Genomic DNA, 55269 nt, shown 5'->3' on the forward strand with positions numbered 1-55269 from the left:
GTATTTGCGATAATAGGTTATTTTCATAATGTATAGTAACCAAATTACACTCAAGTGCCTCGATCTGAAATATTTCATTCGCCTGAATTTATATTATCTGTTGCTAAGTAGGTACGACAAGATATAGTGTTTGTCCTACCTAGCAACAACTAATCTATGCAATTTGCTTTCTGACTATTGAGATACATTTATTTGTAACAGATGAATAAAATCATTTGTTATGAGGCGCTTCACAAAGCCATTTATGCATAAATTTGGTTACAATGTGAAAATGACCTAACGTATTGTTACCCTGTGAGTCCTTGAAATGTGCTCATGACTGCCCGCATGCTTGCCTGATCTAGTTTCAAGTCTTAAGATTCAAGCTTTACTTTGAATTCTGCCCTTGGACCCCCACAGCAATCCCATGTAGGTTTTGCAATTATCCGGGCTTTATTCTCTTATTTGCATTGATTAAAAATGTCTGTCTGTGGTCTGGGAATAATTGCCCCAAATGAAAGCCAGCTGTACGGTGGTCTTAAGATATCTTTTTTCCTTGAACTTGAAATGGAAAAAATAAGAATAATCCTGTTATTCCCAGGGAACAGAGAAAGAGGTGAAAACATGTGCTTCATATTCAATGTTTATCAGAGACTTTTGAAATAATGTTTAAAATCATAACCGGTATATGAAGTAATTTGAAGAAAAAAAAGAAAGGACCTTGAGTCACCAGTTTGTCTCCTAGATGCAATCTTTTTTTAATCGTTAAAAAAGTACAGTATGAGTCAAAATAAACTATACGATTTAACGCGTTTAACGCTAACGTTATAAATAACGCGTTACTAACGGGTCGGTTCTGTAGTTGCCGTTAAATGTCCCCTTGCCGTTAAATGTCTCCTTGCCGTTAAATGTCCCCTTGCCGTTAAATGTCCCCTTGCCGTTAAATGTCCCATACCCGTTAGGAAGTTCATTAACGGGTATGGAATTTTTCGAGTGCGCCAGGAATGTCCCAAACATTACAGTTGAAAGCAAACAGGGTCTGGTAAATTTCGCAGAGACGTACGTCTCTTTACAAGAAGCTACAACAAGTCGGCAATATCAAAGAATATTTAGAGAGCAGTGTATAGCAGCGTGGGAAACTTGCTCACAACGTGGTCGAATACAATCACGAAGAACGATCTTTTTAACTTAGCGATTTTCCTGTGAATTCACTATTTTTAAACACAAAAATTCAGAAATGTCCATCCAAATGATATATGTCAATTTTCATGACTTACAATTGCTTCATTCCCGAGATATATCCCTCAAAACCTGGTTAATTTTTCAGCGGAAATGCCTCCAATATCTGTCTTTTTATGTCACACTTTTTTTTACCAGCACGTCGCACAGTAGCTAGCGGAACGCTACTTCCGCATAGCGACTGCTTTAGAGAAGGGGAGGAGCTAGCCGAGCGTAATAGGCAAATTGACGTGGGCGGAACGGGAGATCTATGGCGGTGTAGACCGTCAGCGCTACGGCCTCGCTGTTGTTGGTGTTGTTATAATTGTTGTTGCAGTTATAGTTTGACATGTTTTTATTTTGTTGCCCTGCATGCTTTTCAGACGCATTTCGAGCATTGCTCGTGTTTTCAGTTTAGCTTGCTGGTGTTCATTTTATCTTGTTTCTTTGTCACTTGATTATTATGATGATATTCAGTCTCAAAAATAATTAATGCTATTTCGAGTTCTTTCCTTGTTTTTCACAACGGATTTTCTGAAAAATGACTGGTGTTTGTAGGCTCTACTACTTTTTTATGCATGCTTTGTTCTGATTTAAAATCCCGTTTTGTTTTTAACTAATAAAACTATGCATAAATTAGGTATGAAGTGAGGAATACTAGTACCGGTAGTCTACTTCCACAATGATCTATGGCCCTTTATAACCCACATGTTTGTTTTTCGTTTTTAATTTCTCTTATCTGTAAAATATGTATATATATATATATATATACGAGGGTGTTTATGGCTTTATTGTCTTGCAATCAATAAAGTAAGTAAGTTTTTTTCACAAGCTACCGGTAGCATATAATTGATCATTATCCTGAGACACTACTGCTACCCAAATCCCCCCGCCCGCCCAATCATACGTAAGTGTTTCCACAAGTTACCTCTTGCAGACAATTAATCATTATCCTCCCCCTGCACCAAGACACTACCTGCCACTCCAACCAAGAAACGTCAAGCCACGAACCGCCCGTGATTCCTAGGGGTGTGATAACCAAGGCTAAGATCCCTCACTGCCTCAATCAAGCCAATATTTACGACTACGATTAGTAGTGAATGTATTTTTATGATGAATACTTCGAGAACAATATCAATTACCTACCTGTTTCCACCAAGTTCTGTATAAATTTTACAGTCTATGCCCTCTTCTCCTTTGGTTCCTCACCAGAATCGCACACCATCCTCGTCATCCTTTAGTCTTCATTTGGATGTACAGTTTGTACATTATATCCCATATACAATACCAATATAATGATATGCATGCAATTATGAATAGTTTGCTATCAATGTAGCAATATCCAATACAAACTATTAGTCCTGAAAAGCAGTTGTATGTTACGGAGATAAATATTTTTTCTAGCTCATGAATATGTGACAGTTGGCATATTCGCCGCGATGATGATAAAGAAAAGCGATGGTGATGATAATAGAGCTGGGCCAAGTAGCACAAATAGTTGCAATCGATTGTAAGTAAAGACGCTTTATTTTAATATCTTTTTTGTAAGCGTTTCATTCAACAAATCAGATTTGCGCATTTAAAAATAATGATGATGTTGATACTAACATGATGATGGTGATGATGATGTGATGGGCTGATGGGCTGATGATGAAGTGACGCAGTATACATTTATTCAGGTAGGTGAATCATTTCTTCAAAGACAATGTGGATTCAAGCGACATCATTAGAAGGAACATAACAATTCAACCACTTCCTTGCCCTGGTCAGGGCATGGGTCAGGTAGGTGGGCAGTAATTTGGGTACTACACCTTTAATCTCTCTCTCTCTTGATAATCTATCTCGAATCACCAATGTCTCCTTTCTTATCTTCCTCTCTCTCTCTATGGATGTTTGTCCCCCCCCCCAATTTTTGTTTTGTTATCTCTTTCTCTCTAATCGTGGACCTACACTGATCTACAAATATGTTTCATTTATTAATGTTAATTGTGATTAAGTTATGATAAAACATTGGCAATTCTCGGTTTCGTGTTTTCTGGGACGCACTGTATAGGCTGATTGTCTATCTAAAATGAGGCGTCATGTCAATCAACACCAAAGTTCCAAAACATCGCGTATATTCATGTATTTAACTTTGTTACGCGCCTTTGTTCTGAGAGCGCCACTCGGGACATACTTGGGGGGGGGGGGGGGAAATGTCATAATAAATCTGTGATTATTTAATGTCGTTGTTAAAGAGCTATGCCATGTGTATTGGAACATACGGACCATTTAAAAAGGATTTAAGAAATATTTTAACTTCTCATATATATTTACAAAAAGATAAAATTATAATTTCAACACCTCATCTTTCAACATCCATCATTTCTTGCATCCTTTTTCTCTCCAATTCCTCTCTCACTCAGTTTTTCTCCCTCCCACTCTCTAATGATCTATGACCTTCTCTCTTTTGTTTTAGATGCACACCCACCCCAATTTCAATGAAATTCCGAAAAATAGATATTATAAAAGTTAGGTTTTATTATTTATAAATTATTGAGAATTTTTTAATAAAACATTTTTTTTTTTAAATCATCATTTATAAGAGATGGAATAACAAAATTAGTGGGTGCAGATGAAGTAGGTGATGGAAAAGAGAGGGGGAAAAAAAATCGATTTCAAGAAAAAAAGAAATCGGGAGACGTAAAGATAGAAGGTAATTTATAGGAAATGGGAAAAAATAATTACAATGATGTATTGAATAAAAATAAATCAACAAAAGGGAAAAGTAAAAATAAAAAAACACTAGGTATACAAACTTACATCGCTATCTTCACTTTAAGGTACATGCAATGTAAATTCCAATTTTAATTTCTATATTAATTTTGTCACAACACCGATTTTTCTGCTGTAAATTTACAGACTACGATCGTCATCCCAGCTGACCGTAAACCAAGGACCTTTCGTAAACCTAGCTAGACGTATATATATATGTATCTAATTGGCCCCGAGCCCTGCCAAAAAAAAAAAAAATTAAAAATAAAGAGGTAACCACAAATGTTGCCTATTTTCTTTTTTTGCTTCCCCCCCCCCCTATCCCGGCGGCGTTATTTTTTTTATGCGGCACAGATTGGGGCATGGCGCGTGTTAAACCTATGGGAAGTACGTTCTTTCCCTTCTGAATAGTGTCTGCACTTAGGTGAGACTAGTCGTTTGTATATCCATCGCGAACTATGTGTTTAGATAACACTCCTCTTCGTTTTAAGTTAGTTTTATTGACTCATTATTGTGATGTTCTCCTTATTGACGTGCTGCCTCCTCTTCAGTTTTCCAATTTGATTTTAATTGTTGATGTAATGATTTTCCATGCGGTAGTGGATTAAATGTAACAGTATTAAAAACAGACCTCTACTACCTTTACTGTTTAGTACGCACACGACCAGTATTAGTCTGTAAATCAAGACCCCTTTTTAAAAAAAAGCCCCAATCTGTGCCGCATAAAAAAATAACGCATCCCGGCGACACTGCTTTCCTCTATTTTCATCATCTCTCGTACTGTATATCCTCTCTCCCTTTCTATCTAAATGTATCATTTCATCAGTCCCCTCTATTTTCCCTATGAAATGAAAATGTAAAGACAAGCAGTTGTACGCATATACAATTTCAAATTATGTTCCTGTATGTATATTCGTATCAATAGCCGTCGGAATATATTCCAACATAGTAATGCTTGTATGGAGAGCTACGGTCAAGGCTTAATAGCAAACTTCCTGTCACATACAAAAAAAGCTTACTCTGAATGTGGCCTGCTATTGACACTCGGCGGGGGCAAAGGGCGTTGTCCTAGCTACAAGGCCTAATGTCTATTGTTCAGGGGGATCCTATGTTCAAGGGGATCCCCCTTGAACAATAGGTATTACGTAAGGATCTAAGCCACTGGCTATAGGGAGCAGTAGCAGGCCGGAAATGAATAGAATAAGTGAATGGCCAACTGTATTTGTGTTACTTTTAGCTAGCGGTACAGTGCCCCCCCCCCCCCCCACATTTGCAAGTACCTCAAAAGGGCCCCTTTTCCATAGAAAAGTGCCCCTTCCCCTTTAATAACTACCCCTTTTTAACTCGGATAAGCGCTCCTGGTATTTTCACAAATGCTCCTTTTTCTATTGATAACTATACCTCCATTAAAAAAAGAGAAAGAGTAGCAAGCTGAGAATGAATAGAATGAATGGCAAACTGTTTTTGTGTTACGTTTAGCTAGCGGTACAGTGCCCCCCCCCCCCCCCGTTTTTCAAGTACCCACAAAGTGCCCCTTTTATTTTGACAAGTGCCCTCTTTCCTTTGTTGTAGAAGTGACCCTTCCCCTTTTAATAACTACCCCCTTTTAACTCGGACAAGCGCACCTTATAATTTCATAAATGCCCCTTATAATAATAGCTACCTCAATTTATAAAAAAAGCACTTCCCTTCTCGTAAATGCCCCTTTTCAGGTACGAGAAGTTAATCATTTTTACTTCAGATAAGGGCCCCCTTCACCTCCGGAAAATGCCCCTATCAAAATATGATTGGTGCCCCTTTTCTTTCAACTAATGCCCATTTCCCATTATCGTAAGTGCTTTTTCATTCCTGATGAGTGCCGCCTTTTGTAGTTTTAAGAAGAGCCCAATTTTCACCTCTTCAATTATAACCTTTATCGCATAACTTCATAAAAAGATGATTTCAAAGTTGTTTGGGTTATGAACTTGTATTAATATGGACAAATATGGCTGTTGTGTCAGAGAAAATGACGCGCATGCTGTGAGATTTTAAGGAAAGGAATGAATATGAGAAAAGTTGAAAGGACGGGAGAGAGAGGGAGAGGAAGAGATGAGGGGAGACGGGGTATATAGAGAGAAAGAAGAGAGAGAGAGAGATGGGGAGGGAGAGTGAAAGAAGGAGGGAAGATAGTTGAGAGATAAAGGGGGCGGAGTAGAGAGAGACTGGAAGAAAAACAAAAGATCGCTACTATATTCACCCCTAAACTTGATTTACTAGTATGTGCTCGCGCTCGCGTGGCCCTATAGCTGTCACATTCCACCAGCCTTCAACCACCAAGTCCCCAGAGAAACAAATTTATCTCTTATCTTGCTGACATAAGTATATCAGTCAACGACTGGATTCTAATCTCAATTTCTTGCTGAGAGACTTGATGCATGGACGTACTACAAACCATGCTTGATGACAGAGAAAGTGCATTTTACGCAATGTAAGAGTACACAGGCAGGGAGGAAGTTTCCATTGATTTAGGTTTCCACCCTAGGACCAGGGACTTGGAACTTGAAGACTGCTAGGACCTACTTCTTGGTAACTTTTATGTACTTTAATATACCATGTAGGGACTTCCATGCTAAAAATAGCTATGCTAAGCTGAAAGCATGTTTTTTTTAATCACCGTATTTAAATAAATAAACAAACAAAACTGGCTCACTGCTATGCAATATCAAGAGCACGTTCGAAGCTCCCGGTAATTCAGATTGTATTGCACAGAGATGGTTCTCCAGCCACGTAATGATCTAATTAGAAGATAAAAAGGCATTCTCCTCGTGGCCATCTTTTTCCCTTTATTATTTCATATATCATGTCTTCCTCTTTCCAACATTTACTACCTAGTCTCACGGATCAATCTACGATACAGGTTGGTAGAAAGTGATGAGGCACTTTATACACAAAATGATGTGCCTGATGTTGGCAAGTGCATAAAGTAAGTACTTGGTCATCCTACTAAACAATTTTATCAATCAAGTAATTCAAGTATGTCAATTGTCAGATCGCGTTATTACCAAATGACAAATTGAAGAATCGGAAGGAATTAAATTGAATTCCAAGAACCAAAAATACGTCTCTTCTGAGGACTCGATGAGGTCAGGTGCATTTACTGTAAGGGGTGGGGGGGGGGGGGTTGTAATACAAAGTAGTCATTTTTTTAGGAAATCAATAGTGAAAAACAAAATATCTTAAATATTAAAATAATGTTGGAAAGACTAAATTAGTAACGAGTTGCAAAGAAAAACTAGACACCAAGTCCTGAGAATAGTCCAAATCCTTCCCCATACACCCCAAAACTGAACTACTGCTTTAAGATATGTTAATGGGGAACGAAACATGATTTTATAAGAATGAAAATGTAGAAAGCGAGTAATACAAATTAGTTATTTCTTAAGAAAGTCAATAATGAAAAACAACAAAAGATTTTAAAATAAAGTCGGAAAGACTAGATAGTAAAGAGTTTCAAAGAAAACAAGTCATAGTGAAACATAAGTGATGTTCAACATATTACTCTAATGCAGGGCAAGAAGAAAAAAAACGATGTCAAAATAAAACGTTGAATGTTTGAAAACTGTTAAATTAGTATTATAAACGACGTTGTTAGTACCAAAAATAGCAACCAATAACAAAATAATGAACATAAATCAACAACATGCATATTTCTGTAAAAATAAATTCATGCAACCGTTCCTGAAGGCATGTTTTCTGTGCCATGTCCTGGATGCAAAAGATAAAAAAAGACACACTACAAATTAAATATTTAAAGGCATGGAGAAAATAGAGGTGTTTCTCGTCATTGGCAGCAGGGGGCTACTAATTATTATGTACTGCAAAATGGAACAAAAGAGCTAGGCCACTGTTCATGATTGACATGCGATGGTAGCAGTAGAGACGCTGCTCAGATACATGCATTGCATTGTTCTCCTATATGGGATTATAAATGTGTGGCAGGTTAATCAAAAGCAGGGGGAACAAATTTATAAAGCAGTAGCTATCCGGATAAATTGGATCCCTATCTTTTATACTATTCATCGCGTTTTTCTTCCTCTTTGTCCTGCTATGAAATTGGCAGAAAATGAGATTTTGCTTCTGATGTTCACCTTGCGAGACCGTAGCCCTGTAAAAACTCAACAATTTTGAGCTAACAATGGGCATAATTGGCATCGAATAAAATGGCTTTGATTTAGGGCGAGCAACCGTTCAATGATAAATCGGGATGACTACAATGCTTTTTCACGTGTCTTACGTTTGCAAAATCTCGCGCTCATGATGACATAATTGCTTCATTATTTTGACCTTATTGATGGAATAGTACCTGGATTTGAAGTCAGTTATCGTCCGTCTGCATAAGTTATCATATCAGCTTAATTTAAGATAAGTTTGACATTATTTTGTCGATTTTTTTTTTTAAATTCCATGCTCGTATTTTGAGTTGATAAGTATTTCAGATACTATAGGCATCATTTTCTTGAAGCGCATATCCAGACTTCGGTAAATTTTAGAAGATAATTACAATGTTTCAGAAATTCAGATTGATATGGCATTGTTCTATCGTAAATCACTTTGAATATAATTTTATGCGTGCTTGTTTTTTTAGATGATAATTACGATGCATGACTCAAACATCCCCTTAAAAAGTAGGGACATCACATTTACAGGGTTGTTCGTAATCCCTTATAAGGGATTACCTGCTAATCGCCTTAATCCTATCATAGCCCCTATTCAGGATCTGACAGTTATATTCATGAGCCAAGGGCCAGGGAGTGATCTTCACAGTGTAGTGCACGTGTAGTTCTGTGATATTGGTATTCATTTTTTTCAATCATTTTTGTCACTGCGTAGGCTTACTCTTTGCCATAAAAGCCTGTATACATCGGCGATATATAATTGATTCGCTTCTCTCCCCTTCGATCTATCTCTCTTTTATTTTCTCAAGCGCCTGGTGATAACCGTGATATTGGTATTCATTTTCTTCAATCAATTTTTTTATTTTCCGTCGACTTACTTTTTGTCGTAAAAGCCTGTAACATCAGTGATATATAATTGATTTCGCTTCTCTCTTCTCTGCGATCTATTTTGTCAAGCGCCTGGTGATATTGGCATTCATTTTCTTCAATCATTGTTTTCGTTCCGTCGACTTACTTTTTGTCGTAAAAGCCTGTAACATCAGCGATGTATAATTGATTTAGCTTCTCCCTCCCCTTCGAGCTATCTCTCTTGTATTTTGTCAATGTCCTGGTGATATTGGAATTATTTTTTTCATTCATTTCTTTCGTTCCGTCGACTTACTTTTTGTCATAAAAGCCAGTAACATCAGCGATATTTAGTATAATTGAATTCACTTCTCTCTTCCCTGCGATCTATCTCTCTTTTATTTTGCCAAGCGCCTGGTGATATTGGAATTCATTTTCTTCATTCATTTCTTTCATTCCGTAGGCTTACTCTTTGTCATGCAAGCCTGTAAGATCAGCGATATTTATTTGTTTTCGCTTATTTCTCTCCCGCGATCTATATCTTCTTTTTTTTTCCTTCTCAAGCGCCGATGATATTGGCATTCATTTTCTTCATACATTTCTTTCGTTCCGTCGACTTACTCTTTGCCATGAAAGCCTGTAACATCGGCGATATATAATTGATTCGCTTCTCTCCCCTTCGATCTACATGTATCTCTCTTTTATTTTCTCAAGCGCCTGGTGATAACCGTGATATTGGTATTCATTTTCTTCAATCATTTTTTTTTCGTTCCGTCGACTTACTTTTTGTCGTAAAAGCCTGTAACATCAGTGATATATAATTGATTTCGCTTCTCTCTTCTCTGCGATCTATTTTGTCAAGCGCCTGGTGATATTGGCATTCATTTTCTTCAATCATTTTGGTCGTTCCGTCGAAAGCCTGTAACATCAGCGATGTATAATTGATTTAGCTTCTCCCTCCCCTGCGATCTATCTCTCTTTTACTTTGTCAAGCGCCGGGGTGATATTGGCATTCATTTGCTTCAATAATTTGTTTCGTTCCGTTTACTAACTTGTCATAAAAGCCTATAACATCAGCGATATTTAATTGAATTCGCTTCTGTCTCTCTCCCGCAACTCATTAATTGTTTTATTTTCTCAAGCGCCGATGATATTGGCATTCATTTTCTTCAATCATTTCTGTCGTTGCGTAGGCTTACTTTTTGCCATGAAAGCCTGTAACATCATCAATATTTGATTGTTTTCGCTTCTTTCTCTCCCGCGATTTAATGTCTCTTTCATTTTTTCAAGTGCCAGTGATATTGGTTTTCATTTTCTTCATTCATTTCTTTCGGTCTGTCGGCTTACTTTTTGTTATAAAAGCCTGTAACATCAGCGATATTCTATTGTTTCCGCTTCTCTCTCTCCCGCGATCTATATCCTTTTCAATTTATAGTACAAGTTCTAGTACACACACACACTGAGACAAACGCAGTTAATCTGGCACACTCGTGATTAAAGGTATTGTAGTCAAGGTGATTACGTAATAGATAATTGTCCCTCGCTAGTTAAGAGGATTAGAGATAATTAGATTTACTTGGAGGAGAGGTAAAGGAATGACCTGTGAAAGTGATGTCCTGAAGCCCGAGTAAGCAGGGACTTAATAGGATAAAGGGTAGACTCGACGTTTGGGGCATGGTTTCAGACATTTTAGGCATCAATTTCTCGAAGCGCATATCGTTAATTCGTTCGCTACTAAATTTTGAGAAGATTATTAGGATGTTCAGATTAGTTTGGCTTTGTTTTATCGTAAATACTTTTGAATATACTCGTATCTTCAGATGATAATTACGATGTTTCAGATATTTTAGGCATCATTTTCTTGAAGTGCATATTGTTCCTTCGTTCAGTCAATTTTAGAAGATAATTACGATGTTACAGATATTTTAGGCATCATTTTCTCGAAGCACATATCGTAACTTCGTTCGCTAATTTTGAGAAGATAATTAGGATGTTTCAGATTAGTTTGGCATTGTTTTATCGTAAATAATTTTGAATATACTCGTGCTCGTATTTTGAGATGATAAGTACGATGTTTCAGATATTTTAGGCATCGTTTTATTGAAGCGCATATATCGTTCCTCCTTTCGGTCAATTTTAGAAGATAATTACGATGTTTCAGATATTGTAGGCATCATTATCTCGAAGCACATATCGTAACTTCATTCCCTAATTTTGAGACGATAATAAGGATGTTTCAAATTAGTTTGGCATTGTTTCATCGTATTTAATTTTGAACATACTCGTGCTCGTATTTTGAGATGATAATTACGATGTTTCAGATATTTTAGGCATCATTTTCTTGAAGCGCATATATCGTTCCTTCGTTCGGTCAATTTTAGAACATCATCTAACAAAACTAACAAAACTAACAAAACTAACAAAACTAACGGGTAACGCTAACGTCTAACGGGTAACGCCTACAAACGTTAAATATATAATTAACGTATTGCAAACGTTACACGCGTTAGGGGGGTTAGTTTATTTTGACTCATACTGTAGTTCCTTTCTTATTACCTACCGGTATCAAAATTCCATGGAGATTTTCCCTCTACATTCATCCCTCCAATTCATCTATTTTTACCAAAAGTGACTTTATTTTAGGGTGGGGGTCACCCTAAAATGGCTGTGAAATGCATTTTCGAACACGAGTCCAAATCCAATGCACAATGTGGATGCTACATGTAATACTGTAATACAACACTTGCAATGGGACATCAATGTATATCATATGTAAATGATAGGTGCAGACAATCGCTGAAAGAAACACTCAAATATACCAATATTATATTGGTTGCAGTGTAAATGCAGCTAAAATGACCACTATAAATGTAGGTTCGAGTACAAAATGTGTTTTGCAGTGCATCCTTATCATTTGGAGAGGAAGACCTGCTGTTATCTTATCTCTGTACTTAAGAAATAGTCATGGGAGAACAGGAAGACAAGTTTGGGCCCAGATTGTCCTGTTTGAATAATTACCGGGTAACAGGATTATATTCCACCACAAAAACCTTTAAACCTACGCCCTTCCCTGTATTTGATTACCCTCTTAACCTATATTATGTATTTTTTTATGAGTAATCTTGAGTCTTGGAGATGCTGGTGCTGATACTGTCCATGTAACTATTCTTTTCTGGAGTGGAAGAAGAAAAAAGGTAGGGCCTATACAGTACATGTACATCTCTTTTTTATGACTATAAGGACATGTACAGTTAATGGTCTTGGTGAGTTATTTTGAGACTTTGCTAATGTGCATAGTGTACATGTGTACAAGTGATAGCTTACACCAAAATGTTTTTCTCCATGATCATGTGATTGAAAAAATGTGTTCTCTTTCTCTGTCTCTCTTTCTCTGTCTCTCTTTCTCTGTCTCTCTTTCTCTGTCTCTCTTTCTCTGTCTCTCTTTCTCTGTCTCTCTTTCTCTGTCTCTCTTTCTCTGTCTCTCTTTATCTGTCTCTCTTTCTCTCCTTCCTTTCTTTAAACCTGGTCTCTTGGACCATGGACCTACTACATGTAAGAACTTACCGGTAGTAGATCCATGCTTGGACACTTTCATCCTTATTTCTCTTTACCCCTTCTATCTCTGTCTCCACCCCCCTTTCTCTCTCTTTCTCTCTCTCTCTCTCTCTCTCTCTCTCTCTCTCTCTATCTCTCTCTCTCTCTATCTCTCTCTCTATCTCTCTTTCTCTCTCTATCTCTCTCTCTGTCACTCTCTCTCTCTCTCTCTCTCTCTCTCTCTCTCCCGCAGTCTCTCTGTGTGTCTCTCTGTCTCTGTCTCTCTATGTGTGTTTATCTGTCTCTCTCTCTGTCTCTTTATCTCTCTCTCTCTCTCTCTCTCTCTGTATACCAACGTGTAATTCTCTCTTGCTTTCTCTCTACCATATATTTCGTTGTCTCTCCGCCTCTCTGTCCCCCCCCCCCCCCCCCCCTTTCTCTGTATGAACTTCCTCTGTTCTTTATGTCACCTAGAATCAAACCAGTTCCTTCCTGTACTTTCTTTATCTGGAGAAAAATTCATTGTCTTTCCTGTAATTCAAAATACCTCTAATCAATCTCCACTGATCTAACCTTTGGGTCATTCACACACAATAATACATGGCATAGGCCTGGACAAATTGTGTGAATGATTATAACTGTTTAGTGAATAGTTTACCTACATGTATTTGCAAAAAGGATAGATAATTTTATAGGGGACCTGCAGAAATTTGTTTTGGAGGGAATTCAGTGCACATTTGGAATTTCTTGCATGGCAGATGTTCATACAGTGTGTTGACTTTGCAGAGTTCTTGTACATTGTAGGCCTACATGTATGTGAACATACAGTTGTACATGCCCACACAATGTTTAGATATGGAATTTCACATGAGCATTGTTCATAGTTTAGATAACATTGCTCATGTACATGTATAAGTACGGTGAAGTTAGCATACAAACTTTATAGCCTTAAACATGAAATTCCGCAAGATCTGAAAGAGGGTGGGGGGGGGGGGGGCATTGTTCCAAATTTCCTTATTGGAGTTACGACAGGTACTCTTCAGGTCACCATGCTTATCAAAACTCATCAGTTGGGACTTCCACTTCCTTTCATTTTTAATATGAATATTATCTTCCTTCCTGTTTGCATCTGAGCCAATGAACTTTATATGATTTATCTTAATTATCATACCATCTAGAGCAGTTTCCCCTTTCAGTTTACATGTATACACCAAGTTGTAAATACATACATGGTGCACCTCATTTGCCATCAAGCCTTCGAGATCGAGGGAGTGGCTCTGGTCAATTATTTTCAAGTAATCGCACCTTGGCATGATGGTTTATCAAATTTAACGCACACCCTGCCGGCCCTGAAGGCTGTTTATGTTCCTACCATGAGGATTCCCCTCGTATCTCCCAGCGTTTGTTTTCTTCAGTCTTCAGTGAGATCATGTTGCATAATGCTGTCGTCTTGTTTCATGTCAGGAGATTTGAGAAGAAAATGTTCTTGATGAGCAGAACGACGATAAAGACACCAAGCTCGTTCGATGTGTTTGAAGTTTTTAGTCATTGGTTCTCTCCAGAGACGCTAGGCATTGTCCTTGGATCATTTTGGTGGCGATGTTGGTAATTCCTCGACGTTTTGTGTTTGCAGGCATTAGAAAATGAACATTTATCCATTTTTTAATCAGAGCAAAGATAGGTTTTGGAGTCCCTTGATGTTGTCTCTTTGTCATTTTTTACAAATCTTTGCTTTGGATTGGTGGAGGATCTCTTGTATACAGTTGTTCTATTCCTACATGTATGTACATGTACATGTACAAATAGATTGACGATTATTGACCATCATTATTTGGAGGCAGAAATTTGGTGATTTTTTCCTCTAATTTGTACATGGATGTCTACATGTACCCAGTATGTAGCATTTTATTCCATTGGTGTTTACTCTTAGTTAATCTTCATATAGGCTACACATAGAAGGATGAATCTCCTGAAGGCAAGGGACAAAGTACTCTTTGTGAACCACGCTGATGAAAAGACCATCTTTTAAAGAGATAAAGAGCCACCGACCATCTTGAAGTCGTTGGTCATCCAAGATCGTGTTTGGTTAGACCTTTCAAAGAGGGTTAGTTGATGAATTGTGGTGACTGAGGACAGGTCTTTGATATCAGAAAGGTGCCTTTGTGGTATTTATCCTAGATTTGGTGGAAAAGCAATCACCATGGATACTGTATATTATAAGTTGAGAATCTTGGACATGCATTAGTTGTAGTCACTATTCCAGCTGTGTTCTTGTTGTGAAGTCCTTTTTTTTTGTTGCGAGGCATCCTGCAAAGTGGATAATCTTGAAGCTCCTTCGTGCGATAAAATGTGACATGCTGAAAAAGGAATTTAAAATCGTTGATTTAAAACATTTGTAGCACTTTCTTTGTGATATTTCATCTTTAAATCACTCTGAGCATTATAGAGGCATACTGCAGTATTAAAGTGGACTCCCTTTACTCAAAGTTTCTCATATCTTCTTATAGTGTCATCTTTCATTATGGCAAGACAGATCATGTTGCATTTGGAAATGATAGTTTATTTCGATTGAGGGTATCATCTCGAAAGGCTTCTGGATGAAGACGTGTTCGAAGGTTTGGATTAACTTGCGCATCCGATACTGGGTGTATTGATGTTCAGGATTACTCTTTGGAAACAAGGGATTCTTTGAATGAGATACAACACCAAACAGGACTCTCTTCTATGTTCATCCTCTACTTGCTTTGTCAAGGTATCAAAGAATTCAGAAAATCTTGTTGGATGAGATCTCCTAGATGTTGTAACACTAGCAGTGTTGTGTCTGTCAGCGTTCATTTTCACCATACTCTTATTCAGCGAGCAAGGACATTCAAATGTGATGTTCTGAAACCTAAAGCAGCTCATTCGTTAAATGAGAACTAAACATTCGAGAAACATGCAGTGACGGCCGCATGCTCTAGTGAACCGTGTACAGAAGCCGAAAGCGTAACCTCCGGCGAGACGAAGAGGAACATCTGGATTCTTTATTTTTGGTTTTGATTATTTAAGTGAGCCATGTCTGCTAGAGCAATCAAGGTGTTTCATTGGCAGAAATTGACACTACCCTCTCGTTGCCGAGCGTATTCACACTGCCCCACCGTTCTCTCGCACCTCGCCTTCCCGAAGTGCACCACCTCTCTTACTAATGGATGTCTAATTCAGTTATGGTAACGATCCTTGCGCATTTCAGGGAAGAGTACACATAGCAATGTCAGTGAGGACAAGAAGGCATTTAATTTCAATTTTTGCCTGTATGTGTCCATCTAATCGAATGAGGCATCAGAACATGCGTGTATAGCATTACCCTCTTATGCCCTGTATTTTAAATCCTTCCCTTTGTTGTCAAAAGCGCACATTTACAGGGTTACAGTTTCAACAGTCTTTCAAAAAATCGGTAAAGGAGAATACTGAGCAGTTGTGCCTGGTAGAGTGCAGGTCTGATATCGTTTTTCTTTGATCACAGACACCTTCTAACGGTTCCTATAATCCTTTGATTTTTAGTCTAAGGACATTTTGAAACAGCATTTCGTCTCAAGATGCAACGATTCATGCTACAGGATTTCAAGATCAATCTCTCGGTTTTCATTTCTTGATACTTTCATCTGCTGGTGAAGGTTTCGTAGAGATCACTGATCATGAGACCGGCTCCTGGGATAATGATTTTAATTTTGATTTTTAGTCCTGTGTGATGGGATTAGTAATTTGAGTACCGGTAGAACTTTCCTGAATCCAAGATGTGGAATAATATAAAACCATGATGCCTTCCATGTAGAAACTGCTACAGAGTATCCAAGACAATTAGGATTATCTCATTGAAGATCTTCGACACTTACAGTAAGTGTCTTCCAAGAAGAAAGATGAAGCGGTAAGATTCACTGTCTGTCTGTCTCTGTCTCTGTCTGTCTCTCTCTGTCTCTCTGTGACTGTCTGTCAGTCTGTGTCTCTCTGTCTCGCTGTCTGTCTGTCTCTGTCTCTGTCTCTCTCTCTCTCACTCTCTCACTCTGTCTCTCTTTTTTTGAGTGTGTGTCTCTCTGTCTGTCTCTCTATGTATTTGTCTTTTTTCCTCTCTCTCTCTCTCTCTCTCTCACCCTCACTCTGTCTGTCTGTCTGTCTGCCTCTCGTTCTTTGTGTTAAATTTGAGGAACGTTATGTCATGATTGCTGAATGCACATTGAGACTGCTGACTGATTGAAGTCATTAATTAGAACAAGTCAAAAAAATGAAAACTTAACACCCTACATATACATGTAAGTATACATCTCACATGCAACAGAATTGTACTGGAATAATGAAGAGGATGTAAAAAAGTCAAATTATAAATAGATAGTCAAGTAAGTTTTAGGTGTTGGCATAGCCATGAGTCACTTTTTGTATTGAATTACTTTCAAGTTAGAGTCTGGGGGCGTAGACTAATTTCATCCAGGGATGCATGGCTGGATGGCAGACTCTTACAATCAAACCTCATTAATAAAGATAATATTTTGTTTCGTCTTGCATGGAAAATGAGGAGGAAGTTTCTCTAGCCCCCGTTCACATTTATTTCTGAAAGTTTATTTTTAAGTTGTAGCTAATGGAATATGTGAAATTATGTGTGAATAAATACATGCAGTAACATTGTACAATGCCATGCTTTCCAGAAACTGAACATTATGTGCTCCACAAATTTCTTATGTTACATGACTCTGTAAGAAATGTCATCTGAGCTGCAGTGAACCAATTTGATTGGCTTATTTTGGACTCTCCTTACAGGGACTGCTGGCGTGTCCAGCTGTCAACATTTTTCTGTTGATACCCAAAGTGGATGTTATTTGCAAATTATGCACAATCCCACCAACCCCCCCCCCCCTCCAAAAAAAATAAAAATAATAATAACTAAAAAGAATATATATTAATAAAAACCTGGCAATTTCATTACATTGCAGTCAATTCTCCACAGAAAACCAGGGTGAACCACGTGCCACTGGTCTAGTGTGAACACAGCATGTACCGTATGATGATGATATTGGAATTCATCAACTGTGTTTCCACTAGCACTTTTAGTCTGTTGGCTTGTACATGTACATACATTAGGCCTCAATGTAGCAGGGCCGGGCCAGTGCATAGCACCACACTGCAAAGGGACTCCTGGCTTTTTTCTTCTTCTTGGGCCTATATACACTGTATGTTAGGCCGGGTCAGGCCCTAGCTAAAATGAACCGTTCTGATTACTGTAGTGTAAACTGTAGAGCTCAGAATTAGTGTCCAAGTTCATCTTAGAAGTATGAATGGGGCTGTATTACTTTCACATTATATCCCGTGACACAAACAAGATGTTTGTGGACAATTGTAAACTCGATCCGTCTTCCAGGGTTATTTTGATGCAAGCTGTAAATAAGGAAGTCTCATACAGGTCGGTATATATCTGGCCAAGTTAAATTACAGGCGTATTAAGTACATCTCCATCAGCGCAGTCAAACAGGTCTAATACTACATGTTTTTGCCTCAAATTTAATTGAATTTCATCATGCCCCGAGTCAAAAGGTGAGCATATTGGACTTTATTTCCTTACCAGTCTATGAAAACTTATGCATTTTCTGATGAATAATTCTGCAAATGTTGGTATGGTGATAGTTGATATTTGATTCAATCTTTGGTAAAGTCAATATTTTGAACATATAAAGCTTGAGCAAATGTCACAATTGTGTGCAGATTAATAATTTTTTTGAGACTTTCACCCATTTCTAAATCTTTTCAAACTGCTATGGGTGGTGACAGCAATGTAGGTGTAATGACATATCTAGCGTACAAACTCTTTAGGAATAAATTTTTTTATGAATAGGAAGCAGCGTTAACACCAGAAATCTTATTAGCAGAACACTAGCTCTCATGCTCAAATGCAAGTGTGATATTAAAGTTGGATCAATTTTCTGTTGTGATGTGTGAAAGTCTACTGTACATGTAGCTCTACATTATTCATCTGTATAATACAGTCAAACCTGCTTTAGTGACCACCTGTCTACAAAGACCACCTGTCTACAAAGGCCACATTTGTTGTTTCCCTTGAAAATAGTTTTTTCATTGAATCATGTACTAAAGGAACCTGTCTACAAAGACCACCTGTCTACAAAGGCCCCTTTTTGTGTCACCCTTGGACGGTCGCTATAGACAGTCAAACCTGCTTTAGTGACCACCTGTCTACAAGGACCACATTTTTTGTTTCCCTTGAAAGTGGTTTCTCATTGAAACATGTAGTAAAGGAACCTGTCTACAAAGACCACCTGTCTACAAAGACCACTTTTTGTGTTTCCCTTGGGCGGTCGCTATAGACAGGTTTGACTAGTTAAATACTGTAAAACTGAAACATTTGCAGTTTGGAAATAACAATACAAGAATTTAACAAATTGCCAAAATTCAATGTTGTACATGGGATTGGTTATTATTTCTAATCCTGAAACTATAGCGAATCTGAACCACTCAAAAATTCACAAATATCTCATGTGGACAAAAGTTTATGCTTTTACAGAATATAATATGCAAATCAGAGAGGTGTTAGTTTCTCTGGTCATGCTTCAATGGAGTTACAATATTGCTGCATTAATATATGTCATGGATACACCCACCCAGCAAAGATTTGATTGACAGGCTCCGCTGGCCAGTAAAGCCCATTAGACGGATGTTATGGTGCAGCGATTATGCCAATTAACACCTTCTGATATTACACCTCTGGATGGAGGTTCATGACTTTTAGTAGTCTGTAACAGTGTAAGCCCAGACCCTACCCTGTTGAGTAGTATTCAAGAGAACAAAATATGTGCTATACATGTAGATTGAATCAAATATTTAGATGTACCGTACGTAAATTTGACACTTAAAGATAAGGTTGAGTTCTGGTCATGCGATTGGAATCGATCAGAAAAGGTTGATCATCTAGCATTTAGGTATTGGTGTGAATACTGCAAGGTTCTGGAATCATCAAAACGATTAGAAATTTGGCCCAGTCTTGGTAAAGTTACAAGCACTGTACACAGAAAGATTATGGGACTACACAAACATGTGGCATAAAAATCTGTCCCGATTTGTGTGATGTTGCCATATTTAGAATATTAAGTCATATGAATAGTCATGCTTTTTTTGCATATTACAATGATAACGCTCACAAATTATTTTCCACCTATTCCCAGAACTCAACCTTCTCCTTAAATGTGCTGGTACATAATTAATTGTGTTTTTAACAAAATAGGAGGACATACATACAATGTACTTGATGCAAAGCCTGACCTTCTTGTCTTTTTCTCAATTTCAACTCTGTTTTAAAAAGACCTTGAACACTGTAGCTCTTAATGCCTGTATCTGGTCTCTAACTGTAAAGTACAGCTACCTTGCCTTCAACTGTCTCTGAACTACCAAAAGTACTGTTATCAACTAAATTATTCATGCCCCTTGTAAATTTAATTTTTATTTCATTGTTAAAGTTTATTTATTTATTTTTTATTTATTTTTTATTTTTTAGGGGGGGGGGGGGGGGTGTTCGCAACTCAAGAATGAAAGGTGGACTGGTTGAATTAGGGCCTTTGATGAAAACTTTTCGCTGTAAACTTTAATATGTCACATTCTCAAGAAACATGAATTGGGAAAACATAGTTTTCACATATTTGAAAGATTACAAAACTTGGTAAGCCAAGGGTTTGAATAGTTTAGTTGTTAACTGTAGGCTTTTATTGGCATGTTACACTTTTATTAGATCTGCAGATGAACTATGAAGGAGGTCATCTTTTCTCATGATCGGAAGTCGGAAGAACAATGTTATCCCATGATAGTAGATGCCCTTCATAAAAATAAGAACAACAAAATAAGTCCCTGGATATTCAACATTCAAATAGATCGCAGCTTCTGATGCAATTCTTCTTGAAGCAAACTACTTAAAAAGTCCCCTTAGCTTCCGTTGGAGTCCTTCAATTTTCTTCTCTTTCCCCTACATTCCATATAACAAATGCTTTGGCTGATAATGGTATCAACCTGAAATGATTTTACCATGAACTGTAGCAAAGACCAAATACCCACCTATTGCCCTCGTTTAACCTATGAAATTACAGGATGCATCTACCATATATATGTCGATCTTTTTTTAGAGTACCCTCTTTTTCAAGAAAAAAATTAAATCGGGTCATATTTTTTTCTAATGGTCATATCAGTGACTGACTAATGCGTGAAACTCAAGCCCAAAAGGCTTGGCAATTGGTTTAGCATTTACACCCGGCTGCAAGCCTCACGGACCTTCCTATGAACTCCTAATGAGAGCCGTGGCTGATATCAATACCATGCTTGAAGATTGCTGATGGTATCATGAGAAATCATTTGAGGTCGTCAAGTTGGAAACAGGATTTCAAGTCAACGCCTAGCTAGCTGCTCATTTGGAAATTAGCTGTGGCGTAGGATGCACGTATACGTAGTGACCATTGAAATGAGCGCTAAGGTCAAATGTCCTGGCGGGACGAGAGATGCGAGTCGGAGCCGCAGAGATGCAGGCGCAACCAGCAGAAGCGTAGGCACACAGAAAACAACAAGGAAATGGCGGTCAGTGATCATCCTAGATCTTATTTACCAGGACCAGTTATTTTTTGCCCAATGAATTTTCTGTACATGTATTTTATATTATATTAATTTTAATTGATTTTTTTTAACAGAGTTTCGTGTAAATTTTCCAGAGCTCTTGTTTTGGACTTTTTCCAGAGCATAATTGCTCTGTGCTCCAGTGTCTATTTGTGTCACTGTTCACTGCTTGAGATAGATAACCAAGTAGAGATTTTTTAAGAATATACATGTACATGTATGTTATTTTAGATGTGAATGCCAACTACATGTATATAAGGCACGTTACCAAACCACATTATAGTCAAATAAAATGCAGATTATTTCTCTTCCTTGTTGGAAACCACACCACCTCGCAAAGATATAATGTGAGAATAGAGAAATGGAGATGAAGAGGAAATAAGCTTCATTTTCTCTTCATACATACAGTTTACCAGGTGTTCCCTGGCAGTCAGTTCTTGTTATTTAATGCACTCTACACCGGAGTGAGGAAGATGAAGATTTTGTCTTTTATGTTACGCCTATGTCCATTTCGCATATCATCAAACACCTGCGCTTCTTGCACAATGCACTGAATGTGAAACAAATTAGTCCTGTATTCTTCCTGTTGTTTGCCAAAGTGGTTGAGTAATCTCTGATGTAGTGACTAATGTCTTGTATCTTGTTATCTACATGTATTAGTATAATTTGTGTCTGTCCTTCAGTTTCAAGTTACTCAACTGAGCCAATTTGTTGTCGGGTAGTAACCTAATTCGTTCCAATTTCCTTTCCTTCTCTTCCTATGACACAGAACCAATTCGGTGATCATTATAGAGTTTTCCGGCAAGACGAGCAGTCCGACCAACAAGAGTGTCCTGGTAGAGGATGAAATCGTCAAGATGGCGTCCCAACCTCAGATGTACGACTCCTTTGTCACATCCTTCACCTTCGACTGCAAGACCCAGTGGCGGGAATCGCTCGTCGTCATACAGCAGCTCTACAAGACGAAGGCGCTCTGCGACTTTACGCTCCGTTGCGGCGCTTCGTCGTTCCTCTGCCATCGCCTCGTGCTGGCAGCCTGCAGTCCGTATTTCCGTGCCATGTTCATGTCGGAGATGATCGAGAGCAGGCACGACAGCCTGGAGGTCCAGGACATTGATGAGAAGTCTCTGGAGGCCATAGTCGAGTTCATGTACACCTCGAAGATAGTTCTGACAGTGGACAACGTACAGAAGATCCTCTTTGCTGGATCGCTTCTCCAGATGGATGAAGTCAGTAAAGCTTGCAGTGACTTCATGAAGTGCCATCTCCACCCCTCCAACTGCCTCGGGGTTAGGACATTCGCGGACCAGCACGGTTGCACCACGCTGTCTGGCGCAGCGGACTCCTATGCCCATGAACATTTCTTGGAGGTGGTGAGCCAGGAGGAGTACTTTAGCATTGATGCGCAGCATCTCATGGTGTTGATCGCATCACATGACATTATGATAGAACATGAAAGTCAAGTCTATCAGGCCATCATGAAGTGGGTGAAGTTTGACCTGCCCAACAGAGAAAGACACCTTGCTGCACTCATGTCAAAGGTAAGTAGTGTTTCCTGCATCATTGATTGTTTAAAGCCCGTCTGTACTAGTATGGCCAGGGTGGATTAGACCACCCTGCAAGGTCACTGACAGGTGGTTATCTCATGAAATCAGCTCTCAATTAACATAAGAAAAAGGGGATCATGGGGGACCAAGAGGCACCGATTAGGAATTGTTTGCTATATAGAGGGTGCAAGTAGGTATAAGTAGTGCGGTGGGGCTTTAAGAGAACATTGAAGTTTACAAAGTAAGGTATATATGGTGTTTGGTTCTATCACATGGGTTGCCAACTTTCTATCCATACTGCTTTAGTGCAACAGTGTTGTACTAAAGAATGATGATTGATGGCAAGTGGATATTTTGTGGACGAGAAGGGCTCTATATCCTTGTTTTTATTTTACCATTGAATATATTTCAAGCTAAGTGGAGACAAACATTTCCTAGTATTTAGCAGAAATTGTTGTTCGACATTAACCTTAAATATCATCACGTTCCTAATAGAACTCGTGATTAGTTTTAACTTTCAAATAACAACTACGGATATTATGAAGTCCCCAAGGACTGGCATTTGTATTGTAAATCCAAGAAAAAACATACAAAGATACAAATTTTTGAGAATAAAAAGTCTCGGAATGATCATTTCATGTTGATTCCTGCTTGGCAGCTTTCCAATGTACATTATTCAGGTCTTGCTCTATTTTGAACAAAACAACAATCATATGAGAATAATTGTTTCCGATCTTTCTTAACTACAGTATAAACATGAAACTATCCAGTGGTTTAAAGTTACACAAGTGATGAATCTCATGGCTTATTGAGCAAACATGGTATTTGTCATGGATTCCTAACACAACATGACAAAAGACGACTATGAATTTTTGCAGTCATACTATGTACTATAGGTTCTGTATTAAACTTTAAGATGGTAAAACATTTACCTAGATTCTCTCACTAATGCTGATTATGAGGCGCAAAGATCTCACTTACCGGACTGTGTGATGAAATCAATCCCAAAATTTATTTTACAGAGGGGTTATCTGCTATTTCTGACTTTTTTTCTTTCTGTCACGCAATGATTATTGTTGCAATTTTTTCCTCATGATATTAGCACTTTATTTTCCTGATTTTTATTTAATTCTAAAATCCTATTCCATGATTAAGGCAATTTTTTTAAATATAGCTGTAAAAGAAAATAGAATGTTGCCTGTTATGAGAAGTAAAGGTGTCTATGATATGTACATGTACATGTTCATGTACAGTATGTAGCGCTTACAGAAAGGCCTTGTCCTTGATATGTCATAGATCGTTAAACTCATTACTTGTAATTAAGTTCCATATTCCATCATAGAAAGGGAAATTTTGTTTTAATATAGCTGTTAAAGAAAAAATAAATGTTGCATGTTTGAAGTCCTTGTCCTTGATATGTCATACATCGTTAAACTCATTTATACTTGTAATTAAATTCCACTGAGAAGCGAGTGATGAGATGTGATGCCTTTGAGACCTGTGCACTCTCTTGGTGAGGTCATTCGTCTGAGACATGGTCTTCCTTGAACCAGGGGTAGAACCAGCGCTAAGCTTAGAATCCTGGGAAGATCCTTGGAAGACGTTTGGCACGCAATGTCACCCAAACAGGCTAATCCCCCAGACGACCGCACTTGAGCATTGATCAATGAATGACATTCCATCATGATGTGTACAGCAAAGGTCGCTCGATCGGCTTGTTCCCCCTCGGCTCACTAGGCGCGTCTTCATCATCTCGAGATTGCCAAATAGCCCGCTATTTCTGATTTGTTTGGGAAATAATCCTGAAGTTACAAATCGCGTCCTCATCAGCTCGAGATTTGACCTCCAGATTTGACCTCGAAACTTGAAACTCGACCTTGAGAAATTAGCTCGAGATATTTGCTCAGCGTTCACGCATAGTGCGAATCTTCGGTCTGGTGATGATGCACCGGACAAATAGCTGGATATTTTGCAAACTATCCCAAGATATCTTGGGATGACAATCCCGACCAAATATCCCGCTAATTGCAACTTCAGGCTGATGAAGACGCAAATTAGCTGGATATTTGGCAATCTTGAGGTAGTGAGGACAGGCCTACTTTTCTGGGTCAGCCAAAAATGGCAGGTGGCTGCATGAGGTGGAGCTACCGCACCGGGCTGGCTGGCTGGCTGGCTGCACCGGGAACATCTGCTCCCGGATCTTGCGGGCAGAAAGCACACCTGTTTTGAGGGTATGAAATAAGAGTTCTGGAAGGATACGTGACCAGTGTCTGATCATGTCAAACATGTGAATGACACATGAAGTGCTCTGGTCTGCGTCTTGCTGACTCATGCATTGAAGTGGGCAAAAGAAGAAAATGCATTTTTATAAATATGTAATATTGAGTCTGTAAAGTACAAGGATTTCCTAGAACAGTTGAGGTGAAGAGTGTTGTAATTGAGAGGGAACCTGGGAGTTTCCTTGGGCCTGGTTGTCCAGATTGTGGCTTCTTTGACTGTTACACCTTTGCACTCTGTTCTGATGCATTGGTCAAAATATCCTTCTCTTTAAGAACTTCATGTAGTCCCTACAAAAACTTGGGCCATCAGTAGATTTAAAGATGAATGCAGTTGGGGGCTTCATCTAGAGCATAGAGGGACGGGTTTGGAAAAAAAAGAGAAGGAGCTTTTGAGTTTTAATGAGAAAAAACATATTTGTTTTTGTCATTATTTTCTGTGCTGTTTCCAAGAAAAACCAACAACCTCATACCCCAGCAGATTTTATGATTATCAGGAAACCAGGAATGTAGTTAGCCCACAATGGTTAATAGGCATGATTGCTTAGTGATTCCTTGGTTTAACATTAGCTGCATTTACACTGCAAGCAAAAACAATTGGTTTTCTTGCATTCCGGTGTTTTGTCCAAAGTTGCTAGGCAGTAGGTGACTACATGGTACCTATAAACTAGACAAAAAACAAAAATAAAAAAATCCACCTCTGGAGTGGGGTTATTCTTAGATGCAGGCCGAAACTCCACCGGTGTAAATGCTTGCACTTAAAACACTGGTGACCTTTTTCAGTAGTGTAAATGAGAGTTAAAAAAAATAAAACAATGGTTTTTCAAATTGTTTTTTATGTAATGTAAATGGACCTACATGAATAGGCTAATATAGGCCCACGGGTTCACTAATGAAAAACAGTGTATGGAGTGGGGACATGATCTGCTTTTATCCAATCTTAATTGACAATTTAAATTTTCAGTTCATTTGTCTAAATGTTGCAGTCTCGGTCCTTAGTTATATGGAGGGATGGTGTATGGCTATCAAACAAATTCTTTTGTGACATAAAAAGGACTACCTGTCCATGTTGACACAAACTGTTGACTCTTTGTCCTTTCAGTTTTAATAGTGATTTGATACCAACTTGCTTTATGTGTGTACGAACATTGAGATTTATTCAAATGCAGCTTCTTGTGGTACATACAGGTGTATATGTACATGTACTACGGGCCTATATATCAGACGATCTGCACCATGCATATACATGTACATATATAATATGACTACCGTAATATACATATTTAGTTTTAAAAAGATATTCCATATATTGTTGATGAGAATACAGTGTTCAAATGGATATGACTGTATTTATTGATGTGTTTACGTGGGTTCATTTATTGATGTGTTTACATGGGTTCCTATTTATTGATGTGTTTACACAGGTTCCTATTTATTGATGTGTTTACATTGATTCCTATTTATTGATGTGTTTACACGGGTTCATGTAAGGGAGAACAAATCTTCATGGTGCCGGTAGTATGATGTTGTTATGAAAGTTGATGATTTTCTTAGAAGAGGGCAAGGATATCAACCCTCAATAATTGATAATAATAGGCATGGTACTTTTTAAAGAGAAGACACGTGTATAATAAACAAAAAATTGAAATAACATGTTTACATGTAGGTTTTTCTTCTTCAATTGCAAACAATTAATGTACCTTCAACTTATCAGTTGATATTTGAAAATGATCTTCCTGAAGTTCAGTTTGAAATCACTTGAATACCGGTAATGTACAATTACTGTATATTGATGCAATTAAAGAAACATTAATAAGATTTGAAAAATTAAGAGAAAAAGCATTCCTTTTTTCACTCCCGTTTGAAATGGATGTTGTGATTTCTATGCTCTCTGCAGCAGCCGATGTGTTCAAGTAATTTGCTTTTACACTACCAATGTTCTGGATAAATTGTTTTGAAATCTGAATCTGCAGAATTTACTCAATGTTGACAAAATAGCTAATGTTTGCAGATTTAGTTGTATATTGTAATTTCTGTTATACCTTCACAATATCTGGTATTTTTAAAAGTTATTTTGGAACAATTTATTATTATCAGTTCATGCAGGAAATACATTACCTGATAATGATAATGATGATGATAATAATGATAATAATAGTAATAATAATAATGAAAATAATGGTGATAATGATAATGAAAAATGATGATAATAATAATGATAATGACAATGATAATGATAGTGGTAATGAAAATGATGATGATAATACTACTACTTACTGCTACTAAGTACTACTACGGCCACTACTTCTACTGCTACTGCTTCTTATGATAATAATATGCCAATTTATTTATGTACTATGTACTCTGTGCTATGTACTCTACTGCATTTAATAGAAAGTATGTACAGAAGAATTATTTGATTTGATCAGAATTAGTCTTAAAAATATCAACATGCAGGGGAGGAATTGAAAGTGCTTTAATAATTCATGACAATCTTGTTTTGTTTGTTTGTCCAGGTACGTCTTCCCATGGTGCCGGCCAGCTACCTGATGGAGGAGGTGGAGCGGGAGGAGCTGATCAAGAAGTGCCACAAGTGCAGGGATCTGGTGGACGAGGCCAAGAACTACCACCTGTCCGTGGGCAAAGTCCTGCGGGACACACCCACCTCCAGCCTGGTAAAAGACCCCAACAGGCTCACTCCAAGGAAGAGCTCTGCAGGTACAAAACAAATTGTGTTTGTGTTTGTTGTTGATATTTTTATTTTTTACACTTTTTAAAAGTTGACTCCTACAAATTTATGTAAGTGATGGGGTCCTATTCAGACTTAAGAAAGTGTATGTAGGGTCTACAGTCGGAGTCATCGTTTAAAGAAGCACCTACATGGAACTTTGAATAATTGTTTCCAGAGGGGAACCCAGTGAATTTCAAGTTGACTTTCAATCACTGCCAAAGTCAAACATTGAAGAAAGTTACATTTTTGATAAACAATTTAGACCCGCTCTTTGTTCCCTGCTCTTTTAAAAGCATTTACTTACATGTAGCTTTGCAGGAAGTTGAACCATCTCAAACTTTATTTTCTACAAGTGAATGAAGTGATCACCCCCTTGTTTACAAACATCTCTACATGTTTATAGCAGTGTGGAAGTTATATCATCCTACACTACATCAAGCCTGTCCCTTTTCTTTGTAAACACCTGTAGCCTCACGTACTGTCACCGTGGACCTACTACGTGCTGTCACACTATCAAGAGGCCTGTCATCATCAGCTCGAGATTACCAAATAGCCCGCTATTTTCAGACTTGGGATATTGTCCCAAAGCTCGAAATTGCGTCCTCACCAGACCGATATGCTCATCACAAACAAGCTCGAACGGGCGCAAATTAGCCAGCTAGATTTCCCCAGAAGCGGGATACTTGATTTCACCTGATATTTTCTTGACCAAATATCCCGCTAATTGCAACTGCTGGCTGATGAGGATGCAAATTAGCTGGATAATTTGCGATCGGGATATTTAAAATAGCGGGTGATTTGGCAAACTCGTGCTGATGAAAACAGGCCTCTTGTACTGTCTACCTTCTTGTTTGTAAACACTGTTGTTTACCCTGGAGCTTCCAATGACCTCCATAAAAACCTGATATAACCCTAGATTCTTTATCACTAGTACCGATTTCTTGAATGATTTGTTGTGAGGTTGTCCATTTTATAACTCTCTGCAATTCATAATTGCCTGAAATGGGATATTCCAGGTCAGAAGGAATTTATGGGGCAGGTTGCGTTCAATTGCACAAGTTACAATCCTACAAATCATTTCATAGCACTACTTCATGGTGAGCGAGCAGGTATTCTGTTGGTTGGTAGTTTTTAACCCTCTGGTTGCTTTTGCCACTCTGCATAGTCGTTCGAGGTTTGTCACACGTGCAATTTTGCACAAATGACACCAATTGATGGGAGGATTGCATTTTGCAACACAATGGCTTTGCAAATGGCTTTGCAGACATGAGCGCTATACAAGAACCCACTATTATTACTGTATCATTATTATTAAAATGACCAATTTCCAGTCTTAATTAGCTCCATGATAACCCTTAAAGCATGATTATAGATTTACACACTGTATCCAGCACTGGAAACAGTTAACAAAATCTTGAAGCCTTTGGTATTTATCATATAAGAATACAGAATATTTAACGTCAAAGAATTTCCTGAAAGGGACAATAAATTCAATTCAATAGATCAATATATGTCATCATAGGGAGATTAATTGTCTGGTTCTTCATATTTTACAAGATTTTACTGACTGAGGGCTTTTTAACAAATTTCACCATCTATTCATATAGACAAAAGTTGCCAACCAAATTATTGAACAAATAACAGCCAAAGGCAAACTAACCTAGAAAAAAATGTTTGAATTCTTAAATATATAACATTATTAGTTTGGAGAAATACCTCATCATTTGTCTTACTTGGAGAGTTTTTAGTAACAAAAATAAGAGTGATTCGAATGTCCATATTGAAGAATAAAAACATTGAAAATTTTTCAATTTGGAGAAATGGGTTTTTTACTAGCCAGATTTCAATCTGTGCATTTAATTTTTGGGGAGGTAATCTTGCTACATGTACATGTATGTAAAAGGTGCTTGGTTACTTTTATACCATCGCCCCTGCAACCAATTTCTAAAGCAGGTTCTATACTATCTTTGAATAGGTCTTACCATTAAAAAAATAAAGCCTGTCATTATTTCATATTTTTTGTTTTACTTATCCCTTATTAGAATTTTGAAACCTCTTCAGCTTCATAGAAGATAGCAAAACAACTGCAGAAATAAACCACACTTCTATATTTCCTGTCTTCATAAAAGAAAAACTGACCATTGGTCAACAGGTGGGACTTTGCTGACCGTAAATCAATTCAAAACGGACAATTTGACCTCATAACTGATGCCATTACTTCAGATTACAAGATGAAAAATTGACACAGTTAATCATAAGATGTATGCCAGCTATTTTGACCTACTTCCCTGGCCAAGTACCAGGAGAAAAGGTGTGCATTGATTGAGACTCAAACAATAGGATTTATGCTTGACCCATCTCTCCTTGCAAAAAAATATTCCTGAGGATATTTCAGTAAAAACAAAATATTAGAAAGATGTACCAGATTCAGAACTACCTCATGAAACAAAATAGAGTTTGTCAAAAAAATATCTGATTTTTAGATGGCATTTAACCATTTTATGTTTAAAAGCCTATAGATTCTGATTTTACTCTCTGTTTATACTCTAAAATAATGCTTTTGAACTTTGCGATTGACCTCATTTTTTAAAAAGGTCATAGACCCCCATCTCATACTCCGCCAAGTTGGCCTCTGGGAAGTTGCAGATTCCAAATTAAAGTAAAAAATACATGCATTGTGTCTACAGGTGTCCTAATACTGATTTTGCTGTCAAATATCGTAGTGAAAAAAACAGATGTAAGTTTAAAAATATCAATTTTTCAAGACAGTACAAGAAGAATTCCATGCAGAACATATTCCTCCATGCTGTCTTTGCTGTCTCTGCATCCGGAAGTCGTCTGCGATTGTCCCATCATCAATATTCCTAAAGGGGTGACAACTCTGAACTCGATATGATTTGGTGTAGTGAAGTGGTTGACGGCTATATATCATGAAATTTACAGTTGTTGCACATGACAAAATGTGACTTAATGTCAAAACATAGGGGAAACAATATTTTACACATTTGCTGAACCCGTCGACTGTTTATGTTGAACTTTGCTGCAGGACCTATCCATCACAGTGAGTCACCCTTTTTGTATTGTTATCTGGAAAGGCGGAAACATACGACTGGAACATGTGCGCAACACATGTATGGTAGTTTTACTTTTGGATGATTCCAGTGACCGGGTTTCGTCAGTGGTTCAAAGTTTGTTTTAGAGTCACAAACCTTTTTTCCTCTTCGTTATCGGCTGCAGAGAGATTCTTAAGGGTGTGAACTCTTTGTAAAATGCTACCTTATTACATACATCCTTTTGGCTCTAAGCAGATGATATACATGTATTATTGAGATTGCCCTCAGGCTGAGGTTCAAGTTGTTAAAGGTAAAGACCAGTATTGGAAACGCCCCAATTTCAAAAAATGAAATGGAAGCTCTCATTACCAATCATGTGAAAGAATATGTTTTGACTAATACATGATGATAAAAAATTTGCCGGGAAACCGCCTACTAATTCATATATTTGGTAAATAAGTTTCTCTCATGGTCTGTGAGAGATATAGGGTAGTCCCATATACATCTTTCTGTGTACAGTGCTTGTAACTTTACGAAGAATGGGCCAAATTTCTTATCATTTTGATCATTCCAGAACCTTGCAGATGCTAGATGCTAGATGATCAACCTTTTCTGATCAATTCCACAACGTTTCTTTCACAATGCAATCGCATGACCATAACTGGTCTTTACCTTTAAAGGGGAAGTCCAGTTAGTCCACCCTGATATGAATTTAATTTTGATAGAAGCAGAAAAATGAGAGGAACAGGTCAGTGAAAGTACCTCTCATTTTTGTACTGCTATTAAAACCAACTTGATATCAGGGTGGACTTGCTTTAAAATCTGAAAGGAAGAAAATATTCAATTTTGGAATGGTTTTCTTTACTCCTGAATTACTATTGGTCCTTATGTCCCAATTTACTTCAAAAGTGCCATGTGCAGTATGGTCAGGTAGGAATCGGGGCAGGAAGGAATTAGACCCTATGGCTATACCCAGTGTCACACAAGATCATAGAGATACCTTGCATGATCCTGATACAACTACGTCACATTGGTCCTAGGTCCCATTGGACTGAGTCTCAGTGTAGTCGTCTGATCCATTACGGGTTCAGTGTGAGGTCAGGTGAGACGTAGTACCATACATGCCCCTATCCTTGGGTACATGTACATGCATCGCAATGGTCCTAATGTCTCTTTGGACTTGGTCCCAATAGTTATTTGTTCCCTTATGAGTTCAGGAAAACAGTCCAATGAGATGAAGGACCAGTCCCTGTATGTAGTACCCTAGATTGAGACACCCATACGCTAGTATATGTTTGTCACATTGGTCCTATCCTTTTGGTGTGATGAATCTTAAACCCAACCCTATATGAAAAGATACTTTATAAAACCTGAAGGAAGTAAACTGTAAGCCATTGCTTTTAAGTCTGATATAACTAAGGGTGAAAGTAGATCCAATGAGAAAATGTATGATAATTGTTAAAGAAGAGTTATACCATCTTCAGTAGGTAAAAATCCTGTCAGCACTACTAAACCAAACCCCATACCTATAAGTTATGGTAGGGCAAAAGAGATATGGGACTGATAATGTAGGTAATCTGTTTGCCTGCTCAATTCTTCTTTGATGTCGCAACAGTTTTAATAATAACTGTTTTAATATTCAGTTGTCTCCAGTTGTCGTCTGGAATTATTCCGCAGTTTCATAGGTTGCGGATGATGGCCTTCTAATAAGATATCACTCGTTAAACGTCATTTTCTCAATAATTAAAGCATTGCAGGAGATCTCTCAATCCGATCTTCCCTGAGGCACTGCTTATTAACAAAGTATGCAGTCTTGTCCCCCTAAGGCAAGATCGGCCGTTTAAATGAACGCTCCCTGATGAACGCCTTTCAAAATACCATCTATTTTTAGATCGCATGCAGGTCAAATATAGATTTTCGTTGTTGCTAAAGATAAATGATAAAAAGAAGAAAAATGCTGGTTGTAATCGTAAAAAGTCGTCCTTATCGACTGACCCAGAAAGGACTTGACTCTCCAGAGAACACTAGTCTAAGAAACACTGCATTTTATCAAAAGGCAAATTTGCCTGCAGCTTTTACATTGACCCCCTGTTTTTCTGACAAAAGTGTTCGCTTTGATAATTTGATATCCCTTCATTATTGTTAGATTGTTAATATCTAAATTGCTCTGACAGAAAAACCTTGGGCAAAATGCCATACATTTTTTCTTTGGAAAATGAAAAATGAGATGTCTAATGAAGGTTGGGAATAATTCAATAATACTTCTGATACAGTATTTTTTTCACAAAAGATGAACAAAAAGCAGAATTTGTTTTTGAAATTGGGGAGGTCTGGAGGTGGGAGGGGGTCCATCACGTGACAGGCGTGAACTAGTCAATTATTCTCCAGATTTGATTTTATGAAATTGTGGCAGAAGTTTGTATCTAATTGTCCCAAGGTTGAAATTTCTTGACTTTGAGCCAATGTTGTGACATTCATGTTCCTCTCTAAGGATGTCAAACATGGCAGACACACCTAGAATGTATTTCCATATCAGTTTTACTATTTCCAACTGTGAGGATATTTTGTGATAGAAATACAAAGATATAAACAAAAACGAAAGAGACTTAATGTAGTTTGCATGATATGTTTTGCGTCATGCTTTCATTGATTCTTGAGACTTTATCAGAGCTCTTTCTATTGAAGGCTTCTCTGCAAAGATCAAGGATTTAAAGGGATCGTTTAACAATGTTAAATCTGAGATACACGGCCCTACGTGTTATCAGTGTCTGTGATATGATGTAATATTGAAGTCCTAAAAAAATTGCGCTTCAAAATGATCAAGAAGTGCCTCAAAAAAGTAAAAATCTTTGAGTGACCGGTTTTACCACACTCGTTTTCCCCAATAGACTGTAGTGTTATGAAAACCGTCAGGCGAACGGTTTTCAAAATTTGTAATTCCAATCATAAATATCTTGATAATCAGACAGGCGATCGGCTTGTAAAAGTCATGGGGTTCCTGACTGACCTAAAGGTTTATAATTATCATTGCATCATGAGCTGAATCCAGAATTTTGTTTCAGAATCTGAGACAAAGTTACCGGATCCCTTTAAGTGGCTTGGTAACATTGCCCCAGATTCTGAAACAAAATCCTGGATTTATATGCTGCAATCATAATAGGTCAGTCAGGAATCCCATGACTTTTACAAGCTGATCACCTGTCTGATTATCAAGATATTTATGATTGGAATTCAAGTTCTAATTTTTTTTGTTTTTTTAACGGTTTTCATCACAATAAAGTCTATTGGGGAAAATGAGTATGGTAAAACCGGTCACTCAAAGATTTTTTACTTTTTTGAGGCACTTCATGATAATTTTGAAGTGCAATTTTTTTAGGGCTTCAATATTACACCATATCATAGACACTGATAACATGTAGGGCCATGCATCTTAGATTTAATATTGTTAAACGATGCCTTTAAGAAATTGTCAGTGTTAAAAGTTTGATGTCCCTGGAAACCTTTGTATTTATTTTCCCAGCTCAACCAAGGGGGTACGATTCCAATTACGATCCCAGACAAAGAATACAAGAAGAATAGACTGCCAAAAAGGTGTTAATTGTATCATAAGAGGGCTGGTCCACACCACCCAAAATGTTTGGTCTCCGTGGTACATCTCTGTAGGATCCAGCATGATTTTACTCTCTTTTTCATTTTCGAACATCTCGTGTCTAGACCTAACATAATTCTTTTTATTTTGTTGTTGGAACATTTTTTTTTTTCTTCTCAAAGGAATTATTTCTCAGAGGAACAGGCAACTCAGGGAATTACTGTCTAGATGTGTGATTGATTGTATTTTTTCCTATTTTGGATCAAATATGAAGAACCTACCAGTATTTTTGTATGTAACCATCTCACTACCATCTACAAACCACCCCCCCCCCTTCCACCCTTCCCGAAATCACAATCTCTACACCCTGCAAATTAATACTCTGTTTTAAACTTTAAAACCCACGCCTTACTTTTTTTTAATATAAATTCATTGATCTTTGATAGTTTTAACCTTTTCTAAATTTCTGGATGGTAATTGTCCAGATTCAAGGCGTGGTAGTTATAATCTGGGTCAATTATTTTTTGAGGATGGGGGGGGGGGGGGCAGTTGAGGAAAATGGTTGGATTTATAAAATATCTTCTGTTTGGAGCCAGAGTTTAATGCACTTCTGGCTTCAAACAGACAACAAAAAATCATTTCAGTATTAAGTTGAATGTTTAGGATCAATACATTTTTACCCCTATACTTCTTCCAAAGACCTAGTAAAAGAAGGATCATACTTACCACTATTTTTTGGGGTGTTGGTGTAAACACCTCCGGGATTTTTTTTATGATGAGAGATGACAAAAAGAGTTCAGGGCTAATCGTTCATGGGTTACCACAGCACAGCAGAAACCCTACTGGGAAAATGTGTGACAATATGTCACACCTTTTTTCATCAAGTGATGTTTATATCTCCCTGTTGCAAATGAACTAGATCTTCTTGAAGGTGATATAGAGTTCTTTCAATTAACTTGATTTTTTTTCTTCTTTTGGTCAAATTTTTTCTAAAGGCAACTCTGATAGGTTCATCATGAATATATTTGTTGTTGTTTTTGTTGTAAGCAGCACATAGTACTTCATATTATAATTCATTGAGGTGGTTGACCTAATTTTTGATGGGTTCATCCTTCTTTACTTGAACTTCATGAATCCTCTAATGTATTTGTTTGGCAGGTACCATTGGTTTACTTGGTTTAGCTGGCAGTAGCTGCATTTACTCTGGGAGCAAAGATCATTATTCTCACATTTTGGTTTTTCGTCAGTAGTCACCTAGCAGCTATCGGCAAACACATCACACAACCAAATCAAAGAGATATCTCTTTGACCAAACTAAAAAATCTACCTCTGAAGTGTTTAATTTTAAAAATGCCTGCTGAAATTTCACAGATTTCTGCTGTTCAAATCGAAACTTCAGTATGATGCCGTTTTTTTTCTGGACGTGACTCTCTTCGCTTCTTTGTGATCGCACGCAGAGTAGCGACAAGCCTCGCATGCGCACTAATCACCAAAAAAAATAAAAATGTGTAAATGGGTCTAGTATGGAATTAGGTAGACAGTACTGTAATATTATTGTCTGGGTTTCTGGATCATCCTCATTTCTACTCATCACACAATTACTTCCCAATAGTAGGCAATACCAAGCAAAAGTAAACGCCACGTACGTCGTCTTTGGCTTCTAGCCAGGCCCTCCCAGTGCATGGGTTCTTGGATATGGGTCATACAGCCTTTTCACACACAGCTAAAATTCATTGTATCTAGAGCTGATTATAGTTTAAAGCTGTTTAACTCAAAAGTTTAAAACAGCTTTAAAGAAAAATTTCCCTGTGTGAACATCGTTTATACGATGTTGGGATAGATACAAAGTCGCGATTCATACGCACTCAAAGCAGGCTGCAGATACGAAGTTCTTGACAGAGAGCTTGACATTTTGTGTGTGAACGGTTATAAGTGTTTAAACTGGATGGAGCGTGCGCTTTGTTTGATATGACCTGACCTTCAATGCGCAATGGCACTACTGCGCATTTTAAGAGCAGTAGTTAATTACGAAACGATTAACGATCACACCGAAATTTCTTTGTGTGAATGATGTCGTATGTAAAGATTTAAGATTTTTACTTGTGTGTGAAAAGGCTGATATAGTAGCAGGATGATTTTGATAAACTTGGAGCCATGCAGGAGGGTGTAGGCTTTACCACAAATGCCTTTCTGGCTCTGAAGAGACGATATCATCTGTTCGGAGCCACAAGGGCATTAATTCATATTCTTATAGATTTATAACATTAATACTGTTTTCACAGTGGCAATATTTAGCTTAACCCCGTACTATAGGTGGGGTTAAGGGGGGTCTTAGCCCCACCTATAGTACGGGGTTAAGCCTATTCCACTTTCTGTTTAGACTGGTTTTTACCAAAGTGGGCTAAAGTTGGCTAACCCCACCTATAGTACGGGGTTAACTAACCCTGCAAAATAGCAGGGCTAACTCCGCAATTGTGGTGCTAACTCCTGCTAACCCCGCAATTGCGGTGCCAGGGAATAATTTTCCTGGTATCGCATCGCAATTTGCTATGCATTTTTGCATGACTGCTATACAAAATATCTTTTGTGTAGCAGTTTTCTTCCATAGAAATGTACAGAATTTCATTTGAAATATTCATCCATCGCCTGAAATTGCTAATCAAAAAATTTGAGGAAAATTATTCCCTGGGTGCTAAGCAAATGAATGAGAGCGGAAACGACAAATAGTCCGGTACTACGCAATGGAGCGTATCGCAGCTGGCCAGATGCGAAGTATGTCCAATCATAACATACACAATATCCGGGGTTAACGAAATGCAGTGAGAACAGCGGGAATTTTCTTATTCCGGAATAGGCGCTAGTACGGGACTAAAAACAGCGTGTGTGAAAAGCCAAAAAAATAGTCCGGGGTTAAGGATAGTACAGGGCTAAGCAAAGTACAGGGTTAAGCAAAACCAGTGTGAAAAGAGTATAAGGCCCATTTACATGTACACAGCCCAAACACCATTTTGAAAAAGCATCGATTTTGTGGACTGCCATTAGGTAATGCAAAGTTTTGGGAAATTTTGAAAATTAGATTTTTAGTAATTCTTTAAAATTTTGATATATTTGGATGCCCCTGTGGATGTATTATAAGCACTAGAAATTTATCCCGTAAAACACTTCTGCTTCCCGGTAAATTTCAAATATTTCAAATAGCGCCTAATTAAGGCCATTCCTTGGTAGCTGCGACCATGAAAATCTCAGAATATGCAATTCTGATATATAATTTCTAAATAGGAATAGCAAATCGGTTGATCGTGGTCAAGAAACGTTTTAGAGCTAAAGTAATATCAGTCTTGAGAGGGCGCTATACAACATAAAGAGTTTATTATTTACAATTTCATCACTTTAGACTTGATTCCAACCGCGACAAAGATCATTGAATATTGAAAAATCGCAAATGCTTCCAATATCATTTGAACCAAATTCATGTGACCCCATACCAAAACTTTGTATAACTTCTGATGAAGTTTTCATGGGAGAAAAATGATTTATGCTTGCAGTATATAAGTGTAAATGCAGCTTCAGATGCCTTTGCGGCTCCATACAGACGATATGATTTTGTAAAGTTAACTATCCATGATAGAATAAAATACATTCGTTTCCCCAATTACCATTCAATCAACAACCGAGTTATGAACTATTGCACAAAAGTTTCTTTGATAAAGCACTTTTAAAGTCTGCTCATAATAAACATTAACATCCATGGCACACCATGTCAAGACAAATCAGACTCAGAATGGATGATTTCTCTCATTTTTCTAGCAACATATTCACATTTTGGGGGTTCTTGCCGTCATGCCCGAAATTGATTTCCAAATGGTGTGTCTCGACTGTCGCATTTTAGCCGCATGTTACTGCCGTCTAGAGATCTCGGACGTGACTGTCCTCGGAGTCGGCTTAAGGATTGAAAAAGGCCAAAGACATTTCCGATTGTCCCTTGTATGAACCCCAAGCAAATCCATTGTATTGGAAATTTGGAATCAAGATGTATTGTTCATGTTGTTCCATGTACTGTTCTAAGCCTAAGCTGCAATTAAGTCCAAAATATGAAAGACTATAAACATCTGTTATGGATAAAAAAAATAAAGACTCTAGATTCACCTTCACCTTCTGCAGCTCCGCTCAATATGAAAAAAAGGAAAGAGAAATTTTGATAATTAGTTACTTTATTTGAAGTTCCACATATTGCTTGCTGGGAGAGAATGGTGCTCTACGTATTTGCTTTAAAGCCCCACTGTACTAATTATAATAGCTACCTGTGCCCTGTTGGTCCCCCATGATCCCCTTTTTCTTATGTTAACTGAGCGCTGATTTGATGAGATAACCACCTGTCCAGTGACCTTGCAGAGTGATCTAATCCCTCCTGTAAACTAGTACAGATGGGCTTTAAGATGTTACTTTCAGCAGTAAGAAGGGACAGTATTACATGTTTTAGAAACAACTTCAAAGGACCACATGTTTTTAAGAACATGATGGGTACCTGCTCGTAAAGACAACCTGTCTGTAAAGACCGTCTGCTTCTCATTGAAACCTGCATTACGGTACAGTTTTAAGATTGTCTACTATGCTTGTGTAAGGAAGCAAGTATGATAATCACAAAGATATGTGTCAAGTAACAATTAGGAAGGATTATTCATCATTTTTTCTTATATTATATTCTATATTCTATTCTATTATATGAAAGGATAAACTACAAATGCTGAACATGGCACTGTCGAAGATTTGAATCACACTGACCGAATAGGGGGTGACAAAACCTTTTAAAAATATCAACCAGGGAATAGAGATTGAAGTGAACGTGAGGGGTTTCAGATTTGCAAATCAAGGGCCCAAGACAAAGTGAAAGTGGTATTGGGGCTGTCCCGACTCTCTCTCGAGAGATCCAAATCAAATTACGATCGCATCCCACCACGGGGAGGGTCACAGACGTGTCAAGCTCTGCTCTGCTGTTCACACCAATCAGCATCTTGGCAGTTGAAGCAGTTCCATTCAAGGACTCTCAGAAACAAATATTTTCAGAATTATAAAATAATGGTTAATTTGATTTTGTTGTGAATTTTGGGGAAATCTGCACCTTGGCACAATTAGAACCCAATAGAAACCCAAATCATGCATTCTATCAATATTTATCTTCAAACACATTTTTTTAAGGGAAAGCTTTGCAGAAGTGTGTCTTACATCAGTAACATGATTTCCTCTTTCACATTATGATATATACAATTTAAGTGAAATTTTGCCATCAAATTTTTGACAAATTTGGGGCTCCCAACACTTTAGAAGGGTTCTAAGCTCCTGCAATTGATTAAAGGTGATACAAAGTTTTGGTATGGGGTCATGAATTTGGTTCGAATGAACATATTGGAAGCATATATGCGATCCTACAATATTCAATGTCGCAACTACATATTCTGAGATTTTCATGGTCGCAGCTACCATGGAATGGCCGTAGCCGCTAGCACCAGTAAATGATGATATTCAATTTTTCTCGAAAGCGTTTTAGGGGCTTAATTATCTAGTGCTTATAATACATTTACAGGGGCATCCAAATATATTGAATTGTTACGAATCACTATCTAGCCAATTTTAAGACTTTCCCAAAACATTGTATTACCTAAGCACTACCAAAACAATCAATCAAATGGGAGCCTCTTGCTTATTTACACTCGTTCATGTGCTCAACCAGGTGTTCAACACCAGTGTTCCACTTCATGGACCAGGACCTTCTCCTGACCTCTGTAGTCTAGACTCTCGTTAAATAGACCTTTACTAGGACTATATGGTAGGTCATCAACAGTCGGCCATCTACCTTTCTTTGACCTCGACTCTTCGCTTTATTTTTTGGACATGTATACAAACATGTCATCACAAAGATTACAAACCACATATGTTCTATTATTTGTATAGCTTGGCTCCTGTTACACTTACATGTATCAGATCATCATGGGGATTACAAACGTACATCTAAAAAAAATTATTTCCTGTAATTTGGGCCTTTTTGCATAAGCTTGCCTGTAAATACTACACTTCGGTCTGCATAATTATTTTGATCTTGCTTTCATAATGAGTACAGATTTCTGTATGAAAAAAGTCTGCTGAAAGCCAAAATGGCATTAATTTTACATTAATGATGTGAGTTATGCTCCTCCTGGCTTTTGACTGACAAATGATGTAAAAACCAGAGGGTAGGCCTAATGACATACCCACATTTTATCCCCCCCCCCCCCCAAAAAAAAAAAATACAAAATACAAAATACAAAATACAAAATAAATACATGTATAAAGAATTAATAAATAAATAACATAAAAAACACCCAAAACAATCCCACTAGGTGTACTTCACTAGTGGATCAAGGATGTTGTTTTATAAGATTCAAATCTGAAAGATTAATTAGTCCCTTATTGTTTGCTCATGCAAGTTCCAACTTCCATGCAAAGGGAGTGTGTAAAAGTTAACGATGTCATCATTAAGTTCGGTTTAATATGCCTTTAACAATCCATATCCCATAATCTCTTTGGTGAAGGCATTTTTTTTTTTTATAAATAAAATGCAGACCTTAAGTAAATTGTTGTCTGTTTTTTAATTGAATTCTTTTGTTATAAAAAAAGTGTCAAGGACTATGTTATCTATTTTTGGAAAGGTCATTATATTTTTGGGGTATGAATACTATTATTTGTATTTATTGATACACTCTTGTACCTTCACTCTTTGAAGGATAAAAAGGGGGTCAAATTAGTCTTGCAGTCAGCCTGAATGGCTTTTTTTTCTGGCAATGTCTATTTATGAGGAGGGAGGTGTGGTAGTCTATCATTTTCAAACCTCAGTTGAATTCCTATTAACAAGGCTATAGCAAGAATCAATCATCATTATATTTCACTTTCTCAGAGGGAAATTATGTATTCATATATTCCTTGATCCACTACAATAATCCCCCATCTACAAAGCCCAGACTAACACAGACTGACAATAGACTGTACACAAACATTTGATTACTGAAAATGCTGTTATTTTTGTGTGATTTATTTTTCACGCTGAGTGACCCCAAATCATATTCCCAGGTTCTTAAAATCGAGTTGCACACTACACTCCATTGTTTTCATTCCTAATTCCTATCGGTGCTCGAAAAGTGCGTGATTTGATTTGACTTGACACGCATAAGAAATCATCTTATCGCGATTTCCGCGAAAATTAACGTACCAGTACTGCAAATGTTTCTACTTTGAAAGTATGCCAATGTGGCCAACTTACTGGTCTATGTGGATTCAGCTCGGTTGCATAACCGTTCTGTAAGGTGATTATCCTTCTGATTGTATTCAGTCTTTTCCGTGAATTTCGGCACTTTCCGATACGCTGTAACGCTTCCATGCCCTATTTGTGCCTAAAAAGTTGCCTTTGATTTGACAAGGAGCTACTTGTATCCACTGGCAGGTGATAGTGTATTGGAAAGATATTCAGAAGATCAAAGGTCTGGCCAGGAGGACATTTTACTTCCAGTGTGTCTAGATACAGTCTTTCATTTCACAATGTGATAAGGTTTTATTATATTAACCCTTTGCTTACAGGAACCTGGTGGTCCCTGCATTAAGCCTATGGGACTTTCACAATGCAATAGTGAATGGGTTAATCATGTTTCGCTCGCTGTTGATTCAGACGGATTGAGTTCTCCATCATTCTCTAGCATTTTCTTGTATGAAGCAATATATCTATTTCCCTTGTCTACATGATGTGTTGTTATGCAATGTAGAAGGTCATTCACACAAGGAAATTTAAAGTACTACTTTTTAGAAAGTATTTCCCTTCTCGATTTAAGGTCAGTTATTACTTAGAACAGAACATGATTAGAGAACAATGCAGATTTATCTAAGGTCTAGCTAGCCCTACCTTGTAATGATACACTAGAATGATGGAATATATAGCTACCAGCCTCTTTAGAGTACCAGGAAACAATGCAGAGAGGTTAATGACGGACAAAAATAGTGAAAGATAGTCCGATACAAAAATAGAGAAAGATAATAGTTTAAGTGTATTGTTATGAAAAGGAGAGCACTAAAACCCAGGAGATTGAACTTGTTTACATGATTCCAATTGAATCTTAATTTTGTATTTTGGGTTCAGGGATTTTATTACTTTCTTCATTAGAACCTAATTTGTGCGATTAATCCCAGAGCTATAAAAATTGTATGTTTAATGATAATCCTGCATTAAACATGCAGTTCATTTATACTTGCAGAGAAATGTCTTGATGTGTTTAATGCAATAGAGTATTACTCCGGTTAGATTAATAGAATATAAGCAATACATAATATGAAAATGACATAAAATGAGAAACACCAACACTTACAGTGTAAAAATACTTTTCTGTTCGTGGGAGCTCTTTTAGGAAGTGCTTTTACTCACAGTCACAGTGATATTAAATTATTTAGTTGTTTTTTACCAGAGCTGTGTTTTTTCATCTAACAGAGCACTTTTTGAGCAATCTTGAGCTATATCGCTCACCGTACCCGTGTGATTTTTTTTCCAATGAATATTTGTTATTAATCATCAGGCGACATGTACTATGTTAACCTCGACATTTAGAGCTTTCTTTGCTTTTTACTTTGCAACTGCACCTTTCTCAAATTCACAGAATTCTGTGGTTTTTCCTTTGTAATTCATTACCAGAAGTCATTAATTTTTAATGTTTGTACGATGGTACAGACAGCTTTGTTATGATGCAATTCTTAGTAAGAGTAATCCTAAGAATTGAATTATTGACAGTTGAATATCCTCTCTCTGTATCATAAAGACACCATCTATATGTCAAAGCTTTTTGACAAATTATTGACACATGTATAAAACTTTGTTTGTTAAAACATTGTCATTCCAATACATTTCATCATTTTAATACAATTCCTTTCTTTGCTCGATCCTGTTCTTTTTTTCTCAGGAGTTCTCTTTGTGGTGGGCGGTCGTGGAGCGACGGGCGACCCCTTCAAATCCAACGAGTGCTACGACCTGCGCAACAATCGCTGGATCCCGGTCACGGAGATGAGCATGAAGCGAAGGCACGTCGGGGTCACGGCAACCGACGGTTGGTCGATCTTGCATTTCATCTTTTCAACCCCTCTTTTTTATTCCCCATCCTGTTTGTAAGGTCCATTGTTAAAATATTTGAATTGTAACTCTTTTTTTTATGAAAGAGAAATTGTTACAATGTCTTCATGACATTCTTCCGAGAGTTGAATTACAGTGCATCCTGTAGGCAGGTATTTCATAACATGTGTAATAAAAGTTGTTTTGAAGGAGATACTATTTATGGCCTTGGTTCTTATGAAATCTCTGAAATTCAAATAGTTTGATGAACTATGGTAAGACTTCTGAGAGAAACCTCAGTAAATATTCATTTTTCAAGGTCTCCATATTTTGAAAGTATCAATTGTGAAGTCTGTTCCTCTGTCTGGAATTGTGATAATGGAATTTGTTGCAAGTTTGATTTACACCATTTTTTCATTGCTCTTTGTGTTTTAGAGGTGGAAAATAAAACATACAAATTGAAGACATTCTTAGAAAAGAGGGAAAAACAATAATTTGGGGTTCTCATTTGAGGGGTAAAAGTTGATTCTTTTTAATGCTCTGTTTTGGAGGCATTTTAACAGACAGAAAAGTAAAGATGAGCTATATTAGTAGGTCTGAACAGAATATAACAAAACAAAAAAGCCCCCTTCCCCCCCCCCCCCCCCCCCATAAAAAAGAAAACACAACAAAGGCAGAGATAGAACTGCTTTTGGGGGAAAAAAATATTTGTCACAAGTTCACATATCTACTTTTAGAGGCTAGGGGAAATGAAAAGCACAAAATTTGAAATTGTAATGTACATATTGAATGAGTTCAAATATAATGCAAAGGTTCAAAAGTTGTCCAAAAAAATCTCAAATAATTTAATAGCTTTAATGATTGAATAGAGAGTAGAAAAGTACAATATTGGAATGATACAGTACTGGTATTCACTTCAATAAATACAAAATCACTTCCAAAGTTATTCCCATCTACAACAAAACATGCCATTAGCCTTTTTGCTATCACTGTAATATCAAATAAAAGGTCAAAAGGTAATCTTTTTAGAGGTTCATATTTTTAGCCCAGTAGCGATAGCAGTCTTTTAGATTCATCGGATCGAGACCGTTGAACTGTCATGTTAATCAAATGTATTGAAGTCTGTCGACCAGAGGGTCAGGGAGAGTTTATGTTTGATAATGAACATTTTTCAATATCCCGATCTATTTTTCTTTCATGATTGAGCAGTCAGAATCTTTTTGTAATCCTTTGATCCTACTACATTTACACCAAACTGATTTCTTCATTGTCTTTTAGTCTATTGATATAATTGACATGCAAGGGTACTTCTTTTAAATGTCAAGATTCAGTTTGACGCCAATTACCCACCATGTGAATGCATATATAATTTGTATAATATGCTCCAAATACTCTAATGAAAAAGAGAAAAAAGGGTTTTATAAAATGTTATGTTATGACCAATAAAATCACTAAATAAAAAAACTAAAAAACTGGAATGTAACAGGAAATTCAGTAACAAGTTTATGTACATTTCAAAAATTGTATGTAGGTACTCAACCTGGTGGGTATATCACACATTTTTCATGTCCTCTTTCCAGAGTTATTTTAGACTTGAATTCTTTGGGTTGAGATAGAAGTTAAAAAAATAACAGAAAAGATTTTGGTTTGTAAGGGGTTAATCACAAGTGACTGGATTTGATAAGGTGTTTTATCTTTCTACATAAATTTACCTATGCCTCAGGCACAAAATGAGTTTTAAACTCTCTGAGAATTACACTTCAAGATTTCATATCTCTGAGAATGATAACAATTGATACAGTCCAGACCACCTGATTGGGGCATATCGTGTGATGGGGACACAAGCTCTTAGCTCCATTCTGCAACTTATGATAAACAAAAAGAATTGTTTGAGTTTGTGACTTGTACATTAAAGGGGACACATTCAGCTTTCAGAAAACCTTGTATGTAACAGATTAAGGATCTCCCATACTGGTTCAGATTTTGATCAAGCAAAGCACTCGCTTAAATTACTCCAATGAGAGTCGTAACAAGGAGGTCCTTGAAGGTCCCACAACATGTACCTCCCGTAAAAATATATATCATTTGATTTGACAAATTCCCAGTTGAATGGTTTTAGAAGTAAATGGACTTGTGCCTGTTTTTCTTGCAGCTGGTCACATATTTGCTGTCGGTGGCTTTGACGGCAGGGACCATCTCAACACGTCCGAGAAGTTTGATCCTCATACAAACAAGTGGGTCAATTTGGCGCCCATGGCAAAAGCACGGTAGGTGAAATCATCCCTTGAGGCCCAGAAGGCTTTAAGTGTTTGAGTTTAATGCCCTTCTAGCACTCAGCAAATGAAATATAGTCTTTGTTTATTACCTCATATGCAAGGTTCCACATTAAAGCCTATCTGTACTAGTCTGGCCAGGAGGGATTAGACCTCCCTGTATGGTCACTGACAGGTGGTTATCTCATCAAATAAGCTCTCAATTAACATCAGAAAAAAAGGAACATGTGGGACCAACAGTCACCGATTAGGCATCGTTTGCTATATAGAGGGCGCAAGTAGCTATAAGTAGTGAAGTGGGGCTTTAATTTTTTTGGAAGGGGGTTAGGATAGAACAGTTGACTGTCTCAGGGATTTGGGGGACAACTTTGGGATTCGGACTCAGCCTTTTATTTTGGGCCTCCATGTGTCCTGGGCATCTGTTACCTGTTGAGCACTGCCATTTGTATGTAATCAAATACAATTTTGAGAATTAGCTGCATTGTAAGTCAGGGTAATGGGTAAATTTGTGAGAGTGTAGTTTTCTCTCTGTCTGTATGGTCGAGGACTAGTTAGACAAAATTTGCAAGACTTCCAAAAACGAAACCAAAATACAGGAATTTGGGAAGTCTTGCAGGGTCGTTTTCCTTTGTCTTTGAAATGATGTGATTTCCCAGTTATTTCAAGATGTTGAAATATTAAGAGCTGTGTAGATAGATCAATCGTAATTATGTGAATTAGATGCTCAGAAATACTTTTGCCTGTACGAACAGTCATGACAATTTGAAGCAGGGCTGATTGGGAGTTCTAAGATAAAAGATGCAAATACAATAAATATGCAATTTTATAAAAGAATTATGTTGGCATCGATGTTCTGTCATCAAACTGAGCTTTAAGATAACTGTGACTAACTCTGGTTACTAGATACACACTTTGTAGGATGTGTAGGACTGGACGAGCCTGGAATGCTCTCGACCAGCAGTCTGTCTTAGCCCCATCTGTTGAGAACTTTAGAAACACACTTTAGCATGTACCACCCGCCATACAAGTTAGCGACATGTGGAATACCACCCTGCTGACTTCAATTTCAGAAGATTCAGAAGATTTATATCTAACGATGCTTTTGCTTTGATTGCAGGAGAGGCCTGGGTGTGACGCAGCTAGGCACACCTATCTACGCCATCGGGGGACTGGACGACAACCTCTGCTTCAGCGAGGTGGAGCGGTACGATCCTCAGACCGACTCCTGGAGCTCTGCTCAATCCATGAACTGTGCCAGGGGTGGTGTGGCAGTGGCTGTTCTCAATGGACGCATCTATGCTGGTGAGTACTGTAATATTCATGCTTGACATCTAGTTAAAGGGATCCAGTAACTTTGTCTCAGATCCTTAAACAAAATCCTAGCTTTAGCTCTTGCTGCAATCATAATATAAACCTTTAGGTCATTCAGGAATCCCATGACTTTTACAAGAGGATTGCCTGTCTGATTATCAAGATATTTATGATAGGAAATCAAAATCAAATTTTGTATTTTCCTCACAGTTTTCATAACACTACAGTCTATTGGAGAAATGAGTATGGTAAAGCCGGTCACTCAAAGATTTTTACTTTTTCGAGGCACTTCATGAACATTTAGAAGCGGAATTCTTTTAGGGCTTCGATATTACACCATATCACAGACACTAGTAGCATGTAGGGTCATGCATCTCAGATTTAACATTGTTAAACGATACCTTAATAAAATGTAATACCTTAAGGTTTAGTTCTAAGCAACTGCTTTCAATGATAGTTCTAAATTGATATATGGTTCCCTTTCTAGTCGGAGGCAACGATGGATCATCAACCCTGAGTTCTTGCGAGCGCTATGACCCCCATCTCGACAAGTGGACCATAGTATCACCTATGAACACCAGGAGAGCCGGGGGAGGGACTGCAGTCATCAACGGTTTCCTCTATGCTATCGGTAAGTGACCCTCTGAACCACAAATTTCCACTTGCTTGCTTGCTAGGTGCCTTGTCTGTTCCAGACATTGGCAATCAAGGATTTCCTTCTGCTTCTATCTCTGGTTCTTGTAACATATTCGATGCGCTGTCTCCCTCTGCTTCTCTTTCCCTCAATTTTTCTTGTCAGTACCCTTTCCACTACCGATATATTTATTGTAAAAGAAGGAACACAATTGTTTTAAACATAATAACACTTTGGAGATTGTTTCATTGTCATTTGATATGCATTATCGGTAGATATCATGTTCATCTCTTGTTATTTCAGGTCAAGCATTTAAGAGGCTAGAGACTAAGCCTGGGAGTATTTTGGCCGTTAACATGAAATATAGGGGAAAAGTGTGGTAGAGGAATCGATAGAGCCAGAGCCTATCCAGTATATCTCCGTCTTGCATTTGATGTTGTAGTCGTACACATGATGCATTTCTATGCATTTACAGTATCAAAGTCATAGCTACAGGGACATTTTTAATCATTGCAAATAAAAGAGAAGAATTATTTAATAAATTTATTGAGCATTGAAAATGCATTAAAGCAGGACTACACTACTTGTAGCTACTCGCGCCCTCTATATAGCAAACAATGCCTAAGCTGTACCTGTTCAACGTTGGTCACCCATGATCCCCCTTTCTTCTGTTTTTGAGAGATGTCTAAAAGTCGTAGATATGGTGCATTTCATCATTTCCTCAATAACTACAATCTTCAAATGCAGAGCTGACAGCATATTTTTTGTCATACACATAGCAAGCAATCAAACAAAAGCATTTTTGGGGAATCTGGATATAGAATGTATATTTATAGTCATTCTCCTATTTTATAATTCCCAGGCGGTTTTGACCACAGCTCGCCCCTGAACACGGTGGAACGCTACGACCCCCAGAGGAACGACTGGACCAGCATGGCCCCCATGTCTACCAGTAGGGGTGGAGTGGGCGTGTCGGTCCTAGGGGGCAAGATCTTTGCCATCGGGGGACACAACGGTTCCAATTATCTCACGTCGGTCGAATGCTATGATCCACTTACGAATAGGTGAGAGAAAAAAAAATCTAGAAGGCGGTTTTTGGTAATAATGAGGGCAAGTCTCTGTTTCTCATACAATCAAACCTGTCTATAGCGACCGCCCAAGGGAAATACAAAAAGTGGTCCTTGCAGACAGGTTCCTTTAGTACATGTTCCAATGAAAAACCGTTTTAAAGGGAAACAAAAAATGTGGTCTTTGTAGACAGGTGGTCACTAAAGCAGGTTTGACTGTATAACCATGGCGCTCTTTACGTTTAACAAGATTTGTTCAGTGAATTCTATATGGAACTATTTTTTTTTAAACAGAGTATTGAACAAGTGGGATAGCAGCCTGGATAAAGCAATGTCCTAGGAACTACATGTATAACACTCCAGATTTGAAAGTATATGTATGTTAGTGTTCCTATGGCCTTAGGTATACAAGGCAATCCTCAATTATCAGTATCCTTGACAAAGCCATAGTAGGTCCATGGGGAATTGACATTTATATACATACATCTATATAAATATATGTATACATATACTTGATATCTTAGAAGTCAGACAGAGTTAACAACCATGATCTAGTTAACCAATAATCAATTTCAAGCATGTATGCTTGTTGTTTTCATTCTTGGTAAAGCCTTATTCCATTCAAGCAATTATGAAAGTATCAACCTATATTTTTCTTGTCCTTCTCTTATTTTTCGTGCTCAGTTGGTCAGCTGTCCAAGACATTGGGACCTGTCGAGCGGGAGCTGGGGTTGCCATCTGCCATTGCCTTATTTCATCCCTCAAGGAGATTCCTAGGCCTAACATGGTGAGCTGTGTATGATGCAGTGAGGACGTCAAGAATGGCAGTGTCTTCAAGAAGAAGAAAAAAACTCTGTTGAACAAAGATAGACAATAAATGCCCTTGATGGTGATAGATCCAGCATTTTCAGCCTCTTGACGGTGACGGTGAAGACAGAATAGAAACTTTTTCAGCCAATCTAGTGGTTCTTATTGCACCTTGAGTTCTTGGCTGTACAGACTGGTTACACCCTCCCAGGTGGCTGTAATGATGGTTCCAGTGACTTCTACAGTGTCGCGAGGTTTAGGACAAACTATGAAGGAACTCCTTAATGCTCTGGATGGTAATAGATCCAGCACTTTTAGCCTCTTGACGGTAAAGACAGAATAGAAACTGATTTCAGCCAATCCAGTGGTTCTTATTGCACCTTGAGTCCTTGGCTGTACAGACTGGTCAGACCCTCGCAGATGGATGGCTGTAGAAATGGTTCCAGTGATCTCTACTGTGCCGCGAGGTTTAGGACAAACTATGAAGGAACTCCTTGATGCCTTGTTGACTACGAGTTGACATATGCCTGTACTGCACCTGAAGAACCTTGGCAGAATAGAAATATTCCAAAGTCTATTACAATGACTCCAGGGATAACTTTACCTTGATGTTATGGAACTCTCTTTTTTTCTCCACATAGTAAAGGATCCAGTGATTCCTTGTTCATCTGGAAGTCTTGAACATTAACCTTGAGGATCACTTGTACTGATGAATCCATGTACTCTGACTGCATGTTGAGGTTCTACCCAGATGGTATCAGGCTGTTGAACTCCTTACTACCAGCTGTCATTAATGTAATTGTACCCTCGTGGTACTCTTCAAGCAGAAGGTGCTGCTTATTAAGCTCTGTTAAGCTTCAGCCTGTTTTTTTGGCTGAGCATAGAGTTCTTGTAGAGCCTTTTGACTTGCACTGTACACTCGGCACTTGACAATCACAAGGTACAGTCAAACCTGCTTTAGTGACCACCTGTCTACAACAAGCACAAATTTTTTCCTCTTGAAAATAGTTTCTCATTGAAACATGTACTAAAGGAACCCGTCTACAAAGACCACCTGTCTACAAAGACCACTTTTTTTGTTTCTCTTGGGCGGTCGCTGTAGACAGGTTTGACTGTGCGGTAATACACCACTAGCTGTCTGTACCGTACTGGAAGAAGGAGGAGGAGGAGGAAATCTGGTTACTGGTCATTCTGGGACACTTCAAAGCAATGAATCCAGTGACTGCAATGACACCATAAAAGACAGACAAGGACATGAACAGAATCCCCATGGAGCTCCTACACCTTTAGAGACCAACTCTCTAGATCAAAGCCTTCTGCATGTCCAGGGGAGTGTTTCACAAAGACTAAGATCGACTTTAAGTTGGACTTAACTATGACAGGCCAATCATGCCACTGGTTGCTCTCATCATTGGTCTCTCAGTTATGATCTTCAGATAATATTTTTTTCTTCGATAATGAACTATCAACAAATGTGAATTCTGTAGATTTGTGACCACGATTGGTACATTCCTTGAGAAACCAATGTCAGTAAATGATGAGAGAAAATAGTGGCATGAACGGCCTGCCATAGTCAGGTCCAACTTAAAGTCGATCTTAGTCTTTGTGAAATACTCCCCTAATGACTGTGTCATCTTTCAATAAATGTAACATACTTACAGTGTGCATGTATGTGAGTCGTGCGTGGAAGCATGTATACAAGTAGTGTATCTTCTCTGCTATGAAGACATTTAAATTCCAAATGAGGATCTATGCATCATGGATAAATGTTGTGCTAATGACTTCATTAATTGCTATGGTGTCTTTGAGTGTGAAATTTAAAAAAGGGCATTTTGTGTTTTAAGTGATCAGTACAGCCAACCACTGTCATATCTGTATGATGTGTATGATTCCAAAGTGTCTTCAAATCTTTCCATACCTTACACATTGGTTATTTACAGTAATACATCTCTGCATGCTGCTAAATGTATGGTGTCTTTGAAAAAGAGAAGAAATTTACTTTGAACCAAACCTCATACTGTATTATAAAGAGGAGAAGAAGGTATGCATTTTGACACACACTGTCCTGTTTGGAGGCTATTGCCTTTTCTTCTTATTCATACAAGCGGAACAGTGTCAAGTACTTTAAACAGTAAAAGGCTGAATAAGTGGACGAACCAGAGTTGTAATCCTTGCCGTTTAACTGGGCCCTGTCTTACAAAGAGTTGCGATAGATTTGAACTGATGGCAAGTCGGATCATTCCGAAAGTGGCAATTGCCTATCTCCTATATGTAAGGTTACAGTTGATATCAATTTAAAATTAATTTGCGATTGATTTGGGTCGAGCATAGGTCTTTATAAGATGGAGCCCAGTCATAAACATGTGAAGAAAAAAAAAGGATTATAAATTTGGAAGGTTATGTCTTTTTCATTGTACATGGAGCTCAAAATACATAATGTGGGATCCAATTTCCTTCCGATATGCTTATCAGAATGGTGAAAATAATCTTGCTGTTCACTCTGCAATTTATTCCTGATTGCTCCGTTGGTGTACATGCAATTGTATATGTATGTAGCTAATGAACATGAATGACTTGAGCAATTACTGCTTGATGACATACAGAGTCTACTAGTGGGTTTGCTACATATGCATACAGTTTAGCTGCCATCCATTCCTATTTTGGAGGAATGATTCCCATTTTGCTACCTTCAAATTAGTGTAATGAATCCAATACTCATAGATTGTCATTCCTTATTTTTTCCATGCTTTGAATGTTGGCAGAAGTGTACATGTAGTTTAATTTAGTATTCAGGAAGCACTAAGGAACTCCCATCTTGTATCAGATGATGCCCTTGCCTCGCTTTACAACTTTGATTTCTCATGACTGCTAAACTTAAGAACCATCAATACTCAGAGTTTGGCCAACCCGGCTCTAGTCTGTTACAGTATGGCGAATACTGCTTTGTTGGGCAAACACAAAACAACAGAATAATACACCATGTTGAGACCAACTGAAACCAGGTGGATCAAACTCTGTATATACATGTAGATGGCTCTGGATTCTCATCCTGTGAGATGACAAACAACTCCTGGTGTTTACATGAATAAGTAGCAAAGGTCAAAATTGGTGCAAAGCTTCTTGAATGTTTTGATTAAGGCCTGCTTGTCAAAAAAGAGAGTTATGAAGACTATAGCAGTATTGATATATAGACTGCCTGACATTTTATGAAATTAGAACAATATTAGAATAATATTATCTACATGTATTGAATCTACATGTAAAAATTTGTGATTGTTCGGGACCAAGCTAGTTCAGCCTCGTTCATGCATGATGTGGTAACCTATTAAAACAACTTGGGGCCCTGTTTCATTAAACTTGATATCAATAACAAGTTACAATAACTCTCATATAAGCTACTGCAATCGTGGCATCTGATTGGCCTAGAGCTAATCTGTCACAGAATGTTAGCATCCGTTATCGATGACAAGTGTTATGATGCAGGGCCCTGGAGCATCATTTAAACAAATTTATATGCCAATTGCTTGTGACAAAATGTCTTTAATAGATCAAGGAGTATATACAGCGTTAATTCATTCACACATTCTATGATTCTTATTTGGCTTGGGCAATTTTTTTACGAGTATTACCGCATCATGCTTGAACGAGACTTAAAGGTGTGAACTTTTAACATCATTAACACATGAAGGACCATGTACTTTCATTCAGCATGTATTTTCTATGGGACTTGTTCCAAAGTATTCTCAAAATTAGCAATCAATGAGTTAACTTCTTGAATACGGTAGTGGTTTATATATCACCTTGCAGTGATCAGTATTTGTGTGTCTCCTCTCAATGTTATGAGCTATACTGCTCTGTGGGTAGGTTTAATGAATGGAAGAATTGGATTTTGTCTTATTCTTCAGAGTATCTTTTACTCTGCACACTCTTCATATTGATCTATGTGGCATATAACTGAAGCGCGAATGTCACTTTGGAATTTTTGTGGGTAGCAAGCATCATGTGCCTGCTGTTCTGAAAGATGTCTGTGTCAAAGACTGATTAATTTTGAAGATTTCCACACACGATCGAGAAGGGGTGTGTGTGTGGGGGGAGGGGCGGTATTTTGGTGTGTCTGTCAGTCATAAGAGCTTTGAAATCAAGAACAATATGAAGATCACATTTTCAAGCAAAGCATGTGTCTGCACAAAGCTTTCCCCTTTGAATAGTAAGACAAATAGCTACTAAGACCCCCATCTCAAGATTGTCACTGTAGTGATCAAACATGTTGAGATTTGGGATAGAAGTTGCTTGAATTTCTCGATAAAGTTCAGCTAAACCTGTACAAAACAAAAGATTTTAAAAAAATAGAACATTTGAACATAATTGGACCAAATATACTAATGTTTGGTTGTCTGACAGTAACAATCAATAGTTATTTTCAGTTTTATGGATTAATGGGAAATTGTGTACTGGTGTTGGATACCATAAACTCACATGTATTATTTTTTATTTTGTTATATTCTGTATATAAGAGATACGTTTTTGTTAAAACTGAAATATTGTACAAACTTTTAATGATGAGAAGCATATGAGTTCTCTTTCATAGCAATATTACACATTTTTTAAAATATGAATTTTGTACATTTATTGATTTATAGGTACTGTTATTTTATGTGTATTTTGTTATGTTCTTCATATATGGTGGATGTGACCAAATAAATAATTCATCATTTATAATCATAATGTGATGTTGCCACTCGTGAATGGTGTATTTATGCTCATAGAAGCCGCATAAAATCTCAATTTTGCAAAGAATTCAAAATATTTGCTGAACCTTTCAGTTCATACACAAGAGTATGGAATGGATTTTGGTATGAAATTATGAAATAACTTTTTTTCTTCATTAATCATTATTGCATAATACTAGGTGTCGAGAGAGATGTCTAATTGTATGTTCATGCACATATACATGTAGATTAACTGGGTCTACAATGTTCAGACTGGTTGGCAAAAACCAGGATATTTAGTTGATTTTTCGAAATAGTTAGGTGCTTCTATTTCACATGGCTGTATTTTTTTTCTAATTAAATAGGAAATGGGTTTTGTGGAAACTTATAATTCATTGCTGGCTATCTTGAAATGTATATAAAGAGCAAAACCTGTGCAACTACCGTGATATTAACCTCTTATCGATGGCTCTCGAATATCAATGCAAAATAAAAGAATATTGTTCTTGTTTATATCACTTTCATCCGAAACTCTTCCATAAACACTGTCTTCCGGTGGGTTTTGATGATGAAATTGATTCTATTGTGGTGATGCATTGTTACAATGTAATTGTAATTCATGAGATGTAATATTTTTCTACTTATGTGAATGTGACAGAGCATAACAGAAATAAAGAAACAAAAAATAAGCAATTCTTTGTTTGTCCTACTTTTGTTTAAGCTGTCTACATTTTGGTTTTCAATTCTAGGATGTCAAATGAACCAATTAAAGCAATTAACTATTTGCTATATACATTTCTAACAGAGAGAAAGGATCTGCAAATATCCCCGATTTGAAGTCGATTCTATTTCCTAGAGATTCGGTGTCTTAATTTAAGGAGATGCTTCCAGTTGGAATTTATTGAGATTTTTTGTTGTAATCGAATAGTATGATAATATTCAATGGGCTTAAGATAATTGTTTGCCACACGGACTACGCCCTCTACCGCGAACACTTTCAATTTGTATCCTCGGCTGCACCCATATTATAATGCAGCAAAAATG

The 55269-nt window shown here is 37.6% G+C and overlaps 1 protein-coding gene and 1 long non-coding RNA gene across 3 annotated transcripts; both read left to right on the forward strand.

Annotated features, from left to right (window-relative positions):
* The first annotated feature begins 6132 nt into the window (after window positions 1-6132).
* LOC115922269 lies at window positions 6133-9430 on the forward strand. Its single transcript, XR_004063399.1, has 2 exons — window positions 6133-6913; window positions 8915-9430. It is a non-coding gene; the product is annotated as an uncharacterized LOC115922269 (long non-coding RNA).
* Window positions 9431-14490: 5060 nt separating this feature from the next.
* On the forward strand, window positions 14491-49546 carry LOC589135 (kelch-like protein 8). Of its 2 annotated transcripts, none has more exons than XM_030980864.1 (9): window positions 14491-16389; window positions 21883-22654; window positions 27453-27654; window positions 43279-43422; window positions 45577-45691; window positions 46815-46999; window positions 47496-47639; window positions 48505-48706; window positions 49394-49546. In XM_030980864.1, the coding sequence occupies exons 1-9, from the start codon at window positions 16382-16384 to the stop codon at window positions 49509-49511; spliced, it is 1890 nt and encodes a 629-aa protein (XP_030836724.1). In that variant the 5' UTR covers window positions 14491-16381; the 3' UTR covers window positions 49512-49546. The 2 variants fall into 2 exon arrangements, with proteins under 2 accessions (XP_030836724.1, XP_030836723.1); XM_030980863.1 differs by lacking the exon at window positions 14491-16389 and adding an exon at window positions 20923-21077.
* Window positions 49547-55269: the final 5723 nt, after the last annotated feature.

Source organism: Strongylocentrotus purpuratus, unplaced genomic scaffold (genome assembly GCF_000002235.5).
Source record: "Strongylocentrotus purpuratus isolate Spur 01 unplaced genomic scaffold, Spur_5.0 spur5_scaffold_11, whole genome shotgun sequence".
Classification (NCBI taxonomy): Eukaryota; Metazoa; Echinodermata; class Echinoidea; order Camarodonta; family Strongylocentrotidae; genus Strongylocentrotus; species Strongylocentrotus purpuratus.

What these genes read in the sequence shown, in the direction of transcription:
- LOC589135 (XM_030980863.1), top strand. Translation starts at nt 20,938, where the DNA reads ATGCACGTATACGTAGTGACCATTGAAATGAGCGCTAAGGTCAAATGT. An exon ending in TTGCTGCACTCATGTCAAAG is followed by an intron (nt 22,655 to 27,452) that starts GTAAGTAGTGTT and finishes TTGTTTGTCCAG; the next exon opens with GTACGTCTTCCCATGGTGCC. An exon ending in TCCAAGGAAGAGCTCTGCAG is followed by an intron (nt 27,655 to 43,278) that starts GTACAAAACAAA and finishes TTTTTTTCTCAG; the next exon opens with GAGTTCTCTTTGTGGTGGGC.